General features: G+C 40.3%; 1 protein-coding gene across 1 annotated transcript; it reads right to left on the minus strand.

Annotated features, from left to right (window-relative positions):
• Positions 1-22,196: 22,196 nt before the first annotated feature.
• PLPPR4 (phospholipid phosphatase related 4) lies at positions 22,197-50,588 on the minus strand (the record flags this gene model as incomplete). The annotated part of the gene is made up of 7 exons (XM_082287220.1): positions 22,197-23,534; positions 25,524-25,697; positions 26,957-27,014; positions 30,344-30,539; positions 32,264-32,393; positions 36,687-36,872; positions 50,511-50,588. 7 exons carry the CDS (start codon positions 50,586-50,588, stop codon positions 22,197-22,199), a joined length of 2,160 nt encoding a protein of 719 aa, XP_082143346.1.
• Positions 50,589-72,089: the final 21,501 nt, after the last annotated feature.

A 72,089-nucleotide genomic window follows, 5' to 3' on the forward strand; every position in this document is an offset into this window, starting at 1 on the left:
TTAGTTGCTGTTTTTGTATTGTGCTGTTGTTTGTAACTCAGAAATCCTTGGTGATATAATTATTTCAGTCTGCAGGTGGATGGGCAGCCATCTGTCTGTCCTGCCACCAGCCAGGCTGCTGCTACAGTGCTGCCTAGAAAGAGATATTTTTCAATGAGCAATCAATTCCTTCCCTCTCAACTGTCCAGTCTGTTTCAGAAATCAGCTCTTTTTCCTCAGACCATTTTGTGAACATACAGGAGATATTTCCATCAAGTGAGCTTGTTGGAAGAGGCACTCTGCTACTCCAACTCTGACTGTACTTCTGCTTTGATCTCAACCAGAAATCTGCTTTTATCAGATTCAGTTGTCGGTGATTAAACATGGACTTCGCCGGGTGCATGCAAAGCCAAATTTTATTGTACAAGGCACATCTTTATATACTGCTACAAACCAACAGTTCAGCAGCTACCAACTTCAGCTTCTAGGGTTGCATGTTTTACATCTCCAACGACTACAGATTACAGTCTCCTTGCCCAATCTCCCATTAACTATCCTAGTCTTTGTCTCGCCTCCTGCTCTTTGTCTCGCCCCTGCCAGACTTGGCCCGCCATTCTCTCCCAAGGCCCCACACCAACCAGAGCAATTCTCTGTGGCGACACTCTGAATCCCCATAGAGAGGGGCGGCAGCTGCAGCACGGGGCTCGTGTCCCATCAGAGTCTCTCTCTTGTCATGGCACCAATGCCACTGCCTTGGGACACCTGACCGTGGAAGGCGAGTCTGCCCTCAAGCACGGCCATTGAAGTCATTCAGGGGTACAGGCTGCAGCTGAAGCTGCCAAGTGTTGCTGTGAGGCTGGCAAGTCAAGAGAAAGCCATTGTGGCCAATTCTGCTGGAGCCTTTTGCCAAACCATGTGCAGCTGTGCCCACAGTATCCCCCCGTTTGGCATCCCGGCTGGTGCGGATGCCTTGTTGAGCAGGTGCCAGCGTTCAGGCTCCTGCTGTTCCTGTGCACGCTCTGCTGCTGTTTCCGTGGTGTCCAGAGCCGCTTCAGCAGCAGCGACTCAGCAGCCCTGCTTGAGGAGAGATCGCAGCCCTCCCCATGGTGGCAGCAGCTGTGCGGGCCCAGAGCTCTGTGTCAGGGGGGCCTCGGTCACAGCACCATGGCCTGGGCAGCCGCAGGGGCCCGGGCTGGCCGCCAGCCCTGCCTCTGCCCACTGCCCCTTATTGGCAGCAGCCAGTGGCCATGCCCCAACAGGGCCCCCCTGCCAACCTTGTCCCCAGCCAGAGCAGCCTGGGCACCTTGGGGTGGTCCCCAGCTCCTGCTGAGGCCCAGCCTCGAGGGCTTCTGCCGCAGGCGTGAGAGACACTTCAGGGAAGCGCCAGAGCATCCAGATGGCAGGAATGAGGCAACTGCCTGGAGGCTGCTTATGGCCTCTGACACCCAATTTCTCAGGCCTTCCCACCTCCCTGGCCCCTCAGGGGCCTCCTGTCCCCTTGTAGCCACCCACTCCTTCACACATCCCCCTCATGCCTTCCCACTGCCTTGTCCCATCAGGGACTCCGCAGCACCTCATCCCTTCACAGCCTCCCACCACCCTGGCCACTCAGGATCTCACCCAGCCTGGCCAACGTGCCTGGCAGTGGTTCAGCCCTGACGGAGCTCCAGAGGAGCCGGATCAAGAGGTGTTAGGGGCTGAGTCCGGAGAGCTGGCCGGATAAATGACACGTACACCGATACAATTAAGCATCATTCTCCCTTTATTGTTCAACAAGGCCAACTTATATCTACTTTTGCAAAGATTCACGCCCAGTCCCTCTAGACAGCCTCTAATCAGCGGCGGAGCCAACCAGTGTATAACCTGCCAAGGACTCTCAGGGGTGCCTGCAGCCAGGTCCTTTCCAGGCCTGCCTGCAGCCAGGGGCCTGTCCAGGGGCTTTTCCTTAGCAACCCTGGGTTGTCCAATCTTTCCAGGGGCATCATAGGCCCCTGTTCCATAAGGAATCCCTCTACAAAGAGGCACCTCAGAGCTCTCAGCAATCCAGCCAGCAACGCACGGGCAGGAGGACAGATGGCAGTTCCTGCCTGGGACAGGGCTTGGGGCCATCTCCAGGTACCGGTCTCACAGGGATCCCTGCAGCCCCAGTCCCTGCCCACCAGCTCTGTCGGCACTGTTAAGGCTTCAGCAGAACCACCAAAGGCCAAGGGGCTTCTGGCCATTTTCCCTTCCACACTGCACACCTGGGCAACTTGCTGAGCACAGGCACCCTTTTTCCCCTCTTCCCCTGTGCCCTGCAGATACTGGCCCCCAAAAGAAAGATCCTGGGAGGCTACGTATTATAATACATTCTATATTTCTGTACTATAGAAAATGAAAAAGAAGAAAATAAAAACAAGGAAAGAAAAACCTTAAAGAAAAGGAAAATCCCTGCTGGCTCAGGTGGCCCCAGCAGACAGAGCCTCCCAGATCAGCTCTCTGCAAAGCTCCAGAAGCGCAGGCAGCAAAGGCCCAGCAAAGGAGGCTGTGTCTCCCATGCCCTGCAGAGTCAATTTTGCAACTTCTGGAATATAGGGTACAGACCGGTGTCTGCTATTCCGAGGGCACACAGTATTTGAAGAGCCAGGCTTCTGATGTCAGGGCTGATGTCTCTCCTCATATGTTCAAGGGCTGGAACAGAGAGAAAGAGAGCCACGGTCAGATCCCGGATACGCAGGGACTTGAGGAGAGCCCCCTGCCAGGGCCATCGCAGCCCACTCTTGTCATGGCCAGGCAGGAGCAACCAACGGGATCAGCCCAAAGGTGCTGGCCACAGATGCCCCACATGCCCCTGAAACCTCTCTATACTCTGCCCACGCTGCCCCTCGTCCGCACAGGGAGCAGAGCCCTCCGCAGCCAGGGCAGGGATTGCAGCTCCCTGCCCAGGGATTGCAGCTCGCTCTGAAAAGCCCTGGTGACGCCTCGCTGCCCTCACTCACCTTACCAGATGTAGCAGAAAACTGCCGAGTGCCTTCTTAAGCGCCGCCCGTCGATCTCTGGGAACACAGAGCCTGTCACGGCCCCAGAGGCACAGCTCCCTCACAGCGGCGCTGCCAGCCCCGTGGCCAGAGGCTCTCATCCCCCCAGCAGGGCTCACCTCGGGCCCTTGCCGTATCCTGACGCCCGAGGGCACGGCTGCGAGAGGGCCGCAGCGGCCCCGAGGGCAGGCGGGGCTCCACGGCCCTGGGCCTGGGTCCCGCTGCCGGGGCAGCAGCCGGGGCTGGGGTCGAGCTGTGGCGGGGCAGGGAGAGGCTCCGGGCTCGTGGCTCACCAAGGAACCTGATGGCTGCCTTTCGCAGAAGCTCTTGCGGGTTGTCCACGTACTCAACGACTCGGTACAGGTGCCTGGCCGCTCGGCTCCTGTCCTCTGCCAGCTGGAGAGAGCGCCAGGAGGGAAGGGTTGGCGCGGGCTCAGCCTCTTGGCCGGGCGCTCCCTGCGCCCAATCCTGGCCTCCCCTGCCCGCACAGCGCTGAGTCTTGGCCAGCAGCCGCTGGAGCCAGGCTCTGGAGGGAGCCGAGAGCCGGGTGGTGCCCGGGGAGCCACGGTGCTGCCCCACCCCACAGCCCAGCGGGGCCAGGGCTCCATCGGCACACGGCTCGGGGCCAGAGGAGCCTGGAGAAGAGCCCGCGCAGCCCAGGGAAAGGAGCAGCCAGTGGGACGCAGGCTGGCGCCCCTGGGTGCAGCACTGGGCGAGGGCACAGCTGCCAGCTCCACACACTGGGCACTGCAGGAAGGGGGCTTCTCCAGGCTGCAGCTGGGGCTTCCTGGCCGTCCTTACCAGGCACTCGGCAAACTTCCATAGCTGCTGCTTCTTCAGCGGCTTTTTGAAACCCCTCCTCTTCAGGAACTTGGCCACACAAAGCAGCGTTGCCTGAGAGGCCTGGAGAGCAGCAGAGACCCAGAGATGACACCACAGCCCAGGGCACAGGACCCACGTCCCTGTGCTAAGGCCAGAAGGAGGCTGCAGCCCACGAGGCGCCCACGAGGCTGAGCCCCCTCCCGGGGGGCCAGAGCAGCCCACGAGTCCTCACCTCTGCCACATGCTGGTTCTCATTATGGCAGTGGAAAAAGAGTCGGACCAGGCTCCTGCACACTTGCGTCTTCAGGGGCATTTTTCCTCCTTCTTCCACAAAAGACATCAAAGTCTGGAAGATGGACATGGACAGCAGCTGCACCTGGCTATCATCCTGTATGAAAGGAAGCAAAAAAGACCTCAGCATCAGTTGCTCCAGACCCACCTGGGCGCAGGCCTGAAAATCCACAGGGCACAGAGTGTCCAGGAGGCACCCAGTGGCCGTGGCTGGGGGCACCAAGCCTTACGTTGTCAAAGAGTGGCAGGAGCGCCTCAGCCAGCTGCAGGGCGATGGGGCTGGGTATTGGGGCGCCATTACACGTAAACAGACTGCTGTTTTCTCCCTATCCCTAGGGCACATTCTTCAAAAGTTCTGCTGTTACATCTTTTTGCATCTAGTGAAAGTTATCTGCAAAGACCAGTTGAACAAAGCCTTGGGAAAACTTGAACTACTGGGTGAAACTGGGAAAAAAATTAATCTCCCACATCTGAAGCCATTAACTGCCAAGTACTGTCTGTCCCCAGTGTCATACCCTGTCCCCTGTAAGTTTACTGATGCCATTTAAAAGGGGTTGCCCATGAAAACAAGTTTTAATATTTTTGTAATTTCCGCATTGGCATTCAAATCCTTGACCAGAAAATTCAGATGTCAAAATTTCTAGGATTTTTGAATGCCAAAGCTGTAATTTTCACCTCTGGATTTTAGAGTCTCTGAACAGTCACACAGGTTTTAGACATTACATAAAAAGTCACTGGTGGTCAGCTATACATTTACATCAGCATATACTCCTGATTATGACTTTAGTCAGGAGCAGCAAACCCAAGAATGAGCCAAACAGGCTGTTCCAAGCACTGTGTTCCCATCTCCTGCACAGCAGTAGCTGGTAATTCAAGAATGCATTCAGAAGTCATGGGGTGCACAGGAAGCCACAAAGACTTGGGGATGCTGAAATGGACCAACCTGGCATCTGTGCCTGGGCTGTACAGGGCTGAGCTCCAGCTGTAGGATCTTACAAAGGTTGAAAGAACATACCAGGTCCCCTTGGAGAGTCCTATTGCTAGTTCTGTGAGCTCCAAAATTCAGCTTTCACCAGCTGATCTTTTCATCTTAGCTTGAAATCCAGGAGGGGGAAAGGTAAACATGGGTAAATTTTCTTCCAATTCTAGTGACAGGTGTGCCTGCACCACACCTGTGCCTATGGCAGGGTGGTTGGAACTGGATGATCTTTAAGAGACCTTCCAACGCAAAGGACTCTGGGATTCTGTGATTCCCCAAGTGGAGAGCAAAACTGAGCCACAGAATCCCCTGCTTTTCTTCAGCACCTGCTGCTTCTTCCTTTGTTTCACGCAAGTACAGGATTTAGTTTGGAAGCTCATGCATGTGTCTTTAAGGTGCCTGCATGGAGAAGTGTTGGTGATTGAACATGGACTTCGCCGGGTGCAGGCAAAGCCAAATTTTATTGTACAAGGCACATCTTTATATACTGCTACAAACCAACAGTTCAGCAGCTACCAACTTCAGCTTCTAGGGTTGCATGTTTTACATCCCCAACGACTACAGATTACAGTCTCCTTGCCCAATCTCCCATTAACTATCCTAGTCTGTGTCTTGCCTCCTGCTCTTTGTCTCGCCTCTTGCTCTTTGCCTCGCCCCTGCCAGATGCAGCCCACCATTTTTTCCCAAGGCCCCATGCCAACCAAAGCTATTCTCCATGATGACATTCTGAAACCCTATATTCAGTAAGCCTTCTTTTTCCACTGTACTGCAGTGTAGGATTTAAAAAAATCATTCAGAGAATAAAAGCTGGATATCATGGGATTTTCTCTTTTTTTCTGATAAGCCGCCTTTCCAGTAGCCTTTTCCAGGAGTGGAATCTAGACAGCTGCTTCCATTTGGCTTCGTTGACATATTCAGCAGCTGCTCTTGCATTTAGGGTAGTAAAAGTCTGCAAGATGCTTGCACATCATTTAGACTGAGTTCAGGTTTGCAATAATGGAGATTAAATACATAAAATAATATATAAAAATAACAATAAATGAGTAAAAATAAAAGCAGCAAACATATAAACTCTAAACTACAATTGGGAATGTATATATTTTGAATAAATTCTTCTTCTCTGACCTTTTGTTTTCCTAAAAAGAAGTTTTTACAAGAGAAATTAACTCAGTTCATACTGAAGTGACAAGTGAGCTGTTAATGGAATCACTCGAGCCAGAGGTTTGCTATTTTTAATCCTGATGCTATTCCAAGTGAACATTTTAAGGTAGATATTGCTATTTTGTGCTCTATAACATGATAGTAGACTGCCTACTTCAACAAAATGCTGTTTGGATACTTCAGAATAACCCTCAAGATTAATTCTGCTTTATGTCTTATAAATAAAACATAAAAGTGTCACTGTTATACTCATTTACATGTCAAGTAACATCAAAAAAAGAGGTGTGCATTTTCTTTGTTAATATTGCCTTGACATGAAGATGACATACTAACTTTCCTTGTGATGATGACAGACCTTGGTGTCTGCCATCAAGGCCACTATTTACTTGGGTTCAGCATGTAACTAAAAGGACAAAAATCACTTGAAAGAAAAGTAGTGTGATGACCTATGTTTTTAATCTGTCCAGTCTGGGCACCAGATGTGGGAGCATCATGGGACAAGAAGTCTCTGTAACAACAGCTGGCAGTGTGCCCAGGTGGCCAAGAAGGCCAGTGGCATCCCAGCTTGTATCACGAATACTGTGGCCTGCAGAACCAGAGCAAGGATTGTCCCCCTAAGTGGTACTTGTGAGGCCACACCTCGAGTGTTGTTCCAATTTTGGGCCCATCATTTCAAGAAAGTAATTTAGGTGCTGGAGAGTATCCACAGAAGGACAGCAGGGCTGGGGAAGGGTCTGGAGCACAAGCCTGATGAATTGCAGTTGTTTAGGCTGGAGAAAAAGGAGGTTTATGGGAGACCTTATTGTTCTCTACAAGTACCTGAATGGAGATGGGTGGGTGTCAGTCATTTCTCCCAAGTAACAAGTAATAGGATGGGAGGAAATGGTCTCAAATTGCACCAGAGGAGGTTTATATTTGATATTTGGATAAATTTCTTGACCAAAAGGGATGTCAAGCTTGGAAATCACCACCCAGGGAAGTGGCTGTGTATATCCCTGGACATATTTAAAAGGTGTGTAGATGTGGCACTTATGGACATGGTTTAGCAGTGGCCTTGGCAGTGAGGGGTTAGTGGTTGGACTCAATCTTATAGGTCCTTTCCAGTCTAAATGAGTCAATGAAAGACTTTGTTTCAGTTGCTGTGATCCCACTTGCAATAATAAGTTTATTGTTTTTACAGGTATATCTGTGTTGGAAAAAGCTAAACATTGGATATCACCAAGTTATATCTCTCTGAGGTTTTTTATATAACACAGCCACTTACAGTGGTGTCAGGAAGCTAAACATCAGATGACTGCTTTCAAATGCAGATCCTTGTATGCCCTTGAAAATTAAAGGCTAAGTTTATGAATTTGAGGCAGGTCACCTGCTACTCTGCCTGATTCTACAGAATGAACCCGAGCCAGGTGGAACTGCTTGTATTTCCCCAAAAAAGTCATTACATATTTCCTTCTCCCCACTGGGAGCCCAGTCTGATGTGCCCTTCTTCTATGACCTGTTCTTAGAGGGGTTGAATCTAGGCCAGGTCCTCAAACTTTGATCAATAGCATTATTTAATGAAAAGCCAGTGTTCTTAACAGTGAGTAAAAATAAAAGTTTGCATTGCAATTAGCAACAATAAGCTAATGAGAAGGTAGGCTTACAGTATTCTTAAAAGACTTTAAGGGGCTATAGGTTTTACCGTCTTAAATATGCATTGTTGTGGGGAAGGTCTTTACATTAGTAAAAGTAATCTAAGCCCCTTCTATCTTTTATGTGGCTTGTATGTGTTGGACCAGGGTATACAGATGGGAGTTACCACTCAAAGGAAATGCCCTGCAGTCACCTGCAATAAGTTGAAAGTATGAAAGGGAAAACGGGCTGATAATGTTTAATAACTTCATTTGATGTAGATAGACTATAAATACCTGTAAAATCACCATTTATACATATATACATTTTTTTCCCTAAGTGTGAATTGTGTCTCATTGTAATTTTCTGCAGTCAAGTATCCACCCCTGAGTTTGCAAATTTTTTTATGAACCCTGGGGCATCAACTTGAAAAGGTTTAGCTCACAATGACATCTTTGAACAAATGATTAATACTACCAATAATATTGAGCTGTCTTTGGGTTGGAAATAGAAATCTTAACCAAGAACCAAAAATGAGTAAAATGAATAGCCATTAAAAATCACTGATTATCACCGATATTGTGAGACTGTCCCATTTCAGAAAAAACCAATAATATTTTAGAGAAAATAATGCTCAGCTGCCAGGTAGTTTCTTTGGTGAGAATTAATCTTCTGGTCTTTTGAAAGAGTATGTAAGCATTAAGATTTCTTTAGTTGAGGGGCAATAATAAAAACAGGGGAGCCTTCCTGCCATCACTTGAGTAGGAATGGATATTGTGGCAGAGATATATGATACCAGTACCACAGTGAAGTTGTGGGTGAAGTGAGGAAATAAGCTTCAGATTGGTGATAAAATTAACAAATGTAGGATGGAGATGTCAAGTCTGGAGTTGTACTTCTCTGTAAATAATTTAGTCCTGAAGTAATTTCTTCTCTCTGAAAATAACTATTTGGCCATTTTATAGCAGTAGGCTAACATTTTCAGAAATAGAGAAGTTTTAAGGTTTTTAACTTTGTGGTAGGTGACTCTGCTCCTTATGAATGTGTGTGTCTGTATGCTGAAATTAGAGTATCTAGACTCTTAATGAAATGTATCTTGAATAATTTCCCACCTTTTAACTTTCTCTAGAAGGAGTTTAAAAACATCAGAGGGAAGAGTTGCCAACATAAGTGATAGAACAGATGAAATTTTAGTTATGTAAAACTGACTCAACTTACGGGCTCTTATGCTGAGGGAGAAATAAGTGCAGTGCAGGCTGGGGACCCCTTGTAGTCTATTGGTGCTCAGTAGATACTGAGAGTCTTGTTCACACACACAAACACACATCCCTGTATGAGGACATTCAGACAGCTGAAAAGAGCCATACTAGGATTCTTATTTTAGTTTTGGTTTATAACCAGAGATACTAACAGAATAAAGCTTTTGCAGTTGAAGGACTTTTTTATTTTTGATTTATTTTCTTCAGTGTAGTTTGATCCTGTTCTCATTTTATTTCAGTGGCTTTAGATCAGGCCCTATTGCTAATTTCAGTTCCATTCTGTTTCCCTGGTAACGTTTTATTTTTAGCATCATTATGCTTCAGAGATCTGCGATGGAGGGTTCATTTAAATTTTATTTTATATGTTTCATTTCATGGCAAAAACGGTAAAACACCCAAACCCTAATCTGTTCCACAAAATATCTATAAACATCTTTAAAAATGTGACCATCTTACATGGTTAACATTTTAATTACTTTGCAGCTACCTCCCCCCATGGATTCAGTGGAAGATTTTCAGGATACAAGTTGTTAGACATTCATGCATTTTTGAATCTTTTGAAAACCATTATCCTTTTGTGCACTAGAGGTGTGTTATTCTGATTTTTCAGATCTACTACCACAGCAGGCCCCAAACTCCCAGCAGCACAGTGATTATACAATAATTGGTCTGGCAGAAAAGGAGCAATACTTCTCTCATTCCTCTTCAGCACTAGTCACCTCCTCTCTTGGCAAATTGTCTGGACAGAAGTAAAGAGGCTGTGGAGATTGTATCTGTTTCCATTTCTAAGTTCTATTTAATGACTTGTACTTGTATAGTCACATGAGTGCCTTGCCTAGACATTTCTTCCATCTCTGTTAGGAATGTGACTGGCTGACATTCTTGGTTTGGAGTCTCCAGCTATGATTGCATAATGGGATTATAGCTGAAGGTTGCAGATTTTTTTCCTTTTCCCTTCACTAGGGAAAGCTGCTTGTCTGTTTGAAATTCCCACAATGACTCTGACTTAAAGAACAAATGTAGCAGTTGGTAAGAAATTTTATATATTCATTTAAGTAACTAACGTTTATTCATTTTGGCCTGAGACATTGGCCAACCACCCTGACAAAAAGCACTGCTTGAGAACTTATGCTGAACTTAGTGAGAATGAAAATAATTCTGCTAAACATAAATTGAGTGAAAAATTATAAAAACCATACCAAAAACTATAACACCCTCAGTATAGTATCAATATGATGCATTGAGTTCATTGATACTACTTCACTGAAAAAGGGAAAAATGTAAAATAACATTTTAAAACTTTCAGTGTTTTTCAAGGTAGTTCAGATTTAGAGTGCTATTAGCCCATTAACAGATCAAGGACTTTCTGATTATGTCTTTCACTCAAGCTGCATAGAAAAGATGATCTGTCAGAATTTACCAGCAGATCAATAATTATTTATCCTCTTATAGAGGCTCCCATGTATAGCATTTGTCAAGCAAGTTCTCTCCTGGGGATGGATTATAATATGAGCACTCCATGGTGTGATGAAAGCCTTCCCATACCTCAGGCTTTGTAATTTCCTTTTATCTGAAATAATTGCTATAATAAGACATAAGGTCTAAAAAGCTCTTAGGGTTTTAACTGTAGGTCCTGTGCTATTCAGAAGATACCTTGGTTACAAGCAGATGGTTCTATTTTCTGGCAATCCTGAAATCAGGGCTCTTCTATAAATGAAAAAGAACCCAAAATTTTCATGGTTGCTAGGGAAAAGGGGAGAGAGAAACAATATTTCCTCTTCCTTGAAGAAATGACCAATTCATGTCAGAAAGTGTGTCATTCTCAGTATTTTTTAGCTCTGTATCTTCATCTGTCCAAACAATCTCAACTTAATCTGACCTAAAATAGTCTGATGGGATTTAGATGTTAATTGGGCCAATAAGATCTCATCACTATCTCTTGAGAGATGAAGTAAAACAATGACAAAGTCGCCAGTTATGGCCCTTGGCCTATAGCCATACCTAAGAGTAGTGCTAATGGGAGTTGATGGGTTAGTTTCTGCCAAATTTGCTTGTTTACTTCACACAGGCACATTTTTTCACCTCCTGCAGTGAGCAGGAGTGAAAGGCTTTTTAAAGAAGGAATTACTGGAGGTTACATAGTACAAAGGCTCATACAAATTGCCTGTCAGTCAGTTGGATTTGATAGGCAGGAAAGACAGATTGGTGAGAGGTGGGGTTAGGACATTTACGAGGTTACAGCTAGAACATTTCTCATTTCACAGTTTTGAATTTTTACACTAAGGGGAGAGATGAAATGCTGCTGCTTTTGTTAGTTGGTGTGGGTTAATAATTAGCTACTGCTTGATTTGGTGGTTTTGTTAGTGCTGATTTGTTAGCTTCTGTTTTGGAAGACGCTCCTGGTTTGAAAGCAAAATGTGATGGTACTGCACATTATTTGCACTTTGCTCCTGTAGAATCTTTTTGCTCCTTCTTAGAAGGGAGAGAAGGAATGAAGAGCAATTAAAATAGGTACCTTGAAGAAGTATCAGCCTTCTAGAAGTGTTTGTCAGTCAGCTTCTGTTTCTGTAGACAAAGGGGCACAATGCTGCTGGTGATTCAGCCTGGCAATACAGCAGGACCCGAGAGTGTCTGCATGGGCTGTGGTATAGCAGTTTGTGTTGGGTGAGGTAATACCCTCCCTGGAGTCCTGGCTGCAAGCACATGAACATCTGGCAGGATTTGCCTCTGGGGTCACCTTTGACCATACATATTTTGGCCATCTATACAGCTTGCTGTCATGATCTTTCTCACTGTGCAATGGCAAACAGGAAGAGATTGTGCTTCCTGGGACACACACAATCTAAGGAAAGAGAAAAGTAATGATGTGGTAAAAAGGATGAAGTGGGTAAACACAGCCTATTGTATGGAGTTGTAGTTTTTGTGAGAAGAGACGGCAGGGTACTAGAACTCGAGGAGTAATAAATCATAAGAAATCTAAAAATACGTGGATTTCCACTTTTCTAAGAGCATTAAAGGAGAATGGAAGAAACTGGAGACAGCAAAGATTTCCATACCTCATTGTCTTCCCCTCTTGTTCATATTCTGTCCATGTTCTTGTCCATGCTGGTGAATCACTGACTCTGCTACTACTACTCCAGGTTTATAATTTCCCAGGCCCTTACTGCTAACAATTTCCAAAGCCTCACACAGGCTACTTATGCTGGACCAAGGACAGCCAGGGCTGCACTCAGCCTGTTTGAATCCACGTTCTACACAGTCATACTAAGGATAGTGCAACAGGTTTCTTACTGGCAGTTATCAAGTAATTCTGGCAATTTCAAGGGAATGTGCCTTTCTATTTTTTAAAATTGTTTAGAAATTAATTTAATCCACCCCTCAATCATATATGTGTCCATGTGCGTCCCATATTTTGATATTATGATTGCTTACCTGGGCAGGTAGCTGTAAGTTGTAGCAAAAGCTGGAAGATTTCCTGCTAGTTTTCAAATATACAAGGTTATTTAATCTTGACAGTCTACATTTCCTCAAGATTGATTTGGTTCCAGTGGATTTCAGATACTGAAAAACTGAGTGATTATGTTAGCTAACATACAGAGTTCCAGAAATTTTTAACATTCACTGTGATAGGTAAAGGATCTTGTTTATGTAACTGACTCTTCACTGTCCCGAGAACCATGAGTTTTAAAATTTTTTTTTAAGGTGATGTATATCACAGTTTGAAAAGACACAGCATACAATATACAAATCTTCTGTCCTTTTGTCTCACCTTCTTAACAGGCACTCATTACTTTGATATATACCAAGCACTCTCAAGGAGTAAAAACAAGGCCAACCTGAATGGAAGTTTTTTCTCTTAAGACTCCTTTCAGGCACTTGGGAGTAGAAGACATAGATTTAAATGTTGTGTTTAGTGAAGAGACAATATAATCAACTAGATGCTCAGCAAAACATCTAAAAATATGTATTTGGAAAGTATATGCTAAAAAGACATAAAGTACTTTCAACACTTTATGCTTAAGTGATACATCTGTGATGTTCATATCCAGAAGCTTCTGCTTGCATAGGTTGTTCTATGGTATTAGTACCAGAAATGTGTAAATATTGAAAATATCTGAACTTCTGGATTAATAGCATCTTAATTCAATTGAATTTCCTCTTCTGGAAAAATGAAGGATCTTTTCATTAATGCAGGAAACAATTACTGCAATTTACATAAGGTCAATTCATGCCTTTTAGTAGAAAGCAGCATTACTGTGCAAGCTGCTGCCACAGAGTACCATTATGCAGTGAAAACCATGTAGGAGTGCATTTGAATGGAGCACTTTATTTTTGTCTCACAGAAAACACTGAGTAATTTTCAACATACAATTTTTTTCCTATTTAAGTGATAACATCAAAATTCTACCAGGAACTGACAGCACTCAGTAAAGATTAATACAGTGGCAGGAGATTATAGCATCTACCAAATGTCATCCCTGTGCCCTAAATATAATACACATAACAGATATTACATCTCTGCCTGTAATTTATTATACTACTATTTTATGTAGTCTAGTCTTTTAAGAAGTGAGAATCAGGTGGGCTCAGAATTCAATATATCACCTGTATATCAGTGCTAAACTCTCTCCGGATAATCCAAAGCTCCATGTTGCCATAATTTAAAAGCAGAAATAAAAAAAAAAGCGTTTGCATGTTACTAGAGAATTATGAATAATGAGATACTGACAGAGAAATACCATTTCAGCCTTGAGCTGTTGTCATAATTTTTTCTAAAAGTAAACTTTAAAATCCTGTTTCTGCAGTGATTTAGACAGGCTTATTTTCATTTGTTTAAAATTTTAATTGATTCCACATAAAGCAGTTGCACTGTAGGTGAAAGAGACTGGTAAGACTCTACAAGGCTGGAACAAGATTGGGTATAATAGAAGATGAAATGGGCACTGCTGTAGTGTATGATCCTGGCAGATGGATTCCTTATGTACAAGAAAGTACCATCAACTGGAATAGGACAGATGGCCTTGCATTAGAAAGATGGAATTTCAGTTTCATTTCCTAGCAAATAGGAACAAAACCTGCAAAAGTAAAGCACTCTTTGCTGTAGGAGTAATGTCTGGATAAGAAATGAATGATCAGGCACTATGGCTTTTTTCATTTTTCTGAGAATGTAAAGCACTCTGAACATCAGCTTCTGAATGATACTTAATCCTTAATTTTTTAGTTTTTCATCTCGTTTTCCACTAGTTACTGTCCTGTTAGAAAGTATGCTAGGATGGTGCAGCTGCATTATATTATAAATAATAACTGATCATCATTTATCTGTTTTGGATTTTAAATTCTGACTGAACAAAGCAAGTTAGATGCAGTCTGTGGTATACTGCTGATCCATGGTTTTTCCTCAGTGTAGAAATGATGCAGCATATCTAGCAGCTACATGTTTCTATGGCAGCAGATCTCTTGCTGTGTCTCTCTATGTGTTTTCCTTTATAACAACAGACTGTTTTTACAGTCTAACATGGCATAGTGGCATACAACTGATACCGTCCAACTCACCTTCCTTGCTACAAATCCACTCAGTGAGTTTGACTGGTAATATGTTCCTTCCCAGGTTCTGAAGTATTTTTGTTGTGCTAGTTGCACCTCCAGTGCTAGATTAGCTACTCTTGTTATAATATTCAAAAAGTTTGATCTTGAATATCATAAAGTATCCATGTAGCTTCTGTATCACTTCACAGATTCAGATACACTCTCACCAGCTCCTTTCTCACCAGGGTTTCTGCCCTGACCCTTCTCAATGACAAGAGCTCAGGGCTTTGTAAACTAGGCACATTTTGTATCTTAAGTATGAAGGAAATTGTTTTACAGTGACCCACTCTTCATTTATTTGATGAATAACTGAAGAGGAATTAAGAAAGCACTGATTGTACTAATTAGCTGCCTACTCTGCTTGATAAAAATCACATGCAAATTTAAAAATTATGATTTTGTTCTTTCAGTGCTGCTTAATCTTCCATTTTGTAAAGCACCTTCAACTTACTCCTGACTCACTTTCTTTTCTTGGGTAAGGTGTAAGTTTTGGGGCTTTTAAACTTGTATCTGAATTCTTCCACTTGTATCATAAAAGAAGTTAGTGAATGGAGAACTCTTTCATAAATCTCATTAAAAATATAAGCGTTTTAAAAAACCTCTTTCCATGATCTGCCTTGGTTTAGCAGGTTAGACAAGTCTGCAATCTGTTAGGCATACAGAGCTCACAGCACATTTGTTTTGTTTTACCAACCAGAATGTGCTATACGAAGCTGTCCTGATCATTTAAACGGCATGCTTCTCTTCAGTTTTTCTGCTCATTCTCTGGTAGTAACCATGGCATTGGTTTGTCATCATACCCACAGTAGTTCTCAGGAAACAAAAACCTAGAGGTGGCCAAAGCCCACAACTATTCCGTGCCAGGCTGGTGCATAATCAGTGTTGGGAGATAAAGGATGGTGGAATCACTTCTGTGAAAACTCTCCTCTCTTAAAAGAACAAGGATAATTGTCTTAAATGCTATAGGAAGACAAGAAATATCAGAGGAGACTGCAACTGATACCATCCATACGTTTTCAGCTCCCCTGATGCTCTATGAAAAAAGTGAGTGGACCGCAGTAAGTATCCACACCTCTCCTTGACTAAAGCAAACAAATTTCAGGGTGACTGGCCCACAGGATCAGTTACGTAGCTCAGGCAAAGAATATCTCATCAACATGTACATGACAGAGCACACACAAAAAACTGCATGCTGAGTACTTTGATAAACCTAGCCTGCAGAAATTGGAAAAACCATTATAGCTAGTTTTAGAGAAAATTCAAATATGGGTATTGTTTACAAAGCACAGTCATATAGTTTACAGGTAAAAATAAGCAAAGCTATTGGTCCCAGTTGTGTGATGTTATTCAGTTAGCAGAGCTAGTCTTCTGGCCCCGGCACAGGGTAGGAACAGACATCGTAATCCACAAACTCAGTTTGAAGTAGGAGCAGAAACAGGATCACATTGCACTCAGATATGCTCCAGTCTCCTCTGAATGATTTGGTGAGAGAACAGAGCTTTTCCTTATGCATCATTTAGTAGCTGCAGAGACTTGACATATCCACAAATCCCCGTGACTCCCATTTCTTTCTGAGCAGCACTGGAAAAGTAATAGAGTAGGAAAACACTGAATGACACCTGAACTTTGAAGGTAGGGAGAGGTTTGGAGGGGGGATAATTTTTGTTTCTTTTTTTTCCTCAAACATGAGAAGTGCTTTCTAGGATTGAGCAGACTTGCTTTAGTTCTGGATAAGTTCTTAGCTTTTTTTTTTTTTTTTAAAAAGCAGGACTGTGCTGATAAAGCCATTGAATGTGAAGATTGGTATTATCCTTTATGGCAAAATCTTGGGTTTCGTATATGGGAGGTATAATTAAATAATATTTGGAATGCCTGAAGAGATTACTGCAGGCAAAGCAGAAAAATTTTAGAGAGAGTATTTGCAGTTTTGCCACATTTTGTTCCTTGATTTAAATTGTAGGTTTAGCATTCTCCTTCTAAACCCTGGCTTGAACATGTTAACTTTGTGCTCTGTGTGTGTATATGCACATGTATGCAGCTGGAGTTCCCTCACTTTCATTTTCAATGTGGAGTATGGAGACACTTGGAAGTTTTATCCCATGTTTGATATATTCTGTTCTGTGAGGTTTGTGAAAAGATTTTATTTGTGACTTTATGAACAAGGGTTCTAATGCCTTTAAAATGTTCCTGCCAAATTAGGTGTGCACTGATCCATCACACAAAAGGTCTTCATAAATCTATACCAAACTGATTCTGGTACAGTATTGTCTTATGTGACTTCTTATATCAAGGCCTCTGAAGATCTTACAAAATCCAGCACAAAATAGATTTAAGTTTCAGTTTAATCAATCATACCTTTGAAAACCCCTTTGCATGATCACATTTAGTCATCAGTCTGGATCACAGTGAGCTCTCTAAATTTAGTGACAGTGTTGCTGTAGCCAAAATGGTCTAAGACAATATGACAAGGTTTGTCAGTAGAGGTACTTTCTCATCTTAGATGAAGTTTTATAATTTAATCTCTACATAAAAGATAGCCTTCAGAGGGGAACTTTGTTTTTAGTCTAAATTCAGATGCTTAAGATGTGCCTTTTAAAATGTTTGAACTAACTGTCTAGGTCCCTTTGTGATCCATGGAAGGGGCCATTCCCAGAGGAGAAGTAATCAGATTTGCATTAGACGTCAGCTTTCAGCAGAATCCTAGCCTAGTCTGTTTTACTCTCTTGCATCCTTCACAGAGTGTCTCTGAGCCATACCCGGGACATCACTGTCTGTAGCTTTCCCAGGCTCCCAACACACGTCCCAGAGGGTGGGACACCATAACCTTGGGCCACACCCCTTAGGCTTCACACAGCCTCTCTCAAGGCAGAAAATGCACTGCTACAGGAGCTTCTGCTGCTGGCCAAAGGAGAGGCCTCTCCTGAAACCAGCTTCTCATGTGTGGGGTCAGGACAGTCTTCAGCCCCAGCCACAAGAAGAAAGTACCTTCTGTCACCACAGAGGGAACAGGATCACAACTGTACAGACACTTCCCTTTCTTTCAGACAACGTACTGGTTTTTGATTCTATTTTGCCTGAGGGTTCCCATCTTAAATGGTCATGAAAGTCAAGGGACAGGGATTGCCGAGTGGCCCAGATTTGCAGCACAGAGCTTGAGGCAATGTCAGCCCACCCTGCGTGCCTTGGCTGGGAGCATGGCACGTGTGTGTCATTGTAGCGCTCAGCACTGCGCTGCCTGGCTGGAGCCAGCAGCGACAGCAGCTACCCAGTGCCACCCAGCCACGGCAGGTTACCTGCTCCAAGGCCACACATGTACAAAGGGGCAGCCTGCACAAAGGCCTAGGCACACTTGGGAAAGCTTCTCAGAGTCAGTTTGCTGTGCTGCCATGCACTGCAGGGGCTCTGCTACTCCCTGCACTCCTTATTATGCCATTGGCAATGTCAGTGCATGCCCTAGCTACAGCTGTGTCTTCCATCCCAGGCACCTGGGCCCTGCTGTTGCCATTTCAGGGTGTCTCAGACAGGCCTGGAGACAGTCTTTGCTGTTTGCTTACCACATTGTCTTGTGTGGCTTCTAGCTAGGACTGCTTCTGACACTGTGCTGTTACACGTTTTTCACTGTTGCCAGCAAAGGGTGTATGAGACCTGCTGACTCTTGCATCCTAACTTCTTCCCCTGGGGAGAGCCTGTTCTCTCAGGTTTGCCTCTGACATCTGCCCTGTTCTCATTCACAAATCCAAGGCTGCCCTCACCATGTCTGGCAGCTCTACCCAATACTAGCAAGGTGGTTCAGGGGCATTAGGGGCGTAGCAATGCAGCTGGTGCTACAGAATGACTGAACAGGCACATCCTCACAAGGCTTGAAGTTCCCAATTCACTTGGGGTTTTTTGTAAAATGTTTTTTGGTTAGAGACAAGTTTGGACACTGTTCCTTATAAATTCTTGCCACTGTGCAAGGTCTCGAGGTTTCTCACTGATGACCACTTTTACACATCATGAGATACCTAATATTGAAAAATAATTTGGGGGGAATGAGACTTGGCTTCACCACAGAGATAATCAAACATCAATGATGAATTTTATCTTTATTTCATGATGTTAGCACAATAAACTCACACAGTAGCATTGATCTGTACTTATTTAACAAAATACATTTATAGCAATTTACAAATTATTTTCCATTTGAAAACATGGCATAACATTTTATTAAACACAATACTTTATATAGAGAATTCTCATTTAAAAACATATTTTATTTTTAAGTATTTTCTTTTCTCAGTAAAGCACAGCCTAACAAAGAAATTCGTGCCTGTTAGCAAGTAAGAAAATCAGAACACTAAGAAGATGTCACCTGTCAATTTATTTGATTAATTTTAAATTAAGGTACCAGTGGAATGTAAACAAAGAGTAATTTTACAAAAGGCTCCTTATCAAATATACATGCAGAGGTCTGAGTTCCAATGTATATATTATTACATTTCTGCTCTCTAACGTAATATAATTTGATAAGCCATTATTAAAAACAGTAGCCTTTGGCACTTTGAGTAAAAAAGAATATATCAATATTTATGTATAGAACATAATTTCAATGATTACACAAGAGCTTTAAAATCTTTTCTTAAGAAATAGGAAACTTTAGGAAAAATATCGCACTGCACTTGAAATAGTGCAGCAAGTTTCAGAGTAATAAAAGCAACATATATGCCAATATATATCTGACTAAAACCAAGGAATAAAGAACAAACACTCCCACCAGGAATCCTGCTGTTTCCAAAACAGCTAAATTGCCAGAGGGAACATTTTCTAATCTTTGCTTTATTGCCATTATTCTCCAGTTCAATTTTCCATTATTTCCAGGTTCATCTACTGATGTTCTTTTCCCCTGCACTTACAAACTAACAAATGATTGCATTTTATTTCCCTGCATTGATAGGCCAACAGTGTTTGCGTCTTACCCATTCCTTTAAAGCTAATCCTACCTGCTTTATCCTGTACCTAGACTAAACTAAATCCAAAGGGTTTTGTTCGTGACAGTCCAAGTGTTTGTAATTCCTAGGAATCTTGTACAAAATATCATATTAAATACCAAGGACTAAAGATACACCCTTTTGAAAAGAAAAAAAACCAAAACCTGACTTGTAAATACTAGCATCTGAGAACTTATTTCTAAAAAAATTACTTTTTTTTCTTTTTCTCCTGGTATCTATGATTATTTTTCCCAGCTGATGTGCCTTAAAGTGTGTCTTCAACATACCATGCCATTAACATACACAATATGCTGCAACCCTACTGGGTAGCTTCTTACATGTAACCTGCAGAATACTTTCTCCCAATCATTCTAAGTATGATGGGGTCATCTTGTATCAATAGCAGAAAGAGTGTGGTCATTTCCTTAAGGACTGACACTCTTTCACAGCACTGGGTGATGGGCAGGTGAGGGAAGCATTGCTTGGCACAGTTGGCTTGACAGCAAGCGTTCAGCTAAGCCTGGAGCACCTGTAAAACTGGGAAGTATGTATAAAGCTTTCCATTGACTCGCAAACACCATCCTCATACTTGTGAAATTACTTCGGTTTAGGGTTGGGTTTGGGATTTTGTTTTGGTTTTGAGGTCTTTTTTTGGGTTTTTTTTTTGTTTGGTTGTGGTTTTTTGTTTTTGGTCTATGTTTGTGTTGTGCTGTTTATCTTCTTGAATAGGATGATTTGTCTTTCTACCTCCTACTTGGCTGGGGTAGGGTGGGCTTTTCCTTTGAGTTGTGTGGGGTAGGGTCCTGTAGATAGGTTCTGACTATAGAGAATGTATCTGGTTCTCTGATACCCTAAATCAGAAAAGGACTTAGACCAAAACACTTCTCTTAAGAAGCCAGAGAACAGACCTGATCTGGTACTACTCATCAGTGAGGGCACTGCCAAGCCATTCCCTTCCCCTCCTACCAAGGGAGCTGGCAGGTGTCTGAGGGTAGTTCTCTTTCAGGTAGAAATAGGAGAGAATGAAGAGCTGCAATGGGTGAGCACTGCCCCTGGCTTTCTTCAAAGTCAGAGCCAAATGAATGAGGCATTCCTTCTAGCATGCCCATTCTAGGACATGCCATGTTTATTCCTTTCAGAGATTACCCTTTCAATAATTTTTGGCAACAGAGATTTTTAGCAGGCAAGTTTTTTCATTATATTCAAAGCTCAGTTTAAATAATTCATGTTCTCTCAGGTGCAGAGACCTTTCATATTCTTAAGTGGCAGTGGTGAGAAAAAAAGATCATGCTTAAGACAGCTCTGGAGGGTGTCTCAAAGGGGGTGGACTGTAGTAGTGGCACAATGCAACACTTGTTCAGTGATTCTGCAATACCAAGGCATTCCATTCTTTAAAGTGAAGCACAAATCCCCTGTGTGATGGTGATTGGGGTGAAACCTGTGATTGTTCTTGTGGCATACTAAGCAAGTGAGGTGAACAACTGCTTCTAAGTGTGAGCTATGATATTAATTCTTGTCTCCTTGGAAGCTGGTCAGGAAAGTTGCCATCTATTTTTATTTACTCATGGCTCACCTTTCACATTTGCACATCTTGCAGTTGTTGGTATCCTGCATTATTTGTTTAAAAACGAATAGAAAAATGGAAGGGTCACTGAAGGACAGAATAAGAAGTTTAAAAATGTAAAATCTGAATTACTTGTAGTGCTTGGTAAGACCCCCTAAAAAACGTAATTTAAAACAATTCTACAAGTTAGCCCACTAAGAAGCAGCCTCTTCATTAGTAGCACCTGTTCTTAAACAAAAGTTGAGCGGTAGCAGCAAAACTATTCAAAATAGATAGTCATTCCATTCTAATGGAATGTCACCCACACATTTTTTGTTGCAGTAGACATCTTAAAGAACTACACAAAACCTTTGCAATCTTTGAATGTGACAGATCCACTATAACAAAGCTGTAAATATTTCCTACGCTAAATGAATGCAGCCAGCATCATCATAGTATTAGCAATATTACTTGTAAAGTAACTGCACATCAATATGTCATGTTTGCAGAGTCTGATAAGTATGCAATTTTTCAAAACATGTGAAGTTATCATCAGCACCATCCTGTATTAAAGATTTGGTGCAAATTCTGCAAAGGTGAATATATTCCACTGATACAGCCTTTTCTGTGAAAAAGTCAGTCAATTTTGCACACAAATATAAAATAAAAAGTTGGCACATTCAGGAAATAGAGTGTCTGTGTTCAAGACCATTGTTTTAATTGACATCATCACCCTCAGATAAATGTTTTGAATCTGAAGAAAGAAGTTGCATGAAAATGTTTCACATTAGTTCTGGCATTGTGCTTTTCCCCCCACCACATGCTTTTCACAGGCTCATGCACATTGCACATCAGCAATGCTGGGCTGCTGGTCAATAATTTGGCACATAAAGGTAAATATCAGCTCAAAACAAAGGGAGCAGAACCTGTGTCAAGATGTGTTTCCTTTGTGGTGGTATGGACCAGCTGCTATGTCTCCTCTCATTCCTTGTATGCTCGTGTGGGGGATGTGCCTTTATAGAAGATGTTTCTGGTGTTCTCTGGACTGCTCCCTCTCTCAGGGATTAAAATGATGTTACCTTTTCTTCGAAGTGTTGAGTCCCGGCTAGAAGAAATGGACAGAGTCTCTGAGCCAATCTCACTTCCCTCCACTGGTGTGACTCTTATCGTAGTGATTCCATGATGGTGATGCTCAGTGTTATCTATGTTGCTTCTTTTCCTGTCACCTGACCCATAACTGTCTTTTAAGGAGTCACAGCTCTCAGAGTCTCTGTTAAGATCATTTAGCTCATATGTCTGACGAAGAGTGACTTTTTCAGGACCTTTCCATTTCCATGATCCACTTCCTTCACCTTCTGATGGCATCTGAATTACAGGTCTGTTATTTTCTGGATGGGCCTCAACTCTAACAATGCTACTTGGCTCATGGTCTGTCAAGGTTTTATATCTGATGGCTCCTGTACAGGTCACTGTGCTTCCCTCTGAACTCTTTGGACTGCCCTGAAGCACTCCTTGCTGCTTAGACATGGCTATTACTTGCATGATTCTTGGCTGGCTATTGCTCCTGCATGCAACACTCTTCTCAGCAGCTTTCAGCCATTTAGCTCTAGCTGAACTACTTTTGGGTGATGTGTTCACGTTCTCCTGAGTCTCTTCAGGAATGTGTACTAGCTGGGATGAGCCAGGACGAGACTGAATAGAGACCCTCGGCCCGCCAGTAAGACCTGAGTTGTTACAACCTGGTACACTGCCAGGTTGGATTTTCAGGTACTGGCTAGTTGGGCCATGATGATCACCATTTACACCCACTCTGGAGGGTTCTGAGCTTGACCTCATTTCGATAGCCCTTGGTGGTGACTGGCCAGATTCAGTCTCTATTACTTGCAAGGACAACTTTCGACTTTCATTCTTGTTCTTCCACTGGGACAGCAGCTGTTTGGAACGGGCAGAATCCATTGATGCGTGTATTGTTGCATTTCGTCTTGCTGGATCTTCCAAGGATGGTGTGTTGACTCTTGGCAAGGTGTTGCTGAAAGTAACCATGTTTTCCTTTCCCATTGGGCTTCGTGGTGTTATTATTTCTACATCAGCATTTGCTCTCTTGAGATTGGTCAGAGACCCTGAATCTCTGTGGTTTCTATTCAGGATACCTTCTGTACGGTGAGAGACAATGCCATCGCTGCTGCCACCATTTTTTCCTGGGAGGATTCTGTTGGCATCTTGACTAAGGTCTGTCAAAGACCTTAGAGGTTCTCTGTGAAAATTTGGGTGAAACACATTCTCGTCACTTGGTAAGAAGTTCCCCACAGCATACAGGCCCTGATATTTGGACAGAAGCATCAACAATTGGTTAAGAAAGTTAAAAAAGGACCCATTTTAAGCTACTTTAATTATATTATTTTGCTTTTAAATAGAATTCAGTGACCTAATTACTCCAGGTAAACTGACAGGTATGCTTACTTTCCTTTTCTCACTAGTATAGCCTTAGTCCAAATTCTGTCCTCAATCTGGTACCTCTAAGTATGTATGAAGTAATCTCACTAGGATAACTAGGGCATAGTATTCATGGCAATAAATAGCTGAGGTAAGGATTTAGCCTCCATAGGCTTTCTTCTTTTTATCAAGCAACAGATACAGCTACAGAAATAATGTTTTGTTAGAAAAATAGGCAAATAGATGTTTTCAGTCTCTTAGGCAGAGCTATTTTACAACTATACTACCGTCTGTTCTGATTTACTGAATCTTGTTACTGCTTGAGTTGTACTCTGCTGTTAGTAGATTCTGCCCTTTCTACTGCAAAATAATCATATCATACAATATCTACATCATAGAACAACTTATCAACTTTAAATCAATTGCTTTCCAAGCTGTGCAGAACTGTAATAAGATTTAGTTATACAACATTTTCCTAATCAGTAGACTCGCTATAAAATGCTGTCATTTTAAAAGGACTCCACTGAGAGTATTACATGAAAGGGTCAAATATCTGACTCAATCACTTGAGTTACTTGTTCTTTATACTCCTTTCAAAATTATTTGTAGTTTCACATTATTTCCCTTCCCCCTCCTCCTATTGGTATGTAGTTTTCAGGGCAGATTTGCTGAGTACTGGGTATCCAGGACAATATACTCTCTGCTGTATGATGTCACGCAGCAGTATGTGAAGACCTACCAAAGCATACCTGTTTGTGCATTTCAAACATAGGGACAACAGCTCCATTTAGGTAAATCTACAACAGCAGAATCATTTGAAATAATATTCTCAACAGAGTGCCTTTCTGTTCACAGTGCCATCACAGAAGTTGACTTTAGCAGCTCATGGGATTTCTGTTATTACCCTAACTGCTGTTTCTTCTGCCACTGTGAAGCCCATTTTTCCCTGGTCACCTTTGCAGACCATCTGCAGGTACCTCAGGTTATGTTATCACAGAAAAAAGGGGGTCAGGAAATGAACTTAATTTAGTATTACACTAAAATTCATCATTGACTTCTTGGGGGTAAAACATCCCACTAGCTGTTAAGACTCTTCTGTCCACCTGCCCACACTCAGGCAGTGGTGTCAGCAGAAGCTCTGATTGCTCCCAGGCACCTGTGTTGTTCTCTGAGCAGCCAGGGTAGCGGAATTCCTGCTGGAGGCATACTGAGAGCAGCAAGCAAAATCAAGTGCTTGATGAGCTTCCTACTGACAAACATGCCTGACTTACATGCTTCCTTACAGGACCCTTCCAAGGTGCTCCATCTCTTTCAACCCAGTACAAAGGAAAAGCATAGGGATAACCTGATCTGACCATCCTCTTTCCCTGCATGGTTTGCCTAAGAACTCCAACACATCACAAGTGTATAATGTTGCCTTTAATTTCTTGCAGATTCAGCAATTCACTCAGCTGAGTTGCTCATAATTCAATCATTTTTTGAGATCGTAAAGCTAACACTGTCAGTATTGACTCAGGTCAGCAACAAATACCAGTTATTCAAGTATTTTTCTTGTGTTATGCTTTTAAGTGTGGATTAGAAAACATAAGGATTTTTAAGTATTTAATAAAGCACATAAAGTTAGAGCTGTTTCTGTATACAGTGCCAGATGATTATATTCCACTTTGTGCACTGTTATGGCACTTTATATTGAAATACTTGTTTGCTTTTTCCTTTTTGCTTTTAAAGTGATTATCCCCAACTCATTTTCAATACATATTGACTACACTTGTCATTATGGCATGTGACCATAATGAAAAGTTTTCATGAAAATTACCAATACTCTTATTTTAGCCTTATTAGTTTTATTTGCTAAAACTTAACTATTATATTTACCAAATAGAGAGCAATTCCGCCTCCTATGAGAAAGCCACAGTAAACATCAACTGGATGATTCTTATACTGGGTGATACGAGTCAGACCGCATATAATTCCACAGATGATAAAGGCAAAGACCAAGAGTGGTTTAAGAAGTTTTGAGGAGTCTGTTAACGTAGAATTGAAGTACATCTTGAAAAAGAAAGAAATGAAGAAGCAGTTGAAGAAACTTAATTGTACCTGAGAGGATTTAATTTCTCACATACGTTTCTTTGACTAGATCACTAGTACACAGTAATATTACAAGTAATCAATTTAATTTTACTTTACAGCCCTGTTAAAATTTGCTCCCTCACTGTAGAAAGATCTAAAATCACAAGGAATGGATTTCCAAAAACAGAGGCAGTATTGCTTGTTGACATCAATTAGGATAAGGATTTTATGCCTCAATACTGTTCCCAATCAGTATCTAAATGTTCTACAAATGTGACTAAGGAGCCACTGCTTGTGAAATACAGAAGCCAGATGTCATGCCAGATGAACACAATAACCTGTTCCAATGAAAGCTACCACCAGATGCTTTAGAGAGCCATTTCTCAACGGAGGGCCATAATGCCAGGGAGGTCACAAAAATTAAGTGGAGGTGGTTCATCAGTATTATTCCAAATTCTGGCCTTTCTCCAGGCACAACAAATACTGGCAAGCTCCCAGTACATGCACAATACTATTATCTAATGTCATTAACTGGTCGTTACTGTTGTTTTCCTCTGATTTTCACAGCATGAGTGGTGGAATTACTTTTCAAACTTCTAGTAAGTTGTCACTTGTACAAACATTGTAGGCCATACTGAAGAAATGCTACAGCTCAGAAGTGCAAAATCAGCTGTGATTGCTGCGGCATGTCCCACAATTTTCTGCTAGCGACTGATGGGTTTTATTCACTTGCTTTGCAGTAACACCTTGAAGGCCTCTGGGAGTGATTGTGCCACTTCATCCATGCTGCAGATCTATGGAGGTGAAATCAAACTACATCACATGAATGTAGGCCCTTAACGCTTCAAGTTTAAAAGCAGCGAATCAAGTGAAGACAGCAATAAAGAAAAGGCAGCATGCATAAAGGTTAATTTGACTGGTAAGTTAAAATATCACTCTGTAAGACAGATAAACACTGCATTTTATATGAGGGTAATATGAGGCATCAAATATACTTTAACATAACACTTTTTGTTGCTTCTTAACAAAGGATATGAAGCAGTTGTATCTTTTCCTTATTCTTTAACAGCTACAATAAAACCAGCTTCATTAGTAGTTTTATTTTGCTTTCAGACTGGTAGGATAAAAACATCCATCCATCCAAGATATCCAGGCAACACATAATTTTACAATATACAGCAAATTACTTCCTAAATTTTATCTTGTATAGATGAAACTGAACAGAGTTGGTTACTCACCGAAATGTACACTGCTGCAAAGGCTGCCAGGGTGGCATGTTGAGAAGGGAATGACTTTCTGCCAAGGAAGGACACTCAAATTATACTTCTCAGTTCAAATGCTCAGTGCTAGTGCTCATTGAAAAAAACACTGGGTGGCACAGTCATTTCTATCTTACACTTCCTAAACAATATGTGATCTATCAGTAACATTTGTCATCAGGTGACATTTTTCTCAGAGAGGCAAACTACATCTTTATTTGCTATGTCTGTGGGGTTTTTTTTTTTTAAAAATTTCAGTACTTTTACCTCATGACAGAAGCTAATGAAGCACAACAACATGGGGAGGGTATTTTAAGAATTACTGAGCCCCTTCTTGATGCCCAGAGCAAGAGAATAAATGAAAGTATGTCCAAACTCTCTGAGACAGTATGCGATATCAAGTCTGCTCTTGAAATTGCTGAGGGCCTTCTGCTCTCATTGAAAACATGGAGACTTGAATGATGTGGACTGGGTCTTGAGTTACAAACTTCAGATATGAAAATTAAAAGTGACAGCTTAGCTTGTACTTCTCTGGCAAGAAGAGGAGGTTTTGTGCATGCAGAAGCTACACAGAACCATCACATGAGGGTCTCTAACATTTTAATATTATTATTCTTTTAGACCCATTTCAATTCTCTAAAAACAACTAAAGAAAAGTGATGTGAATGTGAAAGAGGTTTTTTCATAGTAGAGAGAAAAAAAGCTGGGTTTCGATTCAGTAACACCTGTTCTACAGTGGACATCTAGATCACAGAAGTCCTAAAAAAATTCTATGACCTCTGAGCCCTAGAAATGAGTCAGAAACAGTGAGGATTTGTCTCTTTACAATGAAATATATATGTAATGTACCATGCTGGATGTTTTGTTGAAGGAAGAGTATGTCTATCTTGCAGTCACAACAGCAACTTTCACCTGAGAAAGCTCAGCTTGGGATAAATGCTTAAACAATCATTCGGCTTCACAGATGGGTCTTGCCACCCTAACTGGGCTCCACGTACAGCCATTTTCCTAGCAACACCTGAGCGAGCTAGTTTAAAACAGCAGAGACAGAAACACAGTCCTTTAACTTCAGACAGACATTTGTTCTGCAAAGCAGTGGAGTCTGCTTTCTAAATTTCTTTCCTCTGCATATTGCCTTGTCTGTTCTACATAACTAATTGACAGTTAAAAATGTACATGTAGTTTAGTGTGAATGCCACACTGCTGACCTGAATTTGAGCCTATGGCTCAAGCAGGCCATAGGCTCATGACTCTGGCCAAGATTAAATCTGCATGGTTCCTTTTGCATTTCTAAAGACAGACCTAAATTCTTCTTCGACTTCCTTTATCTTTAACCTCCCTGAACAAATCTTTCACAAATAGTATCCCTGTGGAACAAGTTCAGGGCTGAGGACAGGGAAATAAAGACATGAAAAAAAAAAAGTAAATGTTTATAATAGCTAATCAGCTCCTTTACCCTGTGCAGGTTTTAATGAAGCATAAATCTACTTAGAGTCTCTGTGGAGCTAATGTGTATATTTGATTCTATGAACTTTTCTACCACTTGGAACTTAACCTTAATTTGATGGCATTTTTATAGTATATAAGGTGTGTCACAATGGTACAGTCAATTTTCTCTTTATTCTCTTTTCTATTCACATGCTTTCAGGGCAAACACAGACTAAATGCACTCTCTGTACTCTCTAATGGTGTCACTGCTTTTGTTCCTCTATTTTTTCTTTTAATCTAAAATGAAAATAACTGCAGCTAAAAATATGTCGCCTTTTTGTATGGCTCTGTATTGAAAAGGTGAACAAAGGTCTCAAAGAAAACACGTCCTGAACTCCGATGACAGTGTCTGACTCTAAATGCTCATGCATGAGGATGTGTAGAGGGGGAACAACGAGAGAGTCCTACTGAGAGAGAGAGTCATACTGAGTCAGAACATCAGAGATGACAAAGGATAGAGACCTCACTGGAGAGCTGAACAGAAGTGACTGAAAAGGCTCTTTGAAGATAACAGAGGAAAAGATGGACAATAGGAACCACTGGATATTTGGGGATGTTGCAGAAAAATGATTTCATGTAATCCGTTGGATAATTATGTGCTCCTCTCTATACTTTCCATACAGGAGTCTAGAGGCAAATTTCTGGAGCCAAAGTTTCTGGGAAGTACAAATGAAAAATGAAGGCGATTAGCAAACTCAGAACAAGTCCCTTCCAAACTGAAATTACTGAAGTCAAATTAACCTCCTGTACTGTAGAAGTTATACCATAATTTCTATGTAGGTGACTGAAAGAAGTAGCAAGTACTACTGAAGAACCAGTAGCAAGTGCTGCTTGCTGTGGTAAAATTGAGACTGGCATAGGGAAATAACAACATAATAAAGGAAAAATGCAGTAAAATTGAATTAAGGAGAAATTGAGGGTGGTGCCAGAATATTACAGCTTGCCAAATATATCCTCTATGATGGAAATAACTTTGAGATATCAATATATGGTCATTTTCCTAGGGAAACAGAAACACCCAAAACCTGATTGCTTAGTCTTAATATGTTACAAGTAATGTCACTGATTTTTTGGAAGTGATGGTATTTAAACTTAGGAGTGACTGGTCATTTTGGAATGGCTACAGGCAGTCAATTCAAAGCAGCAGACATCATATTTGAGATAATGAAATGAATGAGATGTGACTGTGGAAATTTTTCTGCCTGCTCCTGTGTAATCATGTCCCAATTTTCCTGGGACACCATGCAGTTGCAAGACACTGCTTGCAAGCATCAGGCTTTGCTGGCAATATCCCAGTAACAGCAAATGGTTGTGGGAAAAGAGATGAAGAACCAGTTAGAAATACCATGCAAGAAAAGACATGTTTGGGAACACACAGCTTTGCACTGTTGTGGTATTTTCTCTAAAAAATAGGTATTTTCAATGCTGTTAACATAAAAAACTTAATTAAAGAAACAGAAAAGAAACCTGTCCAACAAATCCCAAACACCTGAACAGTAATGTACAGAGGTCTCAGACCAAGTGCTTGGGAGACTTCTTCCCTGTCTGTTATGGGGAACTTACCCACACACCACTTTGAAAAAGCAGTAGCAGCTATACAGTGACAATTGTATAGGAAATTGCCTCCTTTGAGGCGGGAGAACAGCTGCTAACAACTGTGCTTTGGAACCTGACAAAGTCTTCCAAAGCCCACTGTTAGACTAATATCTTTATGGAGAAAATGGAATGTCACTAAAAAGACATTTATGCATTCACCTTTCTTATAAAAGACCAACAAACTCATTCAGACTTTAACTAGGAAAAAATCTCGAAACTGGGACAGAAGATAAAATATAAAGTGAATACTTAAAAATGTACACAATGAAGAATAGAACCAACCTTCCAGCATTGATAATATTGAGATCAGTTCCTGAGCAAATATCTTCCACAACATATGAATTCTCTGAGCAAGATACATTTAAGGATGTATAGTTAGGCTTGCAAACAGTCAGGAAATACGGTGCCTGATATCCTGTTGATAGCTGTATAATATCAGTAACGAGAGCAGTTGCACAAAGACCAAACACGTGAACACCTAGGAAAGAAATCAACAGAGCTTGTTAACTTTAGTATATGCATTAATTAGGTTGGTATATGCATTAATTAGGTTGATTGATTGTGCAAACTACATTCAACAGAACTCTGGTGGCTTTTGTTATTGGACCTGAGAGAATTTAAATGCAGAATATGAGGTATTTTTTTGTGAAAGCTTATTGCAAAGTTGAATTTTTAAATATAAAAAAATAAGATAGTTTATGCTTGCTTTCTTCCTGTTGATACTTAAAGTTTTGTTTTAATGGTTTGATGTCCTCCCACATCTTTTCCTAAAAGGCAGCTACATTGGAGCTTCTTCAGTTTGGAAAGAAGTTTTCTGAATTGACTAAAGAGTAGCCAACTATTTCAGGAGAGCATGTGTATTTATCCAGTCCTTGGACTTTCCCACTGGAAGACAGGCTTTTAGTAGTATGGACATTAGGTCATTGCTCTGAAGACCTGTTCTCTTTTTGCCACCACAGAATCACCAGCTGGTGATAACTTTGGCTACCTTCACACCTCTGATGTTTCTTGAGTATTATGTCCTTGTCACTAACCCAAATATTTAATTCTATTTCATGAGGGATCAATGCTTCAGACTGATTAATAATGCCAAATTCACAAGGCATTGAACTAATGCATTGCTTTACTGAACATTTTCAACTGCTCTTCTCCTAAAGATTTACCTCTCAGAATAATTCCCTGCTTTTATTCATAGAGATAAATTTATTTTTCATCCTAAAATTGAAAGAATGTTAAAGACATTAAAATATGAAAAAAACTTCAAATTCAGAGTGTGAATTTGGGATGAAATTCATGTGTCTTTGAACTTGTTTTTTTGGTGATGGAACACCAAACAGAAGAAGTAGACATGGGGTATGTCTACGGTCCTCCTTGCTCTTGTTGTAATCTACAAACCCTCTGCTTTCTTCCTCACTACTGCTCTTAAGATGCTTTATTGGTCACAGATTGCCTAACCTCGCTGGTCACTACCTCTCTTGTTTGCCAGACTACCAAAACCCAGGGAATAGTTGTCCTACCAGCTTTTCAGCCTGCTGTCCTGCTGGTTGTCTTTGCCTAGGCTGCCTTATCTAATGAAAGGTTTCTGAAACAGAGGAAGCCTTTCCTTTAGCCATTCATTGGGAGAGGAAATTAACTGTAACAAGGGGATCAAAGTCCAGTTGCCTTTCCAAGTGCAGTTTTTTATAAATGACAATTAAAACAAAGTAAAATGAAAAAATTCAACATTTTCCTCTATCATTTAAGTTGCCAGATTCTAGCCCTTTTTGAGAGGCAGATAAACACATTCCAGAAAAAGAATGTCAAACCTACTGAGAGTTTCTGACAAGTTTTCACTGTCATGCTGAATACTGTGACAGGTGGGTTGAATCCTTATGATGCACTGAAGACAGGCAAGGGAAGCTATACACTGAAATCATTAAAAGGCAGCCAGCTCAAGGTGGGCAGAGAAGGAAAACCGAATTACTCTTTTAGAGATACTGACAATAGAACAGGAGAGGAAAGGGAAAACGGAGAGTGTAAATGCTGCATTACTGAGTATGGGGCTGCTCTGTTGCAGTCTGAGTTTCTTCTCACATTTTCTAGCAGAAAATCTGTGCTATGCTCTGCACTGTTCTGAAAGGCTGTTTCAGGGAAGCAAACCTGCATGGTGAAAACTGAACGTATCTGGAAAGTTCTTTTTTGTGAGTAACAGTTGAAACCCACCAACAAATCTGACAGCTCTTCTAAGAAAAGAATTGAAGTTGCATCCTCCTGCATTAATATTGGCCTCTGTTCCAATTCCATTTCTTCTTTTGGACAGACAGCAGTAGAGAATTCCTTCTCCTATCATTATCTGCAATGACAAAGGAGCCATTAAATTGAATGTAGCACTTATTCAGAAGATCCTGATTGAATTTAAAGGACTGTAATATAACTGTAACACAACCAATGTCATCCACTGACATGCACTCAACTTTAAAAGATTTGTATCAATATGCAAACATAAAGTAATGCAACTTAGCCTGAATGAGGGCAGGCGAGAAGGTGGCCCTGAAATTAAATGCAAATGGCATACATTATACAGTGCTCAGTGGTATCCAGGCCTTGATCTACAGCTGAAACTTGATGCTTCTACAATAAAAAGGCAGTAATTATAAAATATCGCCTCTAAAATAATCCAGAGCCACTGCAATGTCTTAGTGCTCCTGAAGTGGTTTTAGCATTCAGTCTTGGCCACAAGCCTAGCAATCCCAAGCAGCTTCTAATTATGTGACAGCCTGCTCTTCTGTATTTGTTTAATTTGGCTTGGGTTTTAACCAGATCCACAGCAGTGGAAAAAGTTCAGTCTTTATGGTCCCTCGCAACACACCAAGCAAAAGAGATTATGACCAAAGCCCTAGACAAGAGTTTATAAAAGGAAGAATATAAGTAAAAAATGGTGTCACTAGCTGGAAGATCCAGACACATTTATACATTTGCATTCTCAGATTTTATTGTTTTCCTTGTTCAATAGTACAACTATTTGGAATTCTGTACGGGGTTTGTACAGAGTTCAGAGTAAGGATTCGATTGAAATATTGCAATTAATGAGGCAGTTCTCACCAGCAAAAGAAGATTCACTTTGTCTATCCACAGCTACACTGGAAACCAATCCATGCAATGCACAAAGCTTATAATGCAATGAGATGCCAAAGCATCTGAATTATGGTGAATCTGCTGTAACTACCAGTGATATTTGTCTATACTAACACCTCCACCCTAGGAAAAGGGAGGTAAAATGGAAAAGCTTAGTCTAACTCTTTAATAGCTGAAGTTTTAATAAATTGAAATTTCTTGGCCAAGAAGATCGAAGTAGTGAAGGTTCTCTTAAGACATGGAAAAGCCAGTGGTAGGGGTTATTTAAGGAATTCTAATTAGCTGAGAACTGTAGCCACTATTATCGGTCTACAGTTGATCAATTTACTGCTGAAGCTTCCCAGAGAACCAGTAGTATTCCAAACTTAAAACTCAGAAAAACTGTAACAGTTTTTAGCCAAGTTCTAGGAATGTCTGGTACAGGGAAAACACCAGACAGATGGATTAGCTTGTGTGATAGAGTAAAAAACAACAAGGCCTATGTCAAGGAAAATTCAGAGGCTGGCATTTCCACAGAAAAAAACTTCTGGAGTAGAATGGGCAGTAGGACTTGAAAATGCCAGCAGTGAATTTCTCTCCCTGAGAATTGAATTCCCAACTCAATGTGATCTAATGTCTTAGTGATCTCTTTGGGGAAGGCTATTGTTACCTCTAAGCAGGTTTTTAGTCAGTGGCTGGTAAGAGTTTGAACCTTCATGGATGTGATTAAATAACTGGTCTTAATATTTCTGAATGAGTAACTAGAGACAAAATCTATCAGAGGATCAGATTCAGAGTGCTTTAAAGCAAATGGAAGTCATGCAGCAATTCAGGTGTATCTATGTTCCAGACATAAAATATCTATCTTGATAATTTCTTCAGGTCCAGGTGTTCCACATTGAAGTCTCCTGTAGTTTTTCAATACATAGCCAAAATTTCATCTATGCCACAAGCTGTAAGACATATGTCAATAAAACAGGTAGTTATTTTCTGTCACCCTTCAGGGCTACAGAACAGACCTGTTTAAATGCATTTGCTACTCACTAATAATGGGAAAAAATGCCCAAAGAGAAAAACCAAAACACAAAGCCCCAAAGCCAAATAGATCCTTCTGTAATAATGGTTTGGGAAAATAAATCATAAAATGTTTGATTTTTTTTTGTATAAAAAATTACTCTAAAGCAAATAGATTGATATATGTTCTTCAGTCTTGGGAAAATTATTATACCAACAAAAATAATACAGACTAAAATTCCTATTCTAATATTTATATAAGGTTTTAAAGAGGGATTGGCACTGGACTTTGCTTGTCCTCTTCCCCATGCACAATTTTTCTTTTTTATCTTTTTTTTCTTCTCAGAGATACTCTTTGGTAATATTTAAAATGTGGCTTAATCACACCTGTATTTTATTGAGTCTTGATGACCTTGTGCTTGATACTGCCGTAAGTACCTGAAGTGTGGACAGAGGCCAGGATACACAACATTACTGGAGATCCTCAATTCCTCACATAGCTCATGCCTTCTTTTCTATGATTCACAGGTTTTAGAAAGTGTGTAATTAATCGAAATGTTTACAAAAACTAACTTACAAAATGCTAAGCTCTACAATATGACAATGGCATAATTGTAATCTTTTCACACTGAGCTTCACTGGCCTATTTTTCCAAACAAAAAGGGAAGGATTAGACAAAAATGTCCCCTAGTTCCTTACTTCCAAAGTGGTATCGAATAATAAGGAGCCAATGCCTTCAGTGCTTTTACTAAAGGAGGTTGTGTATTTTGCACCATCATGGCCCAGTCTCTAACTAACACAAGCATCACATTCATGCTCACACCAAGAAAAATGAACTACACCTTCCTAAGGCTTGCAGCTTTTAGCCAGTTGTACTTTGAAGATTTGGGATTTACTTTCTTTACCAAACTTTCTTTTTTATGGCATGCAGAAGTATGGGTTTGAGTTGCTCACATGGCATGCTTCTGTTTAATTTTCTGTACTGCTGGTAGAATGATTCAAGCAAGAATAACATTTTCTATTGCAAAATTTCATGCAATGCTGAAATAACTGAGCTATAATCAAAGCCCTTAACAAATACTAGATAAAGAAAGAGTCATCTTTTATCTTGATTTAAGGTGTTTGATACTACCCATGCTTAGCATAAACTCTGTGTAGTAAAAGCCAGGTTTTACTACCTACTGTGGCCCAAGTGAGCCTAGATAAATTCCTTCTATAGCTATTTCAGAAAAATCCAGTTTGTTGTTACCAGAAACACTTACCAGAAACACTTAAGAAACCCATCCAAACCCAATACCAGTGTTTTGTTTTTATCACAGTATGCGGTGTTTGCAACAATCATTTGCACCAGAATCACTGAGTCTTAGCTCCCAGTTCCTAAATATACAATTTTTAGCTTGCTGGATGTGAAAAATCCTTCCAAGAATGGTTTCTAAAGCAACAAAAATCAAATGCAGTAACAACTGTTCAGTTAAAAAAAAAAAAAAAAGATAAATAAAGAAAAAACATTCTGGAAAGCAAAGAGAGAACAGCACTTGATAGTTTTTATACAGGCATCCCATGTTATAGATTTTGTAACTGTAAATTGGATAGTATTATAAAATGAATTAACTGGTTGAAGTTAAGGGAATTAAGAGGAGCTGGAAGCAGAGATGTATTTGCAGCTGGCCTTCAAGAAGTACCTAATTGAGATGCGTAGTCATTGCTGTCAGGGGGGAGAAGAGATCCTTTCAAAAGGCTTATCATGTTTTTTAGGTGCATAGAATCACCCACTCAAGGTGAATTTCTCTCTCCATCTGCCAGACAGGAGTGGTGTGAGAGTAAGACTCCTATCTGAACTGCTAAAATCAGACAAAATGAATTCTCTCCTTTATATATTTATAAGACAATTTCTACTTCTCTTTTCTGTAAAACAGTGACCCAACTGCTCATTCTGACAGGATATTTCTGTTCTGTTGAAATCATCTCCTCCCTTTGGGTGAATGATTAAACCAGCCCACTTTTGCCTGCTCTTAATGACTAACTTGCAATTTAGAGGTGTTTCAGTGCTATTTGGGAAAATGTAATTGAGTTCACTGACAAAATCGATATACCTTCTCTCTGAATAAAGCTAGTTGTAACAAAAGTGGCAAGTTCAGGGCTGTGAAAGGCTTGCATTTAAAAAAATTCTTGCATTTTTGATGTATCTGAGAGTATGGAGATGCCCTGTCTGTAAAAGTTCAAATATTTGTACAGCGTAACAGAATGATTCAAGCTATTCTCATCCAACTGTAGATGCTGTTTCTTAACATTAATGCCCACCATCAAGACAGTGAGAGTAGATGAAGTGCTACAGGGAATGTTTTAAGGAGTGTATCTCCTTTTGTTACAGAAGAATGAAATATGAATTTAAAGTCCTAAGGAAACTAGCTTGGATGACACTCTACAGCCAAACTGAAACCAAAGGAGCTATTTTCTTTATGCCAACTGAAACTCTGTTCAAAATATTTATTAAGTGACAGTAGCACTTCAAACTTACCGTAATTGATGGTCCAGCAAAAACCAGACTAAGCAACATCAAGAAGGGAACAGACTCTTGTGTAGGTTCAATGTATGGCATACTCAGACTCTTGTCATAGCAATTAAATCCAGAGTGAACTGGCTTGAAGACATCAGTAAGTTCAAGAAAATAGAGGCTAACAACAGAAGATGCCAATATGGGCAACTAGAAGAGAAGAAAGCAAAAAATTACTGTTTGGAAATGGAATAGTAATGCTTTTGCAAAGACAACATAGTCTGTTAATAAATCTCTTTGATGTTTGCTGTTTATATCTCACTGCTCCTTGTCATGCCTATTTTACTATCTCTAAATAATTAATTCTCTAGAGATACGATACCGTTCAGTTGATATCAATAACCCTGCTGTCTACCAAGCTAGTCAAAACATCCAGCCCAATCTTCAGCACATATAATTTAGCCTTTTCATCTATGAATCATTAATAGAATAACTTTGATTTAATTTTTTTTAAGGAAAGTACCAGGACTGCAGTCTCCCATGTGGGGCCTTAGCACTCTGCTGTTCATCAATCACCCTTTCTGGTCCTTTAGCAACTCTGTGGTATATCACAGTCTACATCAAAGCCATTTTGCATTAAGTTTCAAAAGTAATAGTTAATGAAAACCAGTACCCAGTCCTTCCCTAGAATCTAAATTGTGATAATGCACATCCATTCTGCAATTCTATCAAAAAAGCAATTAACTTTGGCAAGACTCAATCTGTTTAGAACCTTGATGACTATGGTTCGCAATCCTTTTATCCTCTAGCTATTTAGTTATCTAACACTTTGCAATTACTTCCACTAATTTATTAAGAGCAGAGTTGACCCTTCTGGGAGCCCAAATTCACGTCTGCTCACCACCAGCTCCTGAAAGCACAGGATCAACCAGTAAATCTCTGTGGAAGGAAGTAATTTAAGAGAAGATATAGCAAAAAGGCATTTTAAAGCTATTGGTTTGTAAGTGAACAAAGAGAGCAGCCCTGCCCCCGAGATGGGTGTTGGGGCATTCAGAGGTGACCATCAGGATGTGATTATTCTCTGCATCCTCCTTAATAAATGCTCAGAAACACTTTTTGTTTGCTATTTTCCAGAGTCCTCCACGAACAAGGCAATATTAGAACAACTTCCTGCTCCTCCACTGAGATGCAATGAGTCCTTCCTGGTGTCTGTACTGCAATGAAGGTACCTATGGTTAATAGCATCTGAGATTATGAGAAACAGCGATTGCCCTAAAAGAACTTTGAGAATACTTAAATGATATTATTCTTGCAACGTTCAGTTCACATTTACGAAAACAACTGATTGTTCAAAATCAATGTCATTCATCCCATTCTACAATGCAGTATAAAAGCAGAGGTAAGATGGGATCCACATGTATTTTGGGAAAATGATGAATAAAATCTGCTCTACATGGCACAGGGACAATGGTTTCTTGCATTAACACACAATTTTCTGATTTTTAAGCATCAAGCTTACAAAATTCAGGCTTTTTGTGCATAAAATGTAATTCTGGATGATTAAAGGGGGAGGTTTTAAAGCTAAATTTAATCAAAACATCTTTTAATACGACTTTTTGTTTAAAAAGAACAGCTTATCTTTAATCTTCTGATTTGAAGAGGGCGAGTTGTGTCTTCAAAGTGTTCCAAGCAAAATCTGAAGACGGTGGTGAATGGAAGAATGTTGCTTGTCTGGTTATATCTGTGTTCAAGTTGATTGCATTGTAATGTCACATAGTATGGCAGCTGTGATTGTGTAGAGAGGGAGGAAATGTGGATTGGCATCCTTAAGTGCTGTGAGCATTACAGAAATACATCCAGGCATCTAGGAAGTTTGCTTCAGTAAATAGTGTGCATGTATACATATATATATATATATATATATATATATATATACACATAACCCAGACTTGTATTTGCACTCACATACTATACCACACATACATATTATGTACAGCATATAACATACACAATATGTAATACCTATTATGTGCATACATAATATATAACTATTATATAATCTGACATAAATATGTATGGAATAATTACATACAGTGTCACTAAATTGAGTCCTGCTTCTTGCCCATCACAGGAAGAAGTCCAGTTCTTTATCAGGATGCATTATATAATACATATTTTATATATATATATATATATATATATATATATATATATATATATATATATATAATCCTTACTTCATGCTGGATGCAGCCTGACTGACCACAAACATGGGCTAGACTGCTTCCAGTCATCGCATAGATGTGCAGGATGAAAGAGGACTTCCCTGAAATCTTCTTACTCTGAGAATAATTTAGATTGTTGTGGAACTGGGTACCCTTGTCTCAACACCTGCCTGCACAGAGGCTATGCTCATTGGCCTAAGGGGCCTCTGGAATCTAAGGCTGCCACAGTGCCCCCTGTCCTGGTGTGCAGGGAGCTTGCACTGACTCTGTGCTGCTCTTGCTACGATGCTGAAATTCTGCACAGCATTTGAGTTCTCAACTTCCTTTCTGCACAGCATTTAGCTTTTGAAACATTTGCAACATCTTTTATTATTAACTATTTGAAAGTCATACTTAATGAGTTAGTTAGGGTCCATGTCCCATTGGGCAAAGCATCTCACAACAGGACGCAAACTTATTCCAGTGAGCTAAATGGACAAAACAGGCAGATGACTATTGCCCTTCTTTTGAGAAATTATGCCCTTTTATCCAGATGTCCCCAAAAGTTAATTTCCCAGAATGGAAATACACAGTAGGCCCACTCATGGAACATCTTGCATTCAGAGTTTCATCTTCAGTATTTTTCCATTTCTCCGATATCAGGAAGGGAAAGTCTCTCCTTGAGCAATAGCTTATGCTTTACCCACAGGTCAAACTCTACTTGGATCATAGTATTTTTAGGCAGGCAACTGTTTTATATGGCAGCATTCAACTATCAAAAATAGGCAATATTTGAAGTGGTATTTTATTGTGAAATACTAAGATAAAAGGTAGTGAATCACTTGTTCTTTAAACTACTGTATGTAAGCTGTAACTCTATTATTAATTAAATATCAAGGAAATTTAAGAATTGCATTTTACTGTCTTATGACTTTAGTACAGGACTCCCGTGTTATTTCTAACTGTAATTATCCATTCTTCTAAAGAAAAGACATAATTCTAAAGGATTATGAATCTCCAACATAACTGCTTACAATACTAATGAATAGGTCTGTGGCCAATTTGCTATATACAGTATGTCAGATCCCAAAGGACAATTTTCTTCCTATCTTTTAAAAAATACAAATATAAAATGTGTCTTCTAAAAGTCTAGCATTTCTTAAAAAGAAAAGGCAAATGTTACTAAAATCTTCTAAACCGTATATCTGGCTATTTAATATATGAATATTTATGGAGTGTTCTGCTTAAGGCTGAAGCATTTCTGTAATTATAGACTTCGGCGCCCAACACCTTGAAAATGTCAAATATAATTAGATGGTAGAATGTGTATTGTTTTAATTACAAAAAGGAATAGGAATTTTCCTGTGCCTAATTAGAATAATAAAACCCCCAATGTCAATTCTTGACTAATCCTGACTAATAAGTCTTTATACTCTTACTTCCTTGGCTGGATAATGGAGTAAGACCCCTGTTTAGTTTGTAATTTAGACCTGTAAATATAAAGTTTGACCCAAATGGTCAAACCCTGTTCGCCTTAAAGTCAGAAGGATAATCAGCATAGCTACTGAAAAAGTTTGATTTGTGGTCTATTTATTTTTTAAAAAGAGATTTTTTGTCTTTTTCCTTCTTGCTATTTTCTTAAACTGTAAGTTAAAAGCCTTCATTAAACCACAGAACTTTTCTATTAATAATAATTGTTATTAATATTTTAAAAGCTTTTGCTGTATTGAGTGAGGAGTTGTCCAAGCATCAGAAAAGATGTTCTCTGTTCCCAAGAGTTCAACAACGATGCAAATACCCAGAGATCTTGTAAGGAGAAAACCTCCTGTGTGTTACATAGTGCAGGACAAACCAAAGCAGCATTCAGCAGCACAACAACAACTTCTCTGAACTGATGGAGCATGTAACAAATATTCCTTCTGGCCAAGAGCCACAGGACAGGTATCACAATGATGGATCACAGAGAACTGCAAGAAGAGATGGCTGGGAAAGAAGTTCAGAGGTGGGGGATAACAGTTCTCCAGGCTGTTTATCTCTTCTGTGGGACATGCTGTACTTGCTCTGGAGGTCATTTTGGCGTGCTTCTGGTTTACTTGTGAGGATTAAGGTTGTCCAGGATGTACAGTGCAGGCACAGTTTGCTATAGGTCATATGATAGAGCCTGTGCACAGAAGCCATGCTGGTCCTGCCCAAAACTCAGAAGCTGGTTACTGCTTAACCACCGGGCCCAAACCTGCTGGGGCACTCCCAGGTACATGGAAATGCTTCTGTTAAAACTTGCCTATGATTAGTTTTCCATGACTTTGAATGTATGAAACAAGGAACCTGTAAAGCTGTAGCCCACTAAATACAGTACCATCATTCCTACTAACAAGATTTTGTACTGAGTTTGCAAGGACTCAGGTCTGAGGCTTGTCAGACACTCTTTATCCTTAAACCTTAGAAATCAGGCTATGGCTAATTTGTTTTACTTTCATATCTCTGTATGGTACATTACTGCATAATTTTTGTATTTATACTAGCAGTAACAAGCAGTTATTTAGTATAAAATGAGCTGTAGTGTAGTGTATCCCAAATCCTTTCTCAGGAGCAGTATAATGTTGATAGTGATTCTTCCTTACTTTAGGAACTACTTTTGCTCCTTTTGATGTTTGCTAATGCACTTTTACACCTTTCTGTCTTTTCACATTACATCCTGATTTACTATGTGTCGCACGGTTCACATAGTCGGATGCTTGTTCTTTGATCTGTTACCCTTTAATCAGTTTTGCCAGTTGCAGCTCTGCATTTCTTATCTGACCATTAGGTCAGTTGTTTCTAACCTTAAGGTCTCCAATACCAGTATATGCCCCATCTCTTACCCTACACCTGCAAATCCACCCCACTGCACTCTCTGTAAGGCAGGAATACAGGTCTGGTATGACAGCAGAGGTCTTGCAAATGGGTCAGTGAAAGGTCAAGGCTTAGTATGGAAGTCTTATTGGAGTGGATAGCACCTGGGGATCCTTGGCTTCTACAAATTCTCTAAAATTGTACATTCTGGTTTTATATTTTACTCTCATATTCATCAGCACTTAACTAAGCAAAAAGTCCCTATTTATCTTCAGGAAAATAACATCTTAAAATTCATGGGCTTTGTGAGAGTTCAGCATGGAATGTCACGTACTCACATGGCTGAACCTGTTTTGTAGGTTGCAGTTATGTGACTTTTCCTTTGCTAAAATGCACTGTATGGGTGTTCTCTCTTATCACGAACTCATCCAGATCCTGTGGTGATGTTGCTTGTATAAAAGGTGGACAGAAAAGAGAGAAGCAGCATGGATGTAGCTTTCAGAGAAAGTCAAGACATGATTTGCCAGATGAAGACTAAAGATGGTATGACTAGCCCACTCGTCAAAAGAAAGGGTCATTGAATCCCTGATACACTCTCTGGATATTTTGTATTTTGTAAATAATTTTTAGGCTTGGATGGCCAGGAACTTCTCAGATTCTTAGGTTGTTCTGCAACCCTTCCATATCAAGCAAAGGGTTCCTGAGTATGGGAGCTGCCTCCTGATGTTTCTCCTGTTTTCTGGAAATTGGGTAATCTTTGTAAGCAATCAAGTAAATAAACAGGACTGCCTCAAAGAGATAGCAAAAGAATGCCATTGGTTTCCCAGCATGGAAAAAACACCAGCCAAGTCTTTGGGAGGAGGATGGTCTAATTAAGAATTATGTTTAGTTCCCATGGCAAGGCTGTGGCATTGTGGAAGATTCTATTAAATTTATCATAAATGTCAATCCTTGTGCCAAAGAATTCATGGTCTAAATGACAAGGCACAACAGATGACTGAGACAAGAAAGTCTGTGGTGGGCTGGAGGAGACAAGATATTCCTTAGCCAACTACTAACAGCAACTGCAGCTTTCAACCACTGTGGCTGCTGTCCTGTTGTACTTTGCTGTGAGATTCACAATGGACAGGAGGAGAGAATGGAAGTAGGATAGGTTTCTCTTATCCTGACAGGGGTGAACACTGAGGCCATTACTGTGATTGAACACCTCCCAGAATAGATCAGTATTAAGAAATGGCATCAGCCAAATTCTGCCATTTTCTCATTTTTGAGAACCCATGATTCTCTGAAGAGAGAGTATGAAGCATGGGATGCCTGTAGAGCAGGGGACTGGCTTGACAGAAAAGTGAGATTTTTAGATTTATTTTTATATTCTAAACTTAATTCTTAAATGCCTCAGGCTTATAAAAGAAGGCATTCAGTCTTTTCAGAAGTTTAAGGCTTCCATCTGTATAAAGGCTTTTTGCTTTTCTGTCTGAACTTGAGTTTCTGCTTCTCCTTGTCCCCTTTTTGGATGCAGGTGTAATCTGGCCCAAAACTATAAGAAATTAGTCTTTTCTCTATAGTACTTGTACCACACCATTGTCTAATTTCTGTGGAAATTATGTGCAGGTACATGACATAATGGTCTTTCTTCTCCTAGACTTAACACTATTTGATTTAATTTCAACTTGAAAGTTGAATTTCAAATCCCAGATGTCTTTGAAATCTATTATAATTACCATTCTGGAAAATTAAGTTATCTATATTTCCAGTACTGATTTTAGAATTTAACTTAATTGTTTTGTGACTGTCAATTACAGTCTAGCTTTGGAAATACAAAGCTATCTTCATGCAATGCTTCAAATGTCTTATCTTTTACCAGATCTTAATAGAAAGGTCTCAGTATGTGTAAGACCAAAAACAGAGCTGATATATCAGTGATACAATTCTTATTTATTTCAGAAATCTCAGTCATGCTGAATGCACAGTAACACTAAAAGTGTTTTTTTTTCTTTTTTTCTATAAATGTATGTGAAGCAGCAATTACTCAGGGAGAAACCAACAAAATAAAAATTGTTTAACAAAAATATTTTTGGGGAGGAATAATCTATAAATACTTTACAAATATTTCTATATTATATACATATTATATTAAGTATGTGTTTAAATAAAAAGCAAATTCTTAGGCAGAAATTTTAAATACAAAAAATACCAGTAATGCATTGTTTTTCAATGTGACTTCAAATATAATTGATGACTCCTTATCTTAATTATTATTGTTTAATTACATCAATTATAAGCAATCAATAATTGATTGTTATAATCAATTAATAACTACACACAATGAGATTTGGGATATTGCTTATACTGTTGATCACAAAATTTATTTTATGCTCCTGCTGCAAGGTTAAGGTAAATCAAGAACAGCAGTACGTCAACAAAAGGCAGTTGTTTTCAGGTCAGTGTTACCAAATTTCAGCTAGAAGTTCCTTTAAAAACCCCATCTCTAAGGGACAAAGCTGCCAGTCCCTACAATACTACAATTTATTGTACTCTCTGAAACATGCTGATTTCCATACATACAAAAAAAAATTTAATCCTGTGGGTGCCAGCCCTTCTCCAGTGGCTTCTTCCCATGCTGTTTAGCCACTTCTGAACTTCCTACAAATTGAACTTTTAAGTGATGGGACCATCAGACAAGATACCATGTTTGTAATAGCTCAGCTATTAAGTTTCCATTGCATTAAGTTTCCACAATATGCTGGTTTTTATTAACTTTGGCTCCAGAGTAATAGATTTTTAACAACTATAAAAGATCACAGATGGTAGGATTGTAAATTTTTGAAAGAGGTAATAATTTGGGAAAATGTATCTCCATTAATTTCTAACATATCCAGGCCTTATTTTACTACTGGAAGTATTAGGTCAAGAGGATGTTGTTGGACTGAAGCAGGGCCTTCTTTCACTGATAACTACTCAAACTCTACACTTGCCAAGCACATAGCCGAAACCATAAGGGACATCTAGCTTGTGGCATTTGCATTTGTTTTCCAAAGACAGCCTTTGCACAGGTGTGACACCTCCCTTTTCATTCCCCTTTTCTGGTCCATTCCTGCTAAAAGCTGGTAGTGTTTAGGCTGTATGGCTCTTCCATAAGCACAGAAATGACAGGGAGGATGCAACATTGATGACTTGGCCAATGAATTACATAGCTGCTCTGAATGCATAGCAGCCTCCTCAGGTCTTGGATAGCCTCCTAATATTTTGGGGATATTGGTCTCTAAAGCAGCTTTATAAACAAATCTGACATCTGTCCTCTGAAAGTCAGCCACACGACTAGGTCAGCTCAATGAGCAGAGAGCTAAATGTATTTCTCCTTCTCCTCCTCTCACACATAGTTGACTCTTCTGAGAGAAAAAGACATGTATTTGGAAAATACTATGCTACTTTAACAGTATGGGGATAATTTCATCTTCTGCTGCTGGGGATGTTTGTTGGGTGTAGCCCCCAGTTAATTTCAGTATAACAGAAAAGCAATCTAGAGAGGAGTAAGACTGCGCTGTGCCTCCAAGGCGCAGCATTACAGTTTAATTCTTACATTAGATCCAAACACCTCATTCTTAGGAAGGTTTAGTCCTACAGCCTATTCTCTCTCTTACTCTAATCACTGCACTCCCCTGGCTTTTGTGTCTTTTGCAGTCACACCTATACATGCCTTGTCACTGTAATTTAAAGGTCGTGGGTCATGCATGGCTGAACAGCGGAAAAGCATTCCAGATGTGACTAAGAAGTGCTACTGAGTATCAAATGACGTTTCAAGCCCAACTCTCAGCGTATGTTAGAAGCAAAAGGAAGTTAAGCATCTGTTGCTGAGACACAGTGGCCATTCTCCATGTGCACTTATTTCAGGTGGGTCTGAAGACCCGAGTTCTGCAGCCTGGAGTTCTACAATGGTAACAGATCTTTGTGCTTTTTGCTGGTGAGAATTCCAACTCCTTTGGGGAACAAGAAAAATAAGTGGTCTTTCAGTACTGAAAGAAGTGTTTCCAAACTGACTAAGGCCTGGCTGAGCTCAGGAAAATGTAGAAAAAGCAGCTTTATCCATATGCATTCATAATACAGAAGACAACATAAGGAAGAAAATTTAACTGCACAAGGGACAGTGTCTAAAATATCACCAATTTTATTCCCTGGAAGCTACACAACCAACAGATGAAGGCTGTGTTACAACAACACAATTTAGCTGGAGAATAAATGCATCGAGTCGTGCAGATTGACAACACTTTGACCTTTTGCATTCCCAGATATTAGGCACTGGATGAAGCAGGAATGCCACTGAAGTCAAAGGCAAAATTTATGTGACTTCCACGAGAACAGGATTTAAACCAGGAATTTTTGAAGTGGGATAGCATGAGTAAAGACAGTCCTTTTCCTTCACCAAGAAGAAACATGTCTGCCTGTCCTGCTTCGAAAGTCTGACCATTCTACTAGGAATGGAAACTACATAACCCTGGAAGTTTTCCAGATTCACATTAAATTTCAAGACATCAATATTACTTCTCTAAGTGAATATATTTATGATATACTCTGAATATGCTGAAAACAAAGTTAACAAAACCCAAAACTTATTCTAGGAATACCCATTTTCGAGCTCTCCCAGAGGCATGTAGACTTTTTACCATGAAAAGTAATTCCCACTAGGCCATAGGGACTATGAATTTTCATGGTAAGTTTTGTCTTTCTCAGCTATGCAAATGAAATTCAGATAACCCATACAGTCTACAGAACCCTAAAATGCCATAAGCATAATTAGGAATAAAAGAGGCCTAACTGCCTTAAGGTGATGATTACCACGTCCTTCAGGTAAGTGTGCACAAGGCAATCTAAAATTATTCAGCTCTCCGGAGTGTATGTTAATCAGAGGTTCTGCTAAGCAGAACTATTACCAGTCCTTTAAAATAACCTCTAAAACATTCTTATGAGACACAGCATAAGTCATCAAGTTATTTTATTTTATGAATCATGAAACTTGAAAACATGTAACTGAAAATGTGTTGAGATTTACTTCATAATGTTTATTTGCCTCTAATGCTTTTAGAGAATGACCCATCTGCATTTTTCAGAAGCCGTCTCTTCATTTTCTTTCCTTTACATTTCTATGTCTTTCAAAGCTTTAGCCTGATTCTCCTTTTGGTTTTCCTGTGTAAATGAAGAATAGCTCTAATGATCTTAAGAGGAGCACATTAGTTTTATGTTTTAACTCTTTTGTTGGAAAAACCTGCAAGTTTGAATTATCCATCAGTTCATAGAATATGTCCTGAGTTGGAAGGGACCCACAAGGACCACTGAAGTCCTACTCCTGGTCATGCACAGGACCATTTCCAAGAATGACACCATGTGCCTGACACTGTTATCCAAACACTTGAACTCTGTCAGGCTTGGTGTTGTGACCACTTCCCTGGGGAGCCTGTTCCATTGCTCAGCCACACTCTGGGTGAAGAACCTTGCCTAATATACAACCTGAATCTCCCCTGACACAATTTCCTGCCATTCCCTTGGGTCCTGTCACTTGTCACCAGAGAGAAGAGATTGATACCTGCCCCTCAACTTTTCCCTTGTGAGGAAGCTGCAGACAGCTCTGAGGTCTCACCTCAGTCTTCTTTTCTCCAGAGCAGTTGGCCTGCCTACATTCTATGTAATCATATTTTATCTAAGCCTGAAAGTCACTGCCACTAAACACATTTGTTTACTGGAGTTAATCCCGTTCATAACACATTCTTAAGGATACTAACAGTTGAAACCCCTGTTTCTGAAGTTCTGCATGCCTGCATTATATTGGCTGTTACATGTATTATTTCACTCATTTCACTCTTTAAAATATATTTTATTTGTATAACATGAACACATCCCTTTCCTACCATGTTGAAAAAAATTTTGACTTTCAACTCAACATCTTTTTTTTCCAAGTCAAGAGGAAAAAAAAAACCAAAACATTTTTAGAACTGTATTTTCTAAACAATGTGCTTTTCCTTGGGCCTAGACTTCTGAGATACATCTTGCTGGAAAGTGGATGTCAGCAAGCCCTACGTTTCTTGTTTGAAGGTGGAAACTTAATGGGCTATGGGGTTTTTTTGTTGCAATTCAGAGTGGGAAGGGACTGTCTGCTACGAACAGGAGAGGGAAAAGTGAATGAGTGCCAAAAGAAAAAAAAAACCATAAAAGAATTGACAGCATTCAAAGGCAAGAGGTTGAAAGCCTGTTTCTTACCATCCATTTAGGAAAGTAAAAGCTTTAAAATTCAGAAAGCCTTATTTAAAGTGGGTAAGTTTTGGCTTTAAGTACTTGGCTGTTGCTAGATTGCATTAGGAACTTACCTCCTGCTTACAAAGAAAATCCTTATTATATGGTAATGCCAGCCAACCACTGGGTGACTCCTCTATCCCTTACACTTGCAAACTTCTCATTGCAATTAAATTATCTCTGATTAAACCCCTCTTTATGGGGTACAACTTAATCTGGTTTTGTTTGAGCCAACCACAACAGAAGATTTTAAGTCATCATGTCCTTTCCCTGATGCTGCTGAAGTGCTGGCATTTGCTGTCCTCCAAAGCTTTAGAAAGGCATTCTCGTTAGCCTGATTAGAATTAGTGCACATGTGCACAAACGCCGAGTGGGCGTTCACAGGGAACACAAGCTACATGCTCCTTTCAAGTATCACATGAATTGTTGTTACCCTTTCCCTCAAGTGATTTGAGTACTCAGCTGAGAAGTGGGAAATGGTTTCCAATCCTCCTGCTGCGTAATGGGATAGGGCTGATAACTCACCAAAAAGTTTCCTAATCAACGTTTAGGTTCAGGTATATTGCAGTCAGTTTTTTCTCTTGATGGTGTTTTTACTTTTCAGCTCAAGAGGGGCCATAAGCCTGCAGTTCAATAATTAGAAATTACTCCTGGTGGGGAAGGGCTCACACAGGCTCTTGCCTGCTCCTGTGACTGAGTAACACAGAAGTCTTAACAGTTTATTAGGAGACCTTTCTGTTAATTGAGGACTTTGATTCCCTCAGAGCAACTGGGTGCTGAAAAGATCTCCACCTGTTTTTGGATGAAGCTTGAAATGACTTGCTGAGAGACCTAAGAGCTCAGACCTGAGTGGAGAACTTGCCTGCCTCATGTGGGAACTGTAAGCAGAGCTCAGTGTAGGTTCTTCATTGCTCACAGAATCCTTTATTCCTTGTAGCAGCTGCAGGGAGCTTCTAGGGAAGGTATATGTATGCAATTAGTATTACATAAGGCAACTCTTAAGAGCAGCAGTCACACACTTTGTGCTGTTGCTCTGCATTTCATCCCGTCTTGCTGCAGGCCAAAGCACAGTCCTCCTAACAGCACAAGTTCTGTTGTGTCTTGCAGGACCTCTGCATTATTTCCAGCATTAGAGTGCTGCTCAGGCTGAGGTTACAGCAACCTCCCTTCCTCTATGGATTCCCAAGGCAGCAAAGAGAGCACAGAGTGAAGAAGCCCCTTAACTTTTCTTAGGGGCTTCTCCAAGCTTGACCTCTCCCTGCTATGCAAAGCTAATATAAGATACATGGCACATCAAGTGCCTTCCATCAAAGGACATTTCTGGAGCAAGCCTAATCACATTGATAGGATGAGCTTGATGCTTCCATATAACCAGTCTCTGTTGAGCTTTCCAGTTGGTGCAGCTTAGTGTTAGCTGCTGACCATATCCAGGTGCTTACAGAACAGAAACACCCCACTGTTACCTCAAACTCCTTTTCAACCCAACTCCCTTCTACCTTCTAGAGAAACTCCAAAGCCCTTCAAGTGCATCTGAGAGAAAATATATTTTGTTTTATATTTCACCCTATGTTTAGATCTTTGTCTTTTATATATTAAGTGTTATATATATCTTATGCTTCTGAGTGCCCGTTATAGTTAACTTACACCATATTTTACCATTAAGTTCTTCACATTATTTTCACAATCTGTCTCCTACCTAAGTTACGTGCATCAAAGTGCCTTAAGTTCTCTTCCCTGAGAGTGGGGACACCCGAAACACTTTTCTCAACTCATAAAACATTTTTACCTTCCTCTTTCTGCTGTGCCATTAGACAAATCCACATCACAACGGTTTCTTTAAGCTTAAACTGTGTCTACTCATGATCTTCCAGAAGTACCTAAGTGACCTTTCCAGGGAAACTAAATGCCTCCAAGTGACACACCAAGCAGTGTCTGCAACTCCACCTGCTACCAGCTGAGCAGCCATAGCAGGTTTTGCTCTAGAAGATGTGCCGAGAACCTCATTCTGTTTTCCAAACAGACATTTTTAGCTCTGATAGAGGAAACACATACTCCAGGGGTCAAAATATACTCCAGCAAAAATATATCAGTGATGAACTATTTCAGAACATTTCTATTTTTCTAAGCATTCCCTTATGAACATGATTTTTATTCCAGAAAAGCAATGCGAACGGCGTTTGCCTGGAAGCCAGCCCTGATTGAAACATGTCTTCCTCCCGAGAGGTTCCTGTGCACGTAAGCCCGATTTAGCTGAGCAACCCTTTCACGTTCTGAGTAATTCTTAGAAATAATTCCTGCTTCAAAACGCTCAAAGATGAGACTAATTTATGCCTGCTCCTTATAGGCACCTTCGATGCTGATTTCGGCGATACAAAGCATCACGTAAGGGTTTTGCATCAGACGGTGCGGCAAGAGCACCGAGGCGAGCTCGCTCTCCGCGGGCGCACGGGTTCCCCGCGGATCGGCTCCGCGCCACTCCACGAGCCCGCGGCTCCCCGCGGCCAGCCCGCTCGGCGTAGCGGCCACTCACCTCCACGAAGTAGAAGCAGGGCAGGAGGGTGACGCTGTCCTTGGTCACTCTGCCCTTTTGCCGCTCCTTCGCGGACATGCTGGCGGGGCTGCGGGCGGCGGCCCCGCGGCCAAGCGCTGCCCCGGCTGCTCGCAGCCGCCCGCCCGCCGCGGGTCTCCTCCGCCCGCCGCCGCCGCGCCGAGCGCTGCGCCGTGCGCGGGGCTGACGTCAGGAGGCTGCTCGGCGGCGGGCGGGGGTCCCGGCCGGCTTAACTCCTTGGCGCCGGGCGGCGAGGCAGGGAGCGGGGGGCGCGGGAGCTCCGCGCGGTGCGCCCACGCACGGGCATGCTGTGGCTGCGGCAGGAGATTTCTATGTGCGTGTACAGGTGTGAGAGACCCGAACAGGATCCCAGCGGGCATCAGGGTGTTCGGGATGCTCCTTGGGGAGTCTGCTGCGTTTATCTTGTTTCTGGGAAATATTTTTTTCTGAAACAGAGTAGTAGAACGGTCCAGGGAATAGCATTCCTATACAAGCAATGTTCTCCTCTTGCAGGTGTACTATTTTTGAAATCAAGATGATAATGACAGCTCACCTCAGTCTTAGTGTCAGTCAGGGGGAGTAGTGTGACTGGGACAGAGCCAAACTGAGCTCTTCAACCCCATGTGCAATAGTGAGGCATGTGATTTCTCTGATCTGTGAAGTATCTGGTGCAGTTCCTGCTACAGTCTTGAAGAGAACAGAATTAACCTGAGCAATTGTTTCCATGGTAAAATGTGCTGAGATCCTATTTATGGATCAAAGTTTGCAGCCTTTTCTCAGGCAAGCTCCTGTTGATGTCAATGAGATGTACCCTGGATAAGGCCTGCAGGAATTGTCTGTACAAGATAGCATTTTCATTCTTTGTAGCGCATTAATAAGGTCTGCAAAAGTTGTCTTGTGCCTATAAGCTTATTCTTGCATTGTCATGTTCAGCTTTAATGTACAAGGAGAGGAGTGTGACTCAAGCAGTCATTGTTTATTTCCTGTCCTCCTCCTTTTCGGGGAAAATGGGAAATTACCTGCTGTTCTTGTTCAGATGGTTGCTAGTATTTTGTCTGCTATGGCAGTGGAGGTGAAGATTCTCATCAGCCCCTTTTCTTTTCTAGCTGCTTTCTTTTCATTTATCTGGAGTGGATATGCCAATCCATGCTCTGCACTGAGTAGACAAGCTTCATGAGAAGGTGAAATCAAAAACGTACTTCATGCCTGCAGGCAGGTGTGGAAGGCAGATCTGTAGTCTGACTCCAAATCATTGAAAAAGACTTCTCAGAGCTGCAACACATGTTGCCATACCAACACATATTCTTGTCCTAACCCTGTTAGGAAAGATTTACAGGATTTCTGCTGGCTCAGGAGCAGAGGAGATATGCCTCTATCTATCAGCACTGAATTCCAGCAAATTACTCTGGTTGGTGTGGGGATGTTTGGTAGTGGTTTGTACCCATCAGTACGAGTCTAGCCTTTAAAAAAACGAAGTCCCTTTTTGTTAACTTTGCTCGCGGGTTGTTCCAAGTAAAACAGGAAGAGTTGAGGAGCTGTAGTAAGATTTTGCTCTTGCCAGATATGTAACTATTATTGGGGAGAGTGGTTAATGAGTGATACCACTTAAAGTTGCATTTATTGTATCAGCCTTGATTGTTGTGAAATCATTACTCTGGCTTGAAAATAATCAGCACACTAATAAAAATTATTCAAGAGTACTTTTTCTGCCTGTTTCACACACAGTTGCTTCATTCTGGGAGGCCAGGGGGATTAGGTGCTTCTCTGGTAAAATGAACCAAGAAACTTGCATCATGATAGAAATTCTCAGTATAAATTATATTTGATCATTGTACTGCCTAAAGGCCAGTTAAGAGTACATTTGTGATAGGTACAGTGAAACACAAGGTAGTAGCCAGCCTCTCTTCTACAAAGTCTCACCATAAAGAAGTGTCTGGTGGGAAGGATACAAAGCAAGCTGTGTGACTGCTGTAAGGGCAGGAGGACTTGTGCTAATTCTCTGTGTTTGTTTCTGATAGACGGAGTTAGGAGAGGGGTTATATATGAGTTAGCTGAAGTGAAGCAATTATTTTTTGTCAGTGACAGACCTTGCCACAGAATCACAGAATATGTTGAGTTGGAAGGGACCCACAAGGATGACCAAGACCAACTCCTGGCCCTGCAAAGAGCCACACCATGTGCCCGAGAGCATTGTCCAAATGCTTCTTGAGCTCTGTCAGGTTTGCTCCTGTGACCACTCCCCTGGGTCAGTCAAATGCTGAGAAGGAGGATGAGCCTTCCTCCTGGTACATGCAGTGACCCAGTTTGAGCCTTCATCTTCAACAGACCCTTGACTAACAGTCCTTTGACTAATTACCCTTTAGGGTTCTGCATCCACCTGCTTCTCCACTACAGTGGAGGTTCAAGACTCCCAAAACTCTTGAGACTGTAGTGTCTCTGAAAATAATCAGTCTATCTCTTGCTCATTTGCTCAAATATTGTGTAGCCTGTCCACTTCTTCCTGCAGGTCCTTCACCTGGCAACACAGCTCCTCACACATGGCACACCTTCTGCAAAAGAACTGCTTGTCATCCCCAGCCTTAAAAAGGGGCATGAGGCACTCCTGGCAACCTATGACCTGGACAGCTACATCTGCTGTCAGCAGGTCTGGCTGGCTGGAGGCCTCTGGCGTGGCTGGCTCAGTGACTCTCCAGCTACATGGGATTCTAGTCAAACAGAGGAGGAGAAGGCTCATCAGTGCCTGTGTCCCAGCATGGGGCAGGTCTGTCTCATGCTAGTCTAAAGGTGATACGATGGGCAAGCATGGACATGTCTAGGGTGCATTTCCCACTCTTGTCTCTGGGCTTTCACTTAGGTTCTCTCTTGAGACTCAGCTAGAACAACCACTTTCTCAGGAATAAGTAACCAAAGTACAGCTAAGGTGCTACTTCACCATTTCAGCCTTGGTGTGCTGCCAGCAATGGATTCCTAGCTGCCAATAGGGTTGGCAATAAATAAATTAATAAATTGATAATAAATAAACTCATTTCCCCAAGTCTAGTCTATTTTGCCCAAGACAGTAACTGGTGAGTGATCTCTCCCTGTTCTTGTCTTGACCCATGAGCATTTTGTTATATTTTCTGTCCCCTCTCAAGCTGAGGAGGGGAGTCATAGAGAGGCTTTGGTAGACACCTGGTGTCTATCTAGGGACAGTCCACCACGAGTGTCTCATCCATACGATCTCCTAAAGGAGAATGTGTTGGTGGTAACTAATTCAGAACCACCTCCTGTCCGTTTCATGATATTCTTACAAGAAAGTGTGGTAATGTGTGACTTACAAATGCATCTATGTGCTGGATAGTCATATGTACAGGATCTGCACAAATCCTGACAGCTTTTCTACCCACCTTCAAGCAAACTCAGAGAAGTGTCATGGATCATTTAGCATAAAGCATAAGATTGTTTGTTTATGCTTTGCTTCAGCAAAACCTATCAAGTTCATAGAAACATTTAAAGAAGTTGGGGAGCTAAAGGATGAAATTCATAGATGTGGACTATAGGCCTCTTCTGACTCATTTGAAATGAGTTTTTGAGAGTGATTTATTATTCCATAAATGAGAAGAAAACTTGGCAATCATTAGGTACCCCTGGTGATTCCAAGCTGATATTTTGGAGCTCAGTTTGACCCAAGACCTTGTCCCCCTAAAGAAGCATTGTTGGTGAAGCATCTTTAGGTGAAGACAGCACCTTTCTTTGCACTTGACAGGTGGACAGTAGCTGCCACAGTTATTAGAAACATGATTTGAAATTATTTTCCAGTAAAATCTAGTGTGTTGGCCAAGTTCCACTGCATAAAATGTGACTGCAGGTCATTGACTCTTTGTCCAGGTGCTCTCTTCCCTCTGCAGCAAAGTCTGCCTTTACTCCCAGGCTTTGGTAAGAGCTGGACACAGGCAGTGGCTGTGGTTTCACTGCTTCCATGGCAACAGAAAGCATACTGCAAAAGCAGGGACCAGTGCTATATCACTGAATAAATCCACTTGCAAAAGCTGTATGAAATAATATGGCAAAGGTTTAGAGGAGCTGGTGGGTCTATGGATGTGCAGATTACCTGGTCAGAGAGTGGCTCTGGGGGTTTGTAGCAAGCAGAAGTTAGGCCAGAGGCTGCAGCAGCAGCTGCAGTTGCAGTTACCATTGCTTAGTAGCCTAAGGAAGCCTCCTTTCTCCTGGTCACCACACAATTTCCCTGAAGAAATGCCACTTCTGGGACTGTGTGCATGGATCAGGGTTAATTCATAATATATAGATAGATTTTTTTTTTTGGTTTGGTTTGCCCACTGAGTGCAGAATAGATGATGTGAACTCAGCATATTAAAACAGTAATCCTCTCTTGCGAGAGGGTGGCATATGGAAGCTGGGCCTTGCTGTGTGGAACTGACAGATGTTTTTTGTTCTGCTTTGCTTGCCATATCAGAATTCAAAAATGCAGTGCGTGTTTGTATATATATTCTTCTTTCCCCCACCCCCTGTCCCAGTCCCCCATCTCCCTGTCCCTCAGGAAAATGTCTATTTGGGAGAACTGCCTGTGTGTATTGAATTCACGTGTTATTCCATAAGTAAATCTGCCCTGAGCAAGTGAGGGGACATTGCTTGTTATGGTCATCCATTTAAAAAATTGTTTTGGTCATGAGACAGATAAATTTTTATGAATGTTTTATGAACAGGCTTTCTAATCTTTGGTGCAACTACCTCAGTGTAGTCTTTTATTTGGAGGAAAAAACCTGCTGGCTCCCAGGACAAAGCTCATGTCAGACAACATGGCAGCATCTTTTCCAGCATCTAAACAAGGTACCTTACATATGAACCTTATAAATGCTGTGAAAAGGAAAATATCCAGGATATAGCAAAACTGGATAGCTGAATGGTATCAAGGGCAGTGCCTTAATTATCAACATTTGCATTAGCTTTCTTCAAGTGGAAGTTTTTTTCCCTTGCTTTTTTATATTAGGGCAAAATTTTCCTCTTTGACCCATCTGTAGATCCCATGTTGGCAGCACATAGCACTCTTGGATAGATGGCATGTGACAGCACTGGAAGATTCAGAGTGGAACAAATTCAAAACATACAAAAGAGATCCACAGTGCAGATGGGAGAGTTATATTCTGCTTTGAAGTTGTAATTGCAACAAGCAATTGTTTCTCTGCTATGCCTAATAATCTCCTGTCATTGTAAAGCTCTGTCTTCTAATGTCTTTTCCTTGGCTCCTAGATATAGGTCACAGCTTTAAAGCAGCAGATGACTCTGAATGATTCCTGGCTTTCCTGCTGCCTTTTACACTGTAGTGTTTGGTTTGAAAAATGAATTTTGCATATTTTGCATGAGTCATGCTAGGATGATTTTTCTGAATCTGTGGCTTTAAATACTATTTATGAACACATCTACATAGTATTTTGCAGACATGCATGCCTGTGCTTTCTGGCCTTAGGCAAGTAATGGGTTGCAAGCCATGTGCTTGCAGAAGCATAATGCTGGACTGTGGTTTGTATGAACTGCTTCCCTTTAAGTCAGATTTAGCAACAGGCTGAGTGGTCATGTGGCTTTTTAGCGAAGCTGCCTTGTGGCTGGCTGATGTCGAGTCTGTGGTCGCTATGGTCTGTGCACAGTATGCATTTGTTTTGATGTTGATAATGGTAGATTCTTGGTTACCTGCATATGTCTGTATTTAAGATCTTAGTTACAGGCATGAAGGCATGAAAATGTCAGAATGTGAAAATCCCAGCCCCCTTCTGGAATATCAATGCCTCTTTAAAGCAACTTTGTCTAGATATTGATAAAGCACAAATCTAGATTATGCGATGACCTGTCACAAATATTTTGCTTGAATCTGGGGAAGTTATCACCAGCTAATTAGATATCAGCCATTTGGTGCATGAGCTCAGGCAGAGAGAGGTTGAGTAAGAAAGTACAGCCATACAATTAACAGTAGAAGCCATTTGTTTAAATGGAAATGCTGAAGTCCCAGCAGAAATTCTCCTTGCCCTGCAGTCTGAACATAATACCATGTCAGAAAAGGACTGGTATACTTGTCTGACATTTTTAGGACTACAATAGCCTGTTGATATTTATTAGTCCACCCTTTCTAACCACTGCACATATTTGTTTCTCAACATAGTTTTGCCATATCCAAGACTCTGATGTCATGTTTTTTCAGCTTAAATAACCACTTTCTCATAATAGAGAATTTTAATGAAAAATGCATGTTTCAAATTCTGTGAGAAAGGCAAACTGCATGCATGACTTTGAGTAGGAAATTTAGCAAGTGAATTGTAACAACACAAGATAGGAGGTAGTGGAAAAATATCTAAGGTGCTAAAACTTGAATTTTTCAGAGTGTTCTTAGATGCTCCAAATTCAAAAGAGACAAAAATCTTTTATTTTTAGAATATTGAAGTCCAATATTAACTTCCATATAGGCACATCAATTATTTTGGAAGTCTGTAATCATAGTGCTGTTTGTTGTCAAGGACACAAATGAGGTGGCCTCACAACTGAAGAAAACTCCTGTCCCACACCATTAAATATTAATTTTCACTGTTAGTCAAACTGAGGCATAAAAACCTACCCTATGTGTACATATGCACATAAATATGTTTTTTTGTATTTATGAGGTCTTAAAGCAATGTGATAATTGAGTGAAATCACCTTAGCTAAAAATGACTGCAATTCCACAATAGCACTCAATACATATCAGGATTAATATTTATACTGTATAGCACCAGAGATCTCTGACTGAACTAACAGAAAGGAGAAAACCATGAAATGCTCATTTTATTATTTGTATATCATTTTCTGTGAAAAAAATTAGCATCATCAGGCAGCAGAAATCTTATTGTCAGTAAATGTTGAATAAATGCAGAAATAGCATGGTGCAAGAATTAGTCTATCATCTTGTTAGAATAAAAGTGAATAAAGACTTGATCTATGAATAAGTTGAGTAGAAATACCTGGATTATAAAAACTAGTTGAATATTCACGGAGACAGTGTTCTTTAGGACTTGGGCAAATATGTAAGAGGTTATACAATAATTTTGTACCTTGGTTCTGTAATGTGAGAGTGAAGAGCTGTCAGGTGGCTTTCAGCCCCTTTGTGATCATGCTTAGAAGGCTGTTAAAACCAACCATTGCTGAATTTAATGTGGGAAAGTTTGTTAAGAATGGAAATGTAGATGCAAACGGTCAGCAGTTGTTCACCACAACACAGAAGTATCTTGCTAAAGTTCAGAGTGCAAAGCCTGAACAGAGTTGTAATGGCAACTGGAATAATGAGAAGATATCTATGATGAAGGGGGTGACTCTCCTGGTGCAGTTCTTCATCTCTCCTGACTGGAACATCTTAAACACCTTCAAACTATTTTGAGTTCTCACTGAGTTTTAAGGATTGTAACTATTAGGTGTAACTTGCAGAAAAAACAATGGAGATATGTGGAAGATAAAAGATGATTTTGCAACAGTGCAAGCAGAAGTGGAGATTCTGTGTATACCTGAGATGCGTGCAGGTCATGGCATAGTGTGGCAGTAAGTTCTTGTTTTGTGTAGCTGCTCCAGTAAACACAAACAGTAGGATAAAAAGAAATGGGGAAAACCAGGGAACTAGACATATCTGATGGCTTAATGAGTGCTTTAACCTCATGTTCTTCCATTTAGTACCTGGCTTTCCCTGGATGGTTGCTCCTGAATTTGACACATTCTAGGAAGAAAATGGTCTCAGGAAATTAGGGCTCAAAGTGTTGCCTAAGATAAACCAAAGTAGTTCAAGTGTACCTCGACTTTGTTGCCTGCAAAAATACCCTGTGGAAGCATTCAGTAACACCAAATATTATAGTAAGCATAACTGCTGCATGCCTCTGCCTTATAGACTGGCTGGTGGAGAATTCTCCTGCTGGCCTTATATTTCTGCAGCATGTCCCTCAGCCTAGTGAAATGCCTCCAAAGGACTATCTGACATCTTTATGGCTCCTGTACTATCAGTGTAAGAAACCCCCAAATGAGGGACTAAAGCTTTGCTCATATAACTTAAGAGGAATTAGTTTTACTGTTGATTTAGTAGATGTATAGAGGGGAGAAGTGGTGTAGCCCAAATTCAGCAAAATCCAGCTGCCATTTCCAGGGAGTTCCAGCCTGAGGGGAGGGTTTATGAATTAGGTGGTGAGATCTAGAAGAAGGGTTAAATTCCTTTTGAATGCTGTGGGCTAAATGGCTTTCATGGACAGACCAACAGCTGTCAGCTAACTGAGGGGCAGGGAGCTGTGCATTGCCTGAGGCAACCAATCATTGTAGGTTAAGGGAGCCATTAGTGATTTGCTTTGGTAAAAACTGTATTGAGCAAAACCAGTAACTTCATCCAAACACTTGCAAATCCATGAAAAGTGAGGCATTCCTTCTTTGAGATCTTACTTTAAAAGGCCCACAGCATTTTACATACTAGGATTTCAATTGATACGCAGCTTAAATAGAGACCAGAAATTCATTAAAATCTCTTTTCCTGTTGTGGACAAAGGGATGTCTGACCAGTTTTCAGCAGTACCCCTGAAATGCACTGAAATATATTTATTGATAGCTTTAATCTAACTCAAATTAAAAAGCAAACTGTTGAATTTTCAAAGAAGCAAAACCTTACAAAAACGTTATTAATTCCAAATTAATTCAAATACACAATAGTGTGGTTTTATTCATCTTTCCCAGGAGTTCATTTATGTTGACTGAAGGACTTATTTGTTTTGGAGTTTAAATGTCTTTGATAACAGAATATCAATATAAGTACTTATTTGGTAGAATGTAATTTTCATGTGTTTTTCATTACTATTATTTGCCTTCCTGCTCTGGTAGAATGCTTTCTGGATACAAATTCTAGTCATAAATAGAGAACTGTGGCCAGTGACAAATTACATGTCTAAAACCAAGGAAAATAAATGAAGGAGGTATTATTTTTGTAACTGCTTAATACTTGATTTTATAGTTCTTTGAATGGGCTCATCTGTCTCTCTAATGGGAACAATTTATTTCAACTATTTTTTTCTACATTTTTACTACTTTGGTAACAGAAAAGTTTACCATTTTGATGTAAAATTCTACATTTAATTGATAATAATTAAATAAGAGTGTGGGAATAGTTCTTTTCATTCACGTTGGAATTTAGTTCAGGGAGTCTTATCTGCTGTTCAAAGATTCTAATGTTATAAATTTCACTATAGTAGAAGTAGGGCAAGTAATCAGCAAAACTTTCTTGTTTATGTGCATGCAACTTGATGAATATGCAGATGAACCCTGTCAACATCTTTGGTACCAGATGAAAATTGTTTATGACTCCTGGATCTCAGATATCATCAACTGGTTTATTTATAGCACAAAAGCAAAATTAAAAGCAATGAATGCTCCTATCATCTTAATTAAACAGGTTAAAATGCTACATTTTAAATTACTGTGATGTCAAGATTATGATCATTGTTAAGAGGATGGAAAGTATTAACATTTTCCCGGGAGTTAAAATGTATCCATTCATCTGTTAATGGATTAGTGGCTGGAATAATAAATATTGATTTGTCTTGGGATATAGATGTGAGGTTTGGAGATTTGATGTGATATTCCCAAAGCAGGTATCACTGCCTGTAATATGGGTTACCTATTTCAGTAATTCAGTTCTTGATACACATTTTTGTGTGTTCCCATTTTATTTTATGCTCTCCAGATGCTTGTGCATCTCTTGTTCATATCTCTTTCACATATTTTCCCCATTTTCCTTGCCATTTCACCATCCCACTTCTATCACTAAATTTTCTACAAACCGTTTTTCTTTTTTGTCTTCTACCTAGTCTTGTTCGCTCCCTCCTCTACAGTTTCTTACTTTTCTTGCCTCCTCCCCATCCTCCCTTCCTTATCCTTCTCTGTCATCCAGCTCTTCCAGTCTTCCATTTTAATGTTTTCAGCCTCTTCTGTTTACCTTTGACATAATCTGTTTCCAGACTCCCTGCACCTTTCTCCACAGTGCTGCAATTCTTTGTTTTTCCCTCTGGTGCTGTTTCCTGTGTACTGCCAGCCAACCAGCTGTGTTTAGTTACTTGAGACAGAAAGCAGAAACCAGGAGACTGAGCCCTGAAGTGAAGAGCAATATGACACCCTTCTCTTCACTTGGGCCCATGCCCTGTGCTTACCATACCCCTCGAAATATTACCTGTACCCAGGGCACTGCTGTCCACGTGGCACCATCCCATGTTCACCGGCAGAAGTGATGCTGAGGAGCTGTCCAAGGTATGGCCGGCAGTCCCATATGTCTTGCCCCATCCTGTCCTGCCCTGTCCTTCTCTCTCTTTGTCCTTCAGCATTTTAGCACGGAACTTTTCAAGAAAGTGGCTGAAGACATAGGCAGGAAGCCTCTCTTTCTCTCATCCTAGTAACTCCACTGCTGTCTGTGGGGAGGTATCTGTTATCTGTGACCAGCTAATGGAATCCAGGATAGCAATCTCAGGGTGCTGGAGTCAGTAGGATGTTGCAGTGCAGGCAGCTCAAACACCACTTTAGCTGGGTCAGATAAGGAACATAGTGGAAAGCAGTGTCTCTTATTGCAAAGTTTGGCAGAAGAAACATGCAGTTTATGCATGGAGATGGAATTACAAACAGATCACCAGTGTCCTGCTTCCCTAATCCCTTGCCTAGTTAGATTTCTCAGATGTGCAGGTATGTTGTTCTACATCAAATTCATACCATCCAATTTGATTGTTTTTAAGTCTTGGGAAAATGCATTTAAAATGTGCTTCTGTGCATTTCTGTCAATATTGTGAACTGATACCTAAGGACACTTTTCCAGTATGTTGACCCAACCTTTCATTTAGAATACATGTAATGGATATCTGGTGTATCAAAGATGTGGTGAGAGATACTGACAGGTACAGGGGATCAACCTTCACCTCTCCTTGTTCAAAACAATTCTTTGTTTTCATGGACATTCTCAACTAAGTAATCTCATTTCTTGCCTGGAATATTTTCATCAACTGTTTGATGAAGCAGCAGCTCTACACAGAGGATTAGGGAAAGTTTGTCTGTTTTTCAGTTTGATTAATTTGTACATGTGAGAATTCCTTGTGTGTATTTAGTTTGTTCCTCAAGAGGTTCAGTTTCCCACTCGTTTATGTGACTCTTTCCAGGAGTGATATTCCAAAAACCTAGAAAAATAGGATTATAAAATCACCTTCTAAAAAGCAGAAAGGTGGCATTGGCACAGAACATAAAAAAGTTGTTTTTTCTGTCATTAACGTTTTTCCACACTTTTCTTTTTGTCTCTCATAAGCTCTCTGTGCTGAAGTTTACACCTTTGTAAAATGGAGGCAATGTCCTTTGCAGTCTTAGGAGATGGTATGAGTGTTATGTAAACCATAATTAATTCAGTACTGTGAGATCATTAGAAGAAAGTCTGTTGTTGTTATTGTGAGTTACTGTAACTCTAAAGATACTCAGTTGGGTACAATTTCTAACAACATTGACTGAGTCCTCTTCCCAGAGGAGCTATGGGACTCTTCTACTGTCCCTAGAATTTTTAGGATTAGGTGTGGTAACAAGAGGTTCACCCCCTACTCTGTCTGATCTCTTCTGGTCGCACTATCACTGAATGACAACACAGCAATTCTTAGCTTCTTCTGTGTCTCCAGAAGAATTTCCAAATAATATATAAAGTTCCTCTAGGAAACAGTGAACCTGAGGTTGTGACTTCCAATGGGTATTTTCCATGGCTAGTGTCTTTTTTAATGCAATGACACATTTTTAATGACACAATGGGATGATTTTTCATGTAGAAATGTCACAAAACAAGAAATATGGGTCATTATTATTAGCACTGTTCTATGAATTATCTCACAGATTTTCCCTTTAAATGTAACACTTAAGATTATTATATGTATGTAATAATTTATCATCTTTTGCTATACTTAAATTCTCAAGCGCTTTTTCCTCAATATATTCTGAATCTCTAAGGAGCCTTTTAAAATTTAAAATAGGAAAGACAAGAAATAAGGGTTGGCAAAGCAATGCTGAGATTTTTTTTATATACATCAGCTATTTTTCTGATTTGTTCCCGTTATGAAAATATGGTGAACTAGTAGTGTTAGCGGTGTAATGATCAAATGTTTTGGATATCAGTTCTGAGTAAGATCAGCTTTTTTATTTTGGAAAATGGTTGAATATGGGAGAAACAGTAGTTGATTCTTAAGTCATGGTAAAAGAAATAATTACAGTCACTTGTGATTTATAAAATCTATTCCTAAAAACGTACCTCTGGCATGTAAGAGAAGTTTGCCAGGTTAAGTGTAGTATTCCTCTGTGGGTTTTTACTTGAGGAGTTGTGTGGACTCTAGGGACAGGAGGGAGGACAATTGCCACATGGCTCTGTAGATGCAAGTTGCATTGATTCAAAAGTTACCCCTGTTACCACAAGATCTATAGTGAATAGGTTACTTCACAATAAAAAGGAGAAGAGAGCATTTTTCTGAGTTATTTTCTGCTAGTTAACCCACCCCAAGAAAGAAGAATTTCAATAAGATACAGAGCAGAGAGGTGGAGATTACACCTGATATAATGGGACGTGCATTAATATGGCATTAAATGCAAAAATGAAAAGGAAGTATGCATAGCTGTTCCTCACCCTTGACCTTTTCCACCTCCTCAACCTACTCCAAGTCTGGGGAGTGAAACAATACTTTAAGTGCTATTTTTATCTGGAATTGATTTTACAGTTATCAGTATGTCAGGATGAGTTTCTCTGTAAAAAATGTTGAAAACCAGCAGCAGTCGTTTGCCCTCACTTCCAGTCTCGAGTGTTTAACCTCAGATGGAAGAATCCTGCTGAGTTTTTTGCTCCAATGAATCCTTACCTGCAATTAAATGCTGCAAATGTCATTAATTACTCACACTTGATAACATCAGTGCCTTCAAATAATACTGACCTGCTCCATGTGCTGTGCTGTTCGCCTTCTGCTGGTTGGTGAGAGAGTTGTTGATGAGAATTGGGCCTAAGCAACTTGTTCTGTATGAGTGCAGCCAGGGTCTGTGTGGAAATGTTGGTTACTGCTCAGCTCAGGTGGTAGAAGTTTGCCTAGGATGCCTAAGGGAAATCTTTACATCTTCAGTTACTGATTCTGCCCTCAAAATTTCCAGGCAATTATGCTCTGTCAAGTGCCTGGGACACTAATGGTATTTATTAAAACAGCCACAATCCCTTCAAAATGTTGCTTAGTAAACGATCATGCTGAGCAAGAACAAATAAACAAAAATGCATGTTTGGTTTCTTCATGTTTTCTTAGGAAATGCAAAGAAAGAAAGGAAACAGTTTACTGTGTAAATAGTAAACAGTATAACTATGTAAATAGTAAAGTGTTTAACTATGGTTTAACTATGGTTAATGGAAAGTACCCGCTATTTCTATAAAAATATTTACCTATTTATATAGGTAATCTACCATGTAAAACCTGACTATTTTAACATAATCACTTTTTAGGTTAGTACTGTATTACACTTGAAAAAATCTGGGCCCAGTTGAAGGTAAAGACTTCAGGCAAATTGTATTTTAAAGTATTTCAGGAGGAACTGCAGTCCTTTGTCTTTCTAAAGAAATAGCTTACTGAAATGAATATATGGTCCCCTTTTTAGGCTGAAAAAAAGGGCAAATGGGAGAAAGAAGTTAAATCATACATCCATAAAGCTCATATTTATTTTTTATACATACAGGGCAGTTTTGTCTAGAATTGCCTGAGATTTTTTTAAGAGAACTTTCCAATGTTCCTTTCTGAAATTTGGATTCAGCTTTCAAAGCATCAAACTTTGCTATGATGGTATTGATGTTTCCTGCCCCACTGGTATTGCTCACATCATTTCAGTACCATATAATGTTGGACCATTACTATAAAACATACCTTTTAAGCAGGAAGAGAAAGAAAGACTCAAGAAGGCATAGCCAGGAGAAAATTATTCTGTCTCTCTGCTTGAATGAAGGGAAATGTCATCAAAGATCAGACTACACGTGCATAATGTATGTATTTTTTCCTCCCATTTTCTCTCAATCAAGTCTGATAATGAGGGGAAACTAAAAAAATAATGGACAACTGGAAATTGCTAGACGATCTTGGTTTAAAATGCTTTGAGTATTATTAAATTAATTAGTTATGCAATCAGGGGGAGAACAGCTGCATTCTGAACCAGAAAATAGCCTGATTCTGCCTTCATTTTTATTTTAAGCCAGTGAAAATAGCATATGACTGAAATCAATGCATCTAATGAATCTTTCAAAATACCTTCCTGGCAGGAACTACTGAAAACATAGCCACCTTGTGTGCAAAAACCACTAGAACCAAATATTGCATCCTGGGATTTCAGAGCAGCTTCTTTCATTTCCAGTAGGATTTGGAAATATAGTCTAGTGCTTTGTTTTTATGTCTCTTCAGACTATACATTAGAGAAAGAAAAGGTTACCAGTTCAGCAAATTTGTAGAGCTCCACTGAGTAAAGGAGCTGACTTATTATACTTATAATACAGAAGACCATTTAGAACGCTTTGTAAGAACAAAATTCTCATTCACTTACAACGTGTGTTTCAGACATTTACTGTATATATTAGGTCATATTAATTTTAAAATTTGAACTAGACAAAGGACCCTATAAGGTCATATTTCTCTAAATGTCCTGTGTGCTTGCCTCAAACATGAGATTTGGGAAAACAGGAGCAGTTTCTCTGAAGATGAAGCATCAAAGGGAATATTTACTTTGAAATATATAAAGTTGTCTTCATCTTCCTCTGTCAGGATTTTCCCCCCCCTACTTGAAAAGGCAAGACTACCTTGGCACCTATAATGCAAAATATGCTGTGGTGAAAATACATAAGGTCACCTGGAGAATAAGTCCATTTTTTCATTTATATAAAGCCTATTAATGCTGGAAAGAAAACTGGTCATTTGATGGTCAATTGATATTTTTTGAATGCTATCAGCCCAGCAGTGCAGTGATCTGAGTTTAATGAAAATAGCTGTGTAAGGAAAAAAGGACTCATGGTAAAGCTGTATTAAACATCTTTCACAGAAGAAAAGAGGGGTGATTTTGCCACCTCCCCAGTGAGATGGGTACTGCAAAGTTCTTGGATGTCTCATGAGCACTGTTCTGTTCTCCTGTGCTTTGTCCAACATTACTCTCCCTTAGTGCTGTATTCTTCCATGTCACATGGAAGCCACAGACATCTGGGCCAGATATCTGGGCACAGATTAATTCTGCCCAATTTAGGTACTCAGTGCCCAAGTTTTCCATGTAGTCAATGGAAAGAGTGGGTGTGTTCTTTGAGACAAAGGCACCTCCAGAAATCAACTCAGGTTTTAGGAGGACCAGATATACTCCCCGAGTTCTGTTACTTTTGTAGTCAACAAGTTATAGTTGGAAGGTCTTAGCTGAGGTACTTCAGTTAAATAACTAAATTTGAACAAACCCAGGCCTTGGCATATATTTTATCCCCCAGGTTATGCCAGGGAAAATCTGTCTCTTAGAGTGTCAGGATTAATTTGAAAAGAATGCATCCCACATATATAGCATTGAACTAAGATCCACTGAGAGTTGCAGTCTTTAGAATGTATCTTCAATTAATGTCATGTCAAATTATGTTTGTGGAAGAAATGCACACATATGACATTTCATAGGAAGTACGAAATCACAAGCTTGTATTTCACAGAGTAGACTGCTCCTTGTCACAGCAGCTTGTGATTGTGTAAAGGTTTATTTGCACTGCAGTTGCGAAAGCACACCAGGCAGCACTGATATTTTGGCTCTTTGCCCCACCGTGGTGACTGGTACATTCAGCTCAGTGCAGAAACCTTCTTTTTCTTTGTTCCAAAAAGGACACTCCTGTTGCCCACAGACTTCTCAGGGATAAAAGATGTGATAAATCTGTTTGGGTTAAACTTCTTGTCCTTTCTTGGTAAGAGCCAGTCATTTTAACTGCATTCTAACGTTAAACTCCCAGGTACAGACAGCATTGTGTGATGCAGGTTCAGTGCAGAGCTACATCTGCTCTGAAATATCTAATAAACTGTTACATTTCTTTCTCTATAATAGGATAATGGACCCCTTGAAAATTACTGACTTGGTCCTGATAGTTTTCTATTTAAAAAGGAGAAGAAAAATTTGACTCCCATTACCACAGAAGCAAAGCTAACCAAAGAGGAAAATCTGCATGATATGGCACTGTGTGTTTTTAGCACCTCTCATCCTTAGCTCTAAAATGAACTCTAAAATGCTAATTTTCTATTTCAAATTGCTGGTGGTATAATTAAAATAGACATTTTTACTGAGATTACATACTCCTTCTTTTTACAGTGCTATGATATTTTAATATATGATAGTCTTAAGTTCTGAATGTACTAATGTACTACCTTGTGAAGAGCTGTTATGGCTATATTCACTCAAAATCTAATTTGTGCATATAAATATAAATATAAATATAAATATAAATATATATATATACACATATACTGTTTTCATGGCCTACTTCAGCTATCTCTATTAACAAAAACCAGTCAGAGAATAGGGACACACATTTTAAGAATGGTATGTTTGAAATCTTCCTGCTTAATTTAAATAGATTTCTTGAAATAAATTGAACTTTCAGGCAAAAGAGTGAAGAAAACCTCTTTATACTAGGTTAGAAATATGCAAAAACTCCAGCAATCCCTTAAATTCACTTCTGCTCCAATGCTGCATTTACCTCACTCTAACCTTTCAAATTCAGCAGGAAAATAAATATACAATTCTCTCCTATGTGTAGTCCAAAGAGAAAAGGTTGTAACCACCCCAGGCCTTACATGGATACATTCCCTGGATGCTGCCATGGGAAGGCCTCCTGTTTGTAGCTTGCTCGGAATCGTTTGCCTGCAGTTACAGTTGTGACAATGGGGCATCTTCTGCCTACAAGTTTGTGCTTCACAGCACCAGCAGCACTCTGCACCAGTGGTTTGTCGTGTTACAGGGGACATTAGAGCAATTCTCCTTCCCTTTAGATTTTTTTCCTTCTGAACAAATGAATTTGCCTCGTGTGTCACTGAACATCATGAGGAGTAAAAACCTCCCTATTTTGGACAATATCTCTGCTAGAGAAAATCTTTCATCTTCAGAGTACAAGTCATAAATTGAGAGTTTCTCTGTGTGGTTTCAGCCTTGCTAGAATTTCTATTGAAGGCTGGAGGGTTGTTTTTTACAATAAATACTGAAGAAGAAAAATATTAAGAATATAAGATATCCCATATGCAAAATTCTCTAAATTTGGATAAAGCTGATAATGTTCATTTTTCAAGTGGACAATATCATACAGTAATAGCATAAAGCTTTAAAGAAAAGCAAAAATATATGGAATTCAGTAGTAATATCATTGCTGTTCTAGAGTAAATACTACAAAACTGTACAAAATGTGTTAGTATACACTACATTCAATGACATTTTCTCATGGGGGATCAACATATCATTAGAGTTCTTGGGGTCTTCTTTACAGTTACAGCTACAGACAGCTTTTGGTTCAGATAAAGTGATGTCTGCCTCTGTAACTGCTGCATCTCAGTTGTGCATACTGCATGTGAAGGTTGCCCACGTATGTGTACACTTCACACTCCTTTGTAATTTTGCCCAGTTTCATGTGTGTCAATCCATATTGATATTCATATTCATATTCATGCACTTGCAATTAGCCTGCTTGTTGGTGCCCTGAGAGTAAAAATGTTAAGTGTATAAGGGGAACTGAGGGAAAGGATATACATTTGTCCTCTATTGTACAATTAGCCTCTACTGTACAATTAAGGACCCAAAACTAATCAATGGATGTACCACAAACTGGATAAACATGCAGTACTGAGCACAAAGAAACCCTGCTCTTTTTTTCTTAAATCTAGCAATGACTGTAATAAAAAAGAAATAGTAATTGTTCGTATTACCCTCTAGAGAACATATATTGCAAGGCACAATATAAAGGGTGGGGTATAGGCTGGATATGCTTCTGAAGAGTGTTTAATTTAGAATAGAGCTGATCTACTTGCAGTGGCACACTTCAGAAGCAACTGTACTGCAGTGAAGGGAGTAATCCCAGCATACACTCAAAATCAGGCCAGTCAGATTGCTTCTGTATTTCATGTTAGGCTCAATTAAGTAGCTGTTTCAAATGTTTTTGAGGTGGTATTATCAACAGCTGGAAAGACAGTACTGCTCTTTGGTACTAAGGCTCATTTTTGTCTGCATTTAGCTCCTTCACAGTTTTTCTACAGCCTAGAAAGCACTCAGTAAAGGAGAAGATGGAAGCAGAGACTGACATCCAGGCATGTTTTTCAAGAGCATCTTTAATAAGAGAGAGGACAAGTATTTCACTGTGTTTACTCAAGCAGAACACGTTTCGATATGTCACTAATGCAGAGTGCACGGGCACATGAACCCAAGCATGATTCCTACTCTGCTGTCTGCTTTTATCTGTGTGGTGGATATCGCACAGAAACAAAAAGGACATGAGCCATTTTATTTCAGTCTCTGCAGCTCCTCAGTCAGGAGCGCCATAGATTTTTTTTTTTTTTCCCCCTGCTAGGATAAGGTTTGATCTCCACACAGTTGTATGAAGATAAATCATGCAGCTTATTTATTCTTTCAAGTCAACAAACAGGTTAGCCCTGCTGTGCAGACAGGTTTCTGTTTGCTGCGCCTGGCCAGCCGCTGCGCTGTTCCCCGGGAGCGGGTGCCGGCTGCGGGCGCTGCCGCGCGGGCCTGGAGCCCTCTGCCGAGCGCTGCGCTCGCTCTGCGGCGGGCACTCCGCGCTCCCTCCGCTCAGCTGCTCCTCTTGTCTTGGCGGGCTCTGCTCCTGTCCTCTTCATGTCTTTTCGTGGTGCAAGAATATGTCGTTAGTATTTTTATCCAGCTTCCCGACTGTTGTTCGGGGGATCCGTGTGCAGTGCGGACTGATGGCGAGGGTGAGGCAAGGGGGCCCGGACAGGGCTGCCCGAAGCGCGATGGGCCCAGGTTGCGGCTGCTGGGGACGAGCGTGGACGGTGGTGGCAGGGCCTGGGACACAAGAAGAGTGACACCAAGGCCCACAGCCACTCCTAGCCCTGGAGTCTGGGCAGTCAAACAGGAATTTTGCTACGGGAGGTAGAAGTCTGTTGTCTTTTGAGAATAATTGATTTATAAAACTCAATCAACAGTGATTTGCATTGCTCCTTACTGGGCTGCGAGGGACTGTCAGTCATGTGTGCATAATCCTGTTTCAGTTGGCACCAGCAATTCCTGTTGGGATTTTCTATTGCATCGACACAGTGCATTCAGTAGTGACTATGCATCAAATTCGCTCAGTCAAAAAAAAGCCTCAAATATTTGGCTTTTTTTTTTTTTTTTAATTTTCTCAGTAAGTTCATGTAATGTAGAAGCAGTCACATGCTATTAGAGCTTTCCGTGTTTATCCCATTATTCCTCTTACTCTTGGCAGCAGCTGCGTGCGGGCAGACAGCCACCGAGAGCAGCCTCTCGCCATGCTGCCCATCGTCCTGCTCAGTCCAGTGCTCTGCCATGCCCTTTTCCTTTCATTGCCTTTTTAAAATACTTTGGGCACCTTATTTTCCTTCAACAGAAGCATTTAATTTCGTTAAAAGCATGTAAGGTAGTTTGTTTACATAAAGGCCTAATGCATATGGATACTTCCTAAAGACTCTTGTTACTTTGTACCTGGTTCTATTAATGTTGATTTAACAGGCATAACGAGTAACTGATGTTGCTAAGGATGGCAATAATTTTTAATATTTTTAATTACCTAAAATTATCTATCCTCAGGAAGAAATGAACGAGAGATTGAAATATGCAGTGAAATGTTTTTTAATGCATTGGGGAATTGAATATATTACAAGAACTCACATAGATGAAATGCTGATTATTATTTAGGAAGACCAATTATAGCTAAAGATTGCTCTGCAGAGCAGAGGTTGATATGCAGCCTTGCTGTGTCTTCAGAATCTTTAGAGTGTAGGACATACAACAGACTTTACCTTTTCTGAAATCTGGTACATGTGTATTTGTGCGGCGTACAAAATGCTTTTTGTATGCAGTGAGTGATGGATTGGTATGTAAATAAGGAGCCAAAGCATCACACAGCTGTAGCAAAACTGGATACAAATTCCCTGGAAAAATGGAGTCTGATTTCTAAGGGTGTTCATCTAACAGGATGAATCTGTGCAAAGCTTGCAGGATGTAAACAGTAATGTTTTTGCTGATGTCTAGGGCTTTGTGAACAGGGAATAAAGTGTACTGGAAGGAAATGTATTGGATTTTTTTTTAATCTATATTTGCATATTTTCTTCAAGTAGGTTTTTCTTCTAATATACAGTTGCAAACTCACAAATGATTTTTGGATTTTGATAGTAGTTGGATTTTCTGTAGTAGAGCTGTTCAGTTTTATACATGCTTTTTTGTACTGAACTTTACATACATTTGAATGCACTGCAGCACTAAGAATGTTTAACCCTTGGGGCATAAAATGATCAGCTACTCAGAATAGGAAGAAGTTCATCCTTCTACTAAACAATACGTTATTGGAGCTAAATGTTTTCTGGAGCAGCAGTGGCTCTTCAGAAAAGATATAAAGCTAGATAGGTCTTTGGTCTTTCTTACGTAGTGCTTCCAATGTTTCTAAATTTCTATTGACAGTTAAAATTGAAGGAAATGTTGCAGGTGTTGATCCACACAATACTTGCTTCCTTTATACAAAATGTTCCACTGAAGGCAGTTGGATAAACCTCTGAAGTATTAGGATTTGGTTCAGAATATTAGTTTTATAAAAATGTAGAATACTAAATAGGTGTTCAGTAATATTTATCAGAGAAAAATGGTAAAGCATATTTCATTCTCCAGATTCTCCAGCCATCAAAAATTCCCTTTCACAAAGCCTTTTTCTCTGAAAATAGAAAAGGAAACCGCAAATCCAGTAAATGCCCCAGTGACCAAGGCATTTCTGCTGAAGTCCCTGGTTTATACTGATGTATTGCTAGATGGCTATAATGCCCTTCTGCCTAACATAGTCCCTCACTCCAAGCTAGACACCCAGAATGGGATCTAATAAGACAGTCTGAAAAGGAAGAGCTTAAAGTGCTTACAGAAATATTTTTTCCTAACTAAAATAACAGTCAATAAAGTGACATAACTAAAGCACATCATCCCAATGACAACTGAATTCTCAATGGAAAATTAGTACATGGCCTTTGGCCTATGGGATGGAAGAGCAAAGCAGTTTGTATGCCCAGAGCTGAGACCTCTGAGAAACAGATGCACCTTTGTCATGGTTCAGACACAGAAGGAAACAAAAGGCATTGGGAACATCAAGAGATACAGGTATAGAGAACAGCAATGGGTAGAAGTACAAAGGATGCAGGTACTAGCTTCTTTTTCAAATTTACACTTAGGTAGCTATTGCTAAAAGATCTTGATCTTCTGTGTGAAATCTTTCTCAAGCCATATGCCTTAGTTTCCTGGAAAAAGACTTTCAATAATGAA

The sequence above is a fragment of the Coloeus monedula genome, assembly GCF_965178545.1.
Source record: "Coloeus monedula genome assembly, chromosome: 9".
NCBI classification, from domain to species: domain Eukaryota; kingdom Metazoa; phylum Chordata; class Aves; order Passeriformes; family Corvidae; genus Coloeus; species Coloeus monedula.